The 70,726-nt window shown below is 39.1% G+C and overlaps 7 protein-coding genes and 1 long non-coding RNA gene across 9 annotated transcripts; all 8 read left to right on the forward strand.

Annotated features, from left to right (window-relative positions):
- Positions 1-6,867: 6,867 nt before the first annotated feature.
- On the forward strand, positions 6,868-8,569 carry LOC108429917 (apolipoprotein A-I-like). The gene is made up of 4 exons (XM_017701995.2): positions 6,868-6,975; positions 7,063-7,114; positions 7,418-7,568; positions 7,656-8,569. Exons 2-4 carry the CDS (start codon positions 7,075-7,077, stop codon positions 8,230-8,232), a joined length of 768 nt encoding a protein of 255 aa, XP_017557484.1. The 5' UTR covers positions 6,868-6,975; positions 7,063-7,074; the 3' UTR covers positions 8,233-8,569.
- A 4,818-nt stretch (positions 8,570-13,387) lies between these two features.
- LOC108429918 (apolipoprotein A-I-like) lies at positions 13,388-14,886 on the forward strand. The gene is given in 5 exon segments (XM_017701997.2): positions 13,388-13,492; positions 13,594-13,648; positions 13,812-13,962; positions 14,065-14,156; positions 14,159-14,886. Coding segments are annotated over 4 exon segments (765 nt in total). The 5' UTR covers positions 13,388-13,492; positions 13,594-13,608; the 3' UTR covers positions 14,641-14,886.
- Positions 14,887-24,554: 9,668 nt separating this feature from the next.
- On the forward strand, positions 24,555-27,207 carry apoeb (apolipoprotein Eb). Its single transcript, XM_017702038.2, has 5 exons — positions 24,555-24,617; positions 24,991-25,055; positions 25,242-25,395; positions 25,690-25,977; positions 26,323-27,207. Exons 2-5 carry the CDS (start codon positions 25,013-25,015, stop codon positions 26,681-26,683), a joined length of 846 nt encoding a protein of 281 aa, XP_017557527.1. The 5' UTR covers positions 24,555-24,617; positions 24,991-25,012; the 3' UTR covers positions 26,684-27,207.
- An 8,986-nt stretch (positions 27,208-36,193) lies between these two features.
- Positions 36,194-38,315, forward strand: apoc1 (apolipoprotein C-I). Its single transcript, XM_017701999.2, has 5 exons — positions 36,194-36,276; positions 36,886-36,954; positions 37,096-37,234; positions 37,499-37,590; positions 38,037-38,315. The coding sequence occupies exons 2-4, from the start codon at positions 36,900-36,902 to the stop codon at positions 37,548-37,550; spliced, it is 246 nt and encodes an 81-aa protein (XP_017557488.1). The 5' UTR covers positions 36,194-36,276; positions 36,886-36,899; the 3' UTR covers positions 37,551-37,590; positions 38,037-38,315.
- Positions 38,316-39,077: 762 nt separating this feature from the next.
- Positions 39,078-40,503, forward strand: LOC108429920. Of its 2 annotated transcripts, none has more exons than XR_001858044.2 (4): positions 39,078-39,101; positions 39,723-39,791; positions 39,896-40,031; positions 40,296-40,503. It is a non-coding gene; the product is annotated as an uncharacterized LOC108429920 (long non-coding RNA). The 2 variants fall into 2 exon arrangements; XR_001858045.2 differs by lacking the exon at positions 39,078-39,101 and adding an exon at positions 39,137-39,383.
- Positions 40,504-45,727: 5,224 nt separating this feature from the next.
- On the forward strand, positions 45,728-47,699 carry apoc4 (apolipoprotein C-IV). Its single transcript, XM_037537355.1, has 4 exons — positions 45,728-45,871; positions 46,001-46,043; positions 46,397-46,463; positions 47,361-47,699. The coding sequence occupies exons 2-4, from the start codon at positions 46,001-46,003 to the stop codon at positions 47,533-47,535; spliced, it is 285 nt and encodes a 94-aa protein (XP_037393252.1). The 5' UTR covers positions 45,728-45,871; the 3' UTR covers positions 47,536-47,699.
- A 3,367-nt stretch (positions 47,700-51,066) lies between these two features.
- apoa2 (apolipoprotein A-II) lies at positions 51,067-53,505 on the forward strand. The gene is made up of 4 exons (XM_037536792.1): positions 51,067-51,189; positions 51,556-51,592; positions 52,201-52,423; positions 53,032-53,505. Exons 2-4 carry the CDS (start codon positions 51,556-51,558, stop codon positions 53,192-53,194), a joined length of 423 nt encoding a protein of 140 aa, XP_037392689.1. The 5' UTR covers positions 51,067-51,189; the 3' UTR covers positions 53,195-53,505.
- Positions 53,506-59,995: 6,490 nt separating this feature from the next.
- Positions 59,996-63,841, forward strand: apoc2 (apolipoprotein C-II). Its single transcript, XM_037536712.1, has 4 exons — positions 59,996-60,099; positions 61,281-61,343; positions 62,126-62,291; positions 63,233-63,841. Exons 2-4 carry the CDS (start codon positions 61,295-61,297, stop codon positions 63,327-63,329), a joined length of 312 nt encoding a protein of 103 aa, XP_037392609.1. The 5' UTR covers positions 59,996-60,099; positions 61,281-61,294; the 3' UTR covers positions 63,330-63,841.
- Positions 63,842-70,726: the final 6,885 nt, after the last annotated feature.

Consider the following 70,726-nt stretch of genomic DNA (forward strand, 5'->3'; position numbering starts at 1 on the left):
AGCAAAAGTTTTGTTGATTTTAAAAGTGCAAATAAGTTACTACATCCACTACAAAAAATCCAAAAAATCTAATGTGTAAAACACATTTTTTTTACACAGGTCATATTTTGTTTTTCTTTTTTGTTACTTTTTTATATGACTGTATACATGCTTTCACAGTTGCACCACCATTAGAGACACCAGAATAAACTAGAATTAGATTTAATAAATTAGAATTAGATCCTTTTAGATAAATACTAAACATGTTCTCCTGGCCCAAGAAAAAAGGAGCACCAAGAATGTTACCAGAGTAAAGTTCAAAAGCTAGTGTCTGTCAGGGTATGGGGGAGTTATCAAAGTGTAATCAAAGAGTGTATGTGTTAGATTCCCATGCCTGCAGTCCAGACCTGCCTTCCACTGAAAACATGTAGCACAATATAAATTACAGAATATGACAACAAAGGCCCCATATCCCCAAAACAATACAGGTCAAATTTAATCACTGCTCTCTGTTTTCATTAGCTGTAAAAGCTGGGGGGTGGGGGGGGGGGGGGGGGGGGGGGGTGGGGGGGGGGGGGTGAGAGTTTTACGCTCCCCCTCACTTTTTGAGTTTCTTCAACCTCCTCTATCGATTTAAACAAGAAGTTGTTTTGGTTCTGTTTCTGTTGGCGAATGTCATTTGTCTTTTTCAGTTACTTCATTTCCTCTGCACTTCTGAGAGCCAGTTTTCCCCTGGCGTCCTTTGTTCTCTTTTCTGCCTCACAAAAAAGGTTTAATACCCGGACTCATCAGGCGCTGAAGGGGGGGGGGGTTCTTCATCCTTAGTCTGGAGCGCATCCACTGTTACATTAGCTTTAGAGGGCTTTCTAGAAAAGACTTGATGGAAATTGGAAACCAGCCAACCCTCAGTGTCCGATGTGATGTGTTGGGACAGAATCCTGAAACTATAAGTAATTCACTTCCAAGGCAAACAAAGAACATCTGATAAAATAAAGAGGGAGTTGAAACTGGGGTCTTGGCTTCAGAACCTTCTATAAATATCAATTTCTTGTTATTCCTCAAAGACATGTCATGTGGTGGATGAAATGAGGGTGCTATTCAAACGAAAAACTCAACATCTGTACATGCCTGGGGGGGGGAAATAAATAAATAAAGTAGGGATTCAAGATATGGGGCTATGCTGAACAACTACAGCTGTGTTTATGATTAGATTTTTATCAAGGTGCAAAAATACCTGGTCTAAGTCAGACATTTGTACTGCAAGAAATGCTATCCTGAACGTTACACTACCTTTTCTAGTAGACAAAAATTACAATGACAAGTATAAACTGTGATACTTAAAACTTATGGTAGAATGGGAAAGAGGTTTCACTGGGGTCGTGACAGTAGGTGTGTAAGTTGAGTATTATTACATAACAGTTGAAAAAGCTGTAAAAGTGTTTATTCCGTCTTGTTGACGAACGCTGTTTTGTTCAGTAAAATATATTCTAAAATAGTTATCCAAATTCATTAGACACATGACTGAAAATCCTTGAATAAGTCACCCTTTTAAGGCGGAAAATTTACATGTAATTGAATAAGTTTCAACTTTTTAGGTCTAATTATCTTTTTAAGTGTACCAGAAGTCAACAACAAGATGGCGCCATAGGACCCAGCCACTCCATCAGATACCATTCTGCACTTCCACTTGTGGTGGTGACTTACTGTAACATAGTGAGAGAATTTTACACATGAGTTTTACACATGAATAGAGCAAATACTCAGTGGATGAGTGGCATAACCTAATATTCAGTACAATTTCATAACCCAGAGCTACTACTGCATGTGTAAACTGTAAATTTGTGTAGTATCTTAATTCTATTTTTATTTTTTATATTTTTCTGCTAATAGATGCCTGTTTTATTTATTTCTATAGTATATCTTATTTTTTTATGATGCACATCTTTGTCTGCTCACTGCTCTTTATCTGCTTACTGTGTATTCTGCTGTAACAATGCAAATAACAAAACTCTATCTTAGTCATGATGGAGGCAGTGTGAACAGCTCTTCAACTCTTTTTTGTCCTCTACTAAAAACATTTTCAAAAGCTTTGTAGTCAAAGACACCACTTTTGATACTTTCACACTGCTGCTGTTGCATCATGGGTTAAACACTAAAATGGATTAAGACTTGACAGCTCATTATCTCAGTCATTGTTTTGCTTCGCTATTGCTGAAAGACAGTCAAAACAAGTGCTCCAGTTACATGCAGAGTGCTTTATAAACCAGTTCTAAATACCCTCATACTCTCCAACATCAAGGCAAGCCATCTACTGTGCTGGAGGTCAGAAATTAAAGGTCATTATCCTGCATATGCTAAATATCAACTGACAGTTCTCCTAGATAAGTATGTAATCTTTCCATCAGAAGAGAAGAGACTAGCCAGACCAACAATGGCAACTGCTGGCTTGCTCATACTTGTGTAGAAAAACATTAGTGTATCAAAACATCTCAGACGTCACTGCCAGAAATGCAAGACATAGCACGTTTAACAGTGTGGCCATAGTTGTCATTGCAGAATAGCAGTACATGGTGTATCCTCTGTGTCCGTTTCTCTCCACACTGTATTTTAATGCATCAGACTGCCTGTTTGTGTGTATGTGAGTCAGACTATGAGGAAGCCAGACATGCCCAGTGTCGTGTTGTCAGTGGACTCTGTACCTCCACGCTGGCTTGGTGATGACAGTTGTGGTGGGGAGGGGTGGCTTTATTTATTTATTTTCCCTTCTTCTTCTAGGTGTTTTTTTGTTTTGTTTTTTTTACTATAGGCTGGTGCAGGGGCAGCAACTCAGTGAGTCACTAGAATGCCCATAAACTTCAAATAACATCTTGGATGGCATCAGTTTTTCCCTTTTCTTGGGCATCATCAACATTACAGTCTCATTATTAGGAAAAAGATGCCCCAAGGCATTAAAAAAATGACATTTGGGGGTTAAATCCAGAGAAGTATACATCTATTTCATAACGTCTGCTTTCTGACAAAGGCCATGGGTTCAAAATCGGTCAAAATGAGTTTGCCTTAAATTCCTTATTTATTGTATGTCTTCTGTATGCCATTACATACCTTGATTATAAGTAATAACTTGAATTGACTTTACATCAACAAGGCACTTCCAACACACACCCCTGCATCTCCATCCCCTGTGAAGCACCTGGTGAAGTCATTATAGAGAAGGGGTGTAACAATAAGCAAATTTCATTACACGATATGTTGTCATTTTGTCATTAGAAAATGTAAAAATACATGGAACTGGAATTTCCAATAACTTTGTTCTCTTGCAGTTCCCTCAGTTTCCAGTCCCAAAGTAACTGTCCTGTCACTTTTTAAAAAGACTTAAAATAAAAGCAAAATAATTTAAACAAAATACAAAAAATGAAAGAACTGAGCATTAGAAGTTCATTTACAATCCTTATAAACGGTGGGAATTTCCTTGTAGGTGAAATGACTGACATATTTGGGAGGTGCTTTGCAAATGAATAAGCATATCTAAGGTATTAGCACAGGTATAGTTCTCAAAAAAAGTCTTGGGACCATTTGAAATCTTGATTATTTATTACTTTTCAAGCATGTCTTTATTTATATCCATCACAGAAGTTAAAACAACCAGAAAAAATAACCAGGTTTACTAACTGAAACTCCAAATAATTGACAGAAAACTTCTGAAGTACTTTAGTATTAGTGCACTAACATTTTAATTTCTTTGTTTAGATTGTTTTGTTTCTGTTTAATATTTTATTTAGGTCAGTATTTCTCTTCTTATAGATGGCAGCTTGAAGTGTTCTAGGCATGGAGTGCATGTGTTTAATGCCCAACTGATGCCCAACTGATGCCCAGACAGGCTTGCTGGATTTTCTCTTTTGGACGGCCAGAGTATGACAGCTTTTTAACACTTCCCATCTTTTTTCAGGACTTCAGTATTTTTTGTGATCAGTTTTTTATTGTGTATAACGTGCAGCTTTCATTCCTCCTCAATGCAAACACATTAATAAATACAGTCAAAATTGCAGCCAATACAAGCACATATACGTTCACTGTCACACCAATTGTGAGACAAGAATAGGATGAGCCTTATGGACAATCGTCTGATGGACCAATACAATTTCTTCAAAGCTGATGGCAAGACTTCAGTATTGAAAAATTATAAAGGGATATGTTTTGACATTCAGATATTTGATGATTCTACTTAATATTCAAATTTTCCAAAACAATATTTTGTCAGAATATTAATGAAGTCTGGTGTGTTACGTGTTCAGGAGTAGGATTTGAAATCTCTGGTTTGAACATGTGCATCTGGATTAGTGTCCCAATATTTGTTTTGGAGTAAAATGTGGGATTAGGTGAAAATGTTCTAGTTATTGTGCCAATAATGTTGAGTCAGAAGTTGTAATAAAGCTGAAATTTTGTACATTTGCATATAGTAAAGAACAATTTTCATATTACATTAACAAATTAAATCATTCTAAAAAAACAAAATATGATAGTGTCCCAAGCCTGCTTTCGAACACTGCTTGTGATGCACATTGAGCCACGTCGGCACACTCTTTTCCCATCACTGCTGAAGACTGGGTTCCCAAAGAAGAGATAGATATGAAAGATTTTGGTTGTTCCAGCTCAGGCTCACCATTTCAAAAGGATTGGCTAGTCAACCATCCAAGACCTAATAGTTCCGCTGGATTTTTCCTAGTTTCTGTGACTCGAGATATGTGCAGCTTTTCTTATTTTTACATTTGTGATTTAAAACTTTTCAAAATGTTATGGATTGTTTAAAATAACCACTCAATTGAACTTCAGTGTTTACCATATAATTCATAGAGTTTACAGTGTGTATTACATTGCAAGCTTCATATTGGAAAAAAAATACATATGCCTATCATTATACCCCTACTGCAAAGTTCTGCTCTATAGAACAGGTTTGAGCCCCAGCTGTTCCTTTAGTCAACAGCGCCCAGTCCTGTGTGTTGCTGAGAGTACCAGGCCAAGTATATTGTTTAATATCCACCTCCAAGCATACATGGATGGGGGGTAGCTCAGTAGCATGCTACTATTTGTAGCTAACCACAGATTTTTGTATCTAATAGCAGCAGCCGCTACAGTTTTATGAAATGTAGCTTGTAGCTGTAGCGCCTGCATATTTTTGTGTAGCTAGAGCGGAAATTTTTGCTACAATTTCGCTACAGGCTTCAGACAATCCATGAAAAAATGTGAACCACAGAATGCGGTCATTAACTGACTGAGCTCGACAACAGCTCGAGCAAACGGTCACGCGCTGATCACCCCTTACTAGTAGGCTTAACTCAGGGGTCATAAACCCGAAATGTTAAGAAGAGCCATTTTGTCCTTTCCACAAAAATCAAACCACCTTGGGAGCCACAACATTTTACCATCTTTGTTGTAAAAAAGTACAGGATAAAAATATGAATGAAAACACAGACTTACTTTGCTTCACTTTAACCTTTAGCTCAGCTGTAGCTGCTTTTCTTGCATCTCAGGAAACTTTTCCTTGAGTTTCTTGTAAAATGTCTATCAATGTTAGACGTTTTATTAGGCTGAAGCTTCACATTCACCAGCTTCTTGTTTGAATTATCCCGTTCCACCTTAAATGGTGCCTGGGGTGCCAGATTGTACTGCTGCACCATTTAAGGTGGAATGGGATAATTCAAACGAGAAGCAGGAGAATGAAGAGAAATTTTTGTTGGATATCACCCATTTTGCTTGTAAGTTTGATTGTTGGTTAAACTCACTTTTTGGTGATCTTTTTGTATATTTACAGCTTTTCAATTGTATGTTTCTTTCTGCAACATGATTTAAAGGCAGTCTTTTGTTCACACTTTCAGTTGGGCTTGTTTGGTGTGTCAGGAGGAGATTCACATACATTCTGACAATCGTGCTTTGAAAGTAGCTAAAAAGTAGCACGCTACGATTTTTATAAATTACCTAAAACGTAGCCACTACTCTTTGTAAATGTAGCTAAATTGTGACTAGCTACAAATTCTGGGAAAGTAGCTACAAAATGTCTAACTACTACTTTTTCAGTAGCCATCCCAGCCCTGCAAGCATACTGATGCACTGAAAAGATCAACTGATGTATATGCACTGGGTCTTCATCCACCCAATGAGTTATTCTGTGGTCCAAAAAGGAAGTGATCCCCTAGTACGGAGAAAATATGTTTATGAAATGTTCTATGAAAATGCCAATTTACACTCCGTGTCAAAGCATTAAAGTGTTTCACCTAAAAATGACCCTATTCTGGCAGTCAAATGTGTCTGCTTATCTGGAAACTGAGATAGAAAATGGATCTGATAACATGGCGGGCTGTTTCATGTGAATGACCGCACACGTCTGCACCTCCTAAAGAGAAAGTTCAGATTTCCAACTGAACCTAAGTATTAACTATAGAAGCCCAAAGGTCATTTTCACATTATGTATTGCTCTAATGATCATTTGAGTTTATTGAGGACAGTTGATTGCACACTTGATTGCAACTTAGCTTATACTTCCCACATTTCCACATCTCATTGTTGTATCAACTGAGGAATTTTAAAAATGTGATTTTATTATGAATTTCAGATATCAGCTAATGCTCCAGGGCAAACTGGACAAATTGAAAAAAATGAGAAAAAAATGATATAATTACCAGAAATATAGGTCAAGATATTTTTTCAAGGTTTTTTAAAGACAATGTTCACTGGTAGATTATTCACAGTTCAGTCAGGAGCTCGGTATCAGTGTTACAGGTCCAAGCATAACATGTGACAGCAGTAACAACCTGGAACGTGAAAAAAAGAAGGAAAAAAAAAGAGGAGCGGCACTGACAGCATGGCACTCGATGCTGGACTTTGGGTTTTACTGTGAACTATTTCTCTGCCTATACATATATATATACTGCCATACTTCGTCTAGACTGACACAAGCTTACTGGACTGGGCAAACATTCAGTGGGAAAGATCCGCCAAGAGGTGAGTTACATTTAAAGTATTCTGACAAAACAATGCTAGATATGGAATGTGAGTGATAAAGTGTATCTGCTTTCTTTTCTTGTTTAGTTAAGATCAAAGATGAAGGCGTTCCTGGTCCTCGCCATTGTGGCATTTACAGGTAAATAAATTATTTACTGGGAATAGATAATAATGTTAAAAGTGAGGAGTTTCTTATAGTAAATGGTAACATTTAAGTGTATGTCTCCGCTGACTTTAAATCACTAGCGACAAGTACTATTCATGATAGTGCTATGTCCCAATAAGAAGCTAACATTTGCATAGTAAATCTGCAAAAACGTTAAACATGGTGTCAAAGTTAATACCTTAAATTTTCATATTAACAACAGTATTATATGCATGTTAGATTTAACAGTCACTGTCATACTGCACTGGAACTAAATACATCCATGTTCTATACTAGGCTGCCAAGCCAATTTGTTCTATGCTGATGAGCCCAAACCACAGCTAGAGCAGCTGACTGATGCATTCTGGGACTATGTTGCCCAAGCAACGCGCACTGCTGAGGACACCCTGAAGACTATAAGAGAGTCTCAGTTGGGACAGGAAGTCAAGTAAGTGACAAGAACTGATTTATAACCATGTTTACCCTCACATTCCTAATTCCGTCCTAAGTCATTTTTACTTATATATCTTCATAGTGCTAGAATTACGGAAAGTACCAGCGCAGCCAGTCAGTATGCGGTCACCCTCCAGAACAAAATGAGCCCCCTGGCCCAGGACATCATGACCAAAATCACCAAGGAGGCTGAAGTTTTGAGGGAGCGCCTGGAGACAGATTTGACCGCTGTGAAGGACAAACTAGAGCCCTACGCGGAGGATCTCAAAGCCCAAATTCAGCAGAGAGTGGGGGAGCTGAGGGGGGCTGTGGCCCCATATGCCGAGTCCCTGGACTCCGAAGCCCTTAAGGCCACCGTGCTTCAGAAGACCGAGGAGCTTAGAGGAAGCCTGGAGGAAAGGGTGAAGGAGCTGCAGTCCCAGCTTGAGCCCTACACAGCAGACCTCAAAAAGAAAGTTGATGAGCACCTGCAGGAATTCCAGAAGACCGTGGCCCCCCTGGCTGAGGATCTTCAGGCCCGTGTAATTGAGAGAACCAAGATGGTCCAGCAGAGTCTGGCTCCCTATGCCGAGGATCTGAGGGAGAAACTGGATCCCTACGCCCAAAACCTTAAGGACCAGCTTGCCTCTCTTTATGAGTCCTTCACCAAGACCAACTAAACACTCCAAAAGACTTCTAATAACTGGACTTTTTTTCCACAAAATGAAACTGTGACACTTAAATTGCATCAAATGTTCCATTCTATACCAAAGTGTTAAGCATTGACCATTTTGCCTATCGGCCAGCTTGGGAAATTGTACTAAAATCTCAAACAATAGTCGCAGTGAATTTATCCTGTAATAGCTACTATCAAATTTAATTGCTTAGTATTTATCTAGTGCAGAGGAGCTATGTATTGCTTGTGAATGTGTTTGTAAATGTATCTTACATGTTTAAAATGACACTGTTTGTTTGTCATTATATTTATGCTAGAATAAAACAATTAGCATACAAAAATACTGCTTCTTAAATTTTTATTCATTTTCTTTAGTTCTCTAATTAAATTATACAAAAACACTAGGGAATGCTAAGCAAAGCAAAGGGTCTCTAGAAATGTAAACTTCTCAAAAAATTGTCCTTTTTAATTTAATAATTTCCTTAATAATTTCACAATAAAGTAAATATTCATCAACAGTTAATTTTCACAACAAATGATGGCCAAAAACTGTTATCAGAGCAATCAACCAAATGTGGAATAACAATCAATATTGAAATTAAACTGTTTTTACAGAGAGGATGGCACAATGTATTGGGAAATTCCCTGAATTGTTTGTATTCTAGGAAACAGTTGACTGTCAGTCAAACAACAATGGGTAGCTGAAACTTCACATTACTACGCAAGGTCTCTCAGTGTGTAGGTATTCCCAGGTTGTGCAATCATCTTTAAATGCTGGGACAAACACACACATTAAGCTGTTTGGATCTTTGGGGTTCTCATCATCCAGGGCAGGTTTAAATATGAAAGCAAGCAATTGGTGGCATGAGAATTTTTAAAGCTAACATCATCCATGTATACAGTATTTATGATCTTATGATTTGGAGACTTTGACTGATTTGGAGAAAATAATTCAGACAGTAAGTGATTTAATGGTTAACACAATACATTTCTGCTGTGTCCAGTTTGGTATTAAAGCCAAAAATTAAAGTTTAATAATAGTATAATATAGTTTAGTCTCACTTTATTCCAACAGTAGGGTCCTGTGGATTATCTACAGGTAGTTGTACAAAGACTGTGTTAGGTTTGGGTTAGGATTGGGTAGACAAGACAAGGGTAAGGGTTAAATTTGGGTTTTGGGCTAAGGTTAGGGTTATGGCAAAATAAAGGTAATATCCAAAAGAGATTACCTTGTTTAATTAAGGGCTATTCAACTGATCCAAGGCCTTGCCAGTCACTTGATGAAACCATTTTACATTTTTAATTTTTTTTAGGTATTAAATTTATTGGAAGGTGTACTTTTTAATTCAGTTCATAAAATATTTAATCCTTCAAACCTGCTAAATGTGCATTTTAAAACTAAAATTATTAAACTACAACCTTTTAATTTTGTCATATTAAAGCTACACAATTAGTGCAAAATAGCTGCATGTCTAAAAATACATTTCATTTTTGCTTGTAGAAATGAGACTTGGATATAACTTAAAGTAGTCAATGTACAGCAGTATAGATTTACTGTCCTCCAAAAATAACTCAACACATAGCCATTAATGTCGAAATAGCTGGCAACACGAGTGAGTACACCTCACAGTGAACATGTCCAGATTGTGTCGTCGTCCCTCCCTGATGTCATATGACTCGTTTACAATTACAAGGTTCCAAGTGTGAATGGGGAGCAGGGCTGTTAAATTCGGTGTTTTGGGTACAATTCGCTCATGCTGGACACTGGACATTCAACATGGCACCTCATGGCAAGAACTCTATGAGGATGTGACCAAATAGTCCACATGTTCAGTGTCATATCCAGAGGTTGGCTTCAAAAAATAGATGATGAGTGCTTCCAGTATTGCTGCAGAGGTTGAAAAATAGAGAAGTCAGCCTGTCAGTGCTCAGACCATACGTCGCACAATGCATCAATTCAGTCTGTGTGGCCGTCGTCCCAGAAGGAAGCCTCTTCCGACGCTGATGCACAAGAAAGCCCGCAAACAGTTTGCTGAAGACAAGCAGTCCAAGAACATGGATTACTGGAACCATGTTCTGTGGTTCGACAAGACAAATATACATTTTTTTGGCTTGGATGGTGTCCAGCATGTGTGGTGAGGAGTAACAAGACAACTGTCTCTTGCCTACGGTCAAGCATGGTGGTGGTAGTATCATGGTCTGGAGCTGTGTGAGTGCTGCTGGCATTGGGGAGCTGCGGTCCATTGAGGGAAACGTGAATTCCAAATTGTACTGTGACATTCTGAAGCAGAGCATGATCTCTTCCTTTCGGAAACTGCACCGCATGGCAGTTTTCCGACTCGAAAACAAGCCCAAACACACCTTCAAGGTGACAACTGCCTTGCTGAAGGTAAAGGTGATGGACTCCACCAGCTCTGTGATGTCATCATGGATGAGTGGAAGAGGATTCCAATAGCAACCTGCGCAGCTCTGGTGAATTCCATGCCCAAGAGGGTTAAAGCTGTGTGTGTGTGTGTGTGTGTGTGTGTGTGTGTGTGTGTGTGTGTGTGTGTGTGTGTGTGTGTGTTTGTATCACATTGTATTGCCAAAAGTATTTGCTCGTCTGCCTTCACACTCATATAAAATTGAGTGAAATCCCATTCTTAATCCAAACGGTTTAATATGATGCTCGGCCAGGGAAACCTATTCCATCAAGCTCTCTATGCACTGTTCTTGAGCTAATGTGAAGGCCACATGAAGTTTGGAGGTTGCTATTGTTTGGCAATATCTATTGTATTGATATACAACCCCAGTTCCAATGAAGTTGGGACATTGTGTAAATACGATGATTTGCAAATCCTTTTCAACCTATATTCAATTGAATACACTACAAAGACAAGATATTTAATCTTCAATCTTCAATATTCACTCATTTTGAATTTGATGCCTGCAACACGTTCCAAAGAAGTTGGGACAGGGGCATGTTTACCTCTGTGTTACATCACCTTTCCTTTTAACAACACTCAATAAGCGTTTGGGAACTGAGGACACTAATTGTTGAAGCTTTGTAGATGGAATTCTTTCCCATTCTTGCTTGATGTACAACTTCAGTTGCTCAACAGTCCGGGGTCTCCGTTGTCATATTTTGTGCTTCATAGTGCGCCACACATTTTCAATGGGAGACAGGTCTGGACTGCAGGCAGGCCAGTCTAGTACCTGAACTCTTTTACTATGAAGCCACGCTTCATAGTAGTGCAGAATGTGGCTTGGCATTGTCTTGCTGAAATAAGCAGGGACATCCCTGAAAAAGACGTTGCTTGGATGGCAGCATATGTTGCTCCAAAACCTGTATGTACCTTTCAGCATTAATGGTGCCTTCACAGATGTGCAAGTTACCCATGCCATGGGCACTAATCCTCACACCATCAGAGATGCTGGCTTTTGAACTTTGTGCTGATAACAATCCGGACAGTCCTTTTCCTCTTTGGCCTGGAGGACAAGACGTCCATGATTTCCAAAAACAATTTGAAATGTGGACTCGTCAGACCACAGGACACTTTTCCACTTTGCATCAGTCCATCTCAGATGAGCTCGGGCCCAGAGAAGCCGGCGTCGTTTCTGGGTGTTGTTGATATATGGCTTTCGCTTTGCATGGCAGAGTTTTAACTTGAACTTGTAGATGGAGCGACGAACTGTGTTCACTGACAGTGGTTTTCTGAAGTGTTCCTGAGCCCATGTGGTAATATCCATTACAGAATGATGTCGGTTTTTAATGCAGTGCCGCCTGAGGGATCAAAGGTCACAGGCATTCAATGTTGGTTTTCTGCCTTGCCGCTTACTTGCAGAGATTTCTCCAGATTCTCGGAATCTTTTGATGATATTATGGATTGTAGATGATGAAATCCCTAAATTCCTTGCAATTGCACATTGAGAAACATTGTTCTTAAACCGTTGGACTATTTGCTCACGCAGTTGTTTAAAAGTGGTGAACCCCATCCTTGCTTGTGAACTACTGAGCCTTTCAGGGATGCTCCCTTTATACCCAATCATGACACTCACCTGTTCCCAATTAACCTGTTCACCTGTGGAATGTTCCAGACAGGTGTTTTTTGAGCATTTTTCAACTTTCCCAGTCTTTTGTTGCCCCTGTCCCAACTTCTTCGGAACGTGTTGCAGGCATCAAATTCAAAATGAGTGAATATTTGTAAAAAGCAATAAAGTTTGTCTGTTTGAACATTAAATATCTTGTGACCTGAGTTTGCACAGTAAGGTGTCCTTTGGCTGCTAAACAGAACTCCAAATCACCAACATTTCAGAAACCTTCCCCTGGTCCACGTAGCACTGTTGCATCACTCCATGGAGCAGGCCTCTAGCAATTATGAGTGTCCAAAAAAGGACGAGTTCTTTATAAGTATATTTAAAACATGTTTGGTAGTATTTTGATTTTGTTTAGTTCTGTCATCATTTTAAGTGTACTTAAAGTTTGCTTTACTTGTCTTGCATTTTATAAATAATGAAATCATAAAATTATCCTAACTCTTAATATGGTAAATCACTGAAATATCGATGCATCTACACTGATTTCTATTAAAAAGTAAAGTAAAGTAAAACTGACTTTTGGCCAAACAGACATTAGTGAACCACAAAGTAGTTAATAATGCAATTAACATACAGTATGTGGAAAAGGACAGAGTTCATTTGTCTTTTATATTAAACTAATCAAAGTGTAGTAGCTCGTGTTAGCTCTGTTAGATCAAAGTCCCAGGCTCCAGCTGTCTTGTCTAGAAGTATATAGTTCAAATGAATCACCAACTGTTATCATGACCCCTCAAGATAACCAAAAAAAGACATATAATGAAATAAAAACTTGGCTAGATGTTGAGATGCTGGAGGCTTATGATCAATATATTTTTTATTAAAAAAAGCTGTTTAAATTTCTTTTAATCAAAAATGATTGCCGTTGCAAGCAACTGTGTACTTTTTAACTCTGGAAGGTTGAAACTTATTGCCTGAACTTTTACCTGTGTCTGCATGCTATCTATGCTTTTATTAGGCCATGATAGTCAGACGTTTATCTGAGTCTAAACTGAACTTCAGGCTCTGTGGTAACTGAGTGTCCAATCAGGACAGTATGATGTGGAGCAGCATTGACAGCAAAGCACTACGTCCTGGACTTTGGGTTTCCAATACAACACGCACCTTTCTACAGTGTATATATACCCTGATTACTCTGCTGGACTTCACACATAAACGTCTGGCAACTGACAGAATACAGTGACTGAAAGGTAAGCCAAAAACTGAACTGTAATGTTTTCTACAAATATATTCAATTACATATTTCAATTAGGAAGATATGTTCTGAAATATATTTTTTGGAACCTTACAGAATTAATACAAAGCCATGAAGGTGCTCGCTGTACTGGTGCTGGCTGTATTCACAGGTAAAATTTCAATTATACTGCATGTAATTTTATGCTCCTTGTCATTGTGAACAAAAGTTCAGTTTTATTAAAATATTGCTTGTTACAACAGTAAATTCATATCTACAGTACATCACATTACACACATAGATAGTGCACTGAAATTGTCTGTTTCTTTGTCCAGTCTGCCAAGCCAACCTTTTCTATGCTGATGAGCCCAAACCACAGCTGGAGCAACTGACTGATTCATTCTGGAACTATGTTGCCCAGGCAACACGCACCGCTGAGGACACACTAAAGATGATCAGAGAGTCTCAGCTGGGACAGGAAGTGAAGTAAATAAACTGAACTGATTCATGTTTACCCTCATATTCAAAGCCACATCTTTACTGTCATCCTTACTTATATATGCATGCTTTTCTTCTTCAAATCCATAGTGCTAGAATTACGGAAAGTGCCAACACAGCCAGTCAGTACGCTGTCACCCTTCAAAACCAAATGAGCCCCATGGCCCAGGACATCATTTCCAAATCACCACTGAGGCTGAGGTTCTGAGGGAGCGCCTGGAGTCAGACCTGACTACTGTGAGGGAAAAACTAGAGCCCTATGCTGATGATCTCAAAGCCCAAATTCAGCAGAGAGTGGAGGAGCTGAGGGTGGCAGTGGCCCCATATGCTGGATCCCTGGATTCCGAGGCCCTTAAGGCCACCGTGCTTCAGAAGACTGAGGAGCTTAGAGGAAGCCTGGAGGAGAGAGTGAAGGAGCTGCAGTCCCAGCTGGGCCCCTACACCGAAGAGCTGAGACAGAAAGTAGATGAGCACCTGCAGGAATTCCAGAAGACAGTGTCACCCCTTGCTGAGGATCTTCAGTCCCAGGTTGCCCAGAGAGCTGCAGTGGTCCAGCAGAGTCTGGCTCCCTATGCTGAGGATCTGAGAGAGAAACTGGATCCCTACGCCCAGAACCTGAAGGACCAGCTTACCTCTCTTTACGAGTCCTTCACCAAGGCCAGCTAAATGCTCAAAGAAATCTTCCACTCCAATGACTGATAGGTGCAAATGAAAATGAACGAAGAGCTTTGCCACCTTCACTGCGTATATACCAGAACATGGCAACATTTTCACTGTCATTGTAATCGCCAGAGAACCAGACTGTTTAGTGCAGTAAACACAAGTTATGCTTGAAGGTGTGATGTAATGTTTGATGTAACATTTTCCATTTCTTTAATTTATGCAAAAATAAAAAGAAAAACTAGAAAAAAAGTGTGTTGTGATTAAAATGACATGCGTTTCTGAAAGCATCAAGCAAAACATATTAACATAAAAAAGGCTTAAAGACAGCATTAGCACAAAGAAACAAACAGTCCTCCATTAAGTAACGCTGTTATCATTAATCGCTCTGTTCATGGTACCAAGTAACATCTTTTGCCCACTGGCACTTTCCTCTTCTAGTCACAGTCTTGCTTGCAAGACAGCATTAGCACCAATATAGATGTATTAAGTACCTGAAACACCACCAAAATGGGTCAAGATTGTATGAATGCTCTTCAATTACATATCGTAAACCTGAAAGGATAATCAAATGAGCTACAAAGGAGCATTGAGTATACATATATATAAATATCATTTTTCATCTCTAAGATTCAGTTTGCCCCCTCTTAATTACATCTTAGATATTGAGTTAAACTGCTTATTCAGTCGCCTAAATGATTACATTTCAATTAGGTATAAATACAGCACAAACAAATACTACAATAAATCTGTTATGTTGATACTGTAAAGACATCTTCACGGCCAAGTCCATGTTTTTAATAGTCAGCAAGGTTTGTTGTTTCATGGAAATCAATAATGTGACCTTCCAGGCCCTAGCTAGACAGAGTGAAATTACCCTTGGGTAGTATAAATAATTTGGTTAATATTAGCAATATTTCATGATTGTCTAATCCTAATCCTAAACTTTCATCTTCAACATTTCCCAAAGGTTCAAATTCTTGCTGTTTGCAAAGAAAGAAAGAAATTCAAGGGAGAAAAAGCAGAGCTAACAGCCGAGATCAAATACAAAATGTTAAAAATTCACAGGTGAAAAATCTTTAAACTCTTTTACTTTCAAAGTTGAGATCCTCCAATACAAAATACCCAACTTAACCTCAGCACAAAATCTACTCACTCACTCCTGTAAACAGCTAGGACTCTGGTCAGACTCTGGTCTAGGAAGAGTTCATGAGGTATTTTACACATTTAGCTTTTCATTACTGATGGGTCATCATACTTTACATACTACTATGATTTGCATTATCAGCCTCAGGTTCAGCCTCCCCTTCTTCTAGTTGTACAGCTTTAGCCTAACGGCTCTTATGCTCTGTGCCTCAGACTCAGTCCTCTAGCACTGTTGTCCCAGCTTTTGGGTCCTGGGTCCTTTTATCCTCCAGTGCCTCAGAACAATGCTTCCTCTCCCAGGCGCTCTGGTCTTTTTGGCCTTCAACACTTTAACACCTTCAACTGCTGAATCCATTCCACCCTTGCCTCCTCGACATCCAATGCTTCAGCTCTTCAGGCCATATCTGATTCTTTTCTACTGACTCTTTGTGCACAAGCATTAACAGAGTTAATGGAGTAAGGGCAGGTAGTCCTGCAGCTATCTTGCCTCCAAACCTGCTGCTCTTGCTTATTGTTTCCACCACTGCTGACAGTGTGAACTGATGTCCATGGGGTGCCATTCCATCAGTGCAGACACTGTGTTTTGTAGTGTCTCACAGAGAGGTAACCTGATGTCCTGGAAGTGGTGCAGTTTGAGGAAACATCCAGAAATAACCAGGCCATTCATGTTCTAGGAAGCAAACTCTCTTGCACTCTTTCTTTGTGCATTTTTTTCCTGTTTGCCAATTATATATTGAGCAGTCACCTACACCGTCAGTCTCCTGTTGGATTTTAATCTCTGCAAGCGTAAAATGTCTTATGAATTAGAGTTAAAACACCAAAAGAAAAATTGTCCTATCTTGATTTTTTTTCTGTAAATGCAAGGTAAGTTGGTAATTAGATCATTAAAAGCGAGCTAATTCATGGGTTAGGACCTTAGCAGCTGTACAGCAGGCACTGACAGAGGAATCATCTAATCATGTCTGATTTCCAACAAGTGGGACTATTGTTGTGACAAAAACACGCATGGCCAGTGGTCACCAACCTGTTCCTAAAGATCTACCTTCCTGCAGAATCTCCCATCATTGGAACCAGTGCATTAGTATTAGGGTAAAAGAGGGGCAGCATGTTAGATGCAGGTTTTAACAAAATTCTGCAGAACAGCAGATCTCCAGGAGGAGCATGACCACTGCTCTAAGCCTTATAAGTAAAAGGTTATAAGGCAAAAATACATCACTAACTGCAAACACAAGTGGTAGCCTAACCATTAGATATCGTTCAGCTGTAATACACTAAAAATAGCAGAAATTGTCATATGCTAGAAGTCATCAAACGTGTTTGCCCAAAGTCAAGCAAAGGCAAGCAATTCATACTCTTAAACACTCGCTCTCTCACACGCAAACATATTAAGAAGAATATACAGTTGAAAAGTTGATCTTTGAAGTTTTTCTTCATGCTTTAATGCGTAATGACCTCTTCCACTTCAAGTTGGTGTGTACATTTTTTACAGTTTGTTAAATCATGCTTTATTTTTTGGGTTGGTTTTGACCTTTGTTGGCCATTATAAGCCCATAAAGGATCTGAGTTATTTCTTATCACTACTTCTGATTCCATTGCTTTGCATAATCTTCTTTAAGATGACTGAACTCCCTTGTAGGAGTAAGTTCCTTGTAAGTTATCAGTCTACAGAATTTACTGCAGAATTTAGTGCTGTGCATGCCCTCTAGTGATAAGGTACCTGTTTGAAATCATCTGTATGAAGACCATGCTTACTTTGGTACTAGGTCCAAATAATTACACATGTCCATACTGTGATAATGTAAAATATATATGGTACAGCAGGTACCCTCACCAGCTCTTACCTACAATAACAACTTGACGTTTAGGAAAGAATTACCAGTGAATAAGTTCAACATTTAAACAAACACACACAGTCAGCACCTTGCAATCCAGGACAACCACAAACAACCACAAAAACACACACTTATACTGCACAGCTGCCAAAGGCTGCATGTTAAGAACTGTTCCCACATGTCTATCAATGTATGTCTCCTTCCTCTTCTACACACCGAGAATTGCCCACACACTCCCATCAGCACGCAAACAGCTCTCGCCTATAGCACAAAGCGTTTATAAAGGGAAGGGCATCATAACATCTTAATCATGGTAGGATTAAGGATAATTCAGCTATACTGATTTCTCTACACAGTCCATCTCTAAAAATGTTCTAACTTTCCACAGCTGTAACACAATTTGTTGAGTTGCTTTATCGGTTCTATTCAATAAAAGTGCCTTTCTGTTAATGCTATATTTGGCACTTTGGCTGCTGATGTCCTAAAGAGTCCTGATGTCCTGAGAGCTCTATCATGCAAAAAGAGAGTGATGATTAAGATTCAGATGACTGTTCTCTCTGATACAAAACAGCTGAGAGCTCTTTGACCTGAATTGCCTAATTGAAGTGAAAACACTGACTAATGCAAAAGGACAGTAGAAAGCTTCCCTGTCTGTCACAACTAATGGTTGAATCATAGACCATCAACTAGAACACAAACAGAACAGAAGCTGGGGTTACTACAGTTCATATTCCCTCAGTTCTGTGTGTTGCTTTTATGTTTGATCTGTTTATTAAGAAGCATGGTGTAGTTATCGTAGAACACATCAACTTGCTTCAAAATCTCAGATTATAATGAAGTACCAAGGATACCATCCAGAAACAGTTGACACCTCCCACCCTCATAGCTGCTGCATGTAACCCAACAGAACCCCTTTTATGGTCAGTTGTCTTTCAAGTAAGAAATAAAAGGATACCAAATTTCCTCAAATAAGGCTAGATAGTCCTCTAAACTAAACAGTATTCTCTTCAAGTTTAACATGGTTCAATTCTGATAGCTACATGGTAAAAATAGGTGCTTGTTTTTTTTCCAAAAGGTACAAATAACTTTTTTGGCAACGTCAAATTTTGCCAGTCCCACTTAGGTCCCCTTAATGATTAATACTGGATCCAAGGCAAAATCAAAAAAGACAACAATTTAAATAATTCCTTTCAATAATTATCTAGTTTGGGACATCAAAAGTAGATGTGTGTTAGTGTAGCTTCCTTTGATTTTGTGCGTTGCTTTTTGTACAAATCCATTTGTATATGCACTGAAGCCACTTTTCCACTGTATGGTAAGGCGCCACTCGACTTGACTCACTTTTGGCACCAGCTACTTCGTTTTTCACTGCACCCTCTCTGTTTAGCTGGTCATCATAGTAACGTCAAACTTAACTGCCGAGACGTGAATGAGACCAATTTTGTTCAGAAGAGCCTGTTGGCAGCAAGACAAAAGACAGATGACAGAAACAGAAGATTTTGGGAAATACTACATAACATTCTGGTTGCTAGCCTAATAGAAAATGTTAGCATATGTGTTAAGCGATTCTCTGATCAATCAGTAATCTGTAATGTATTTATGTCAGCTTTAGTATCACCTCAGCTTGCTTGGAACCTCGACAGTGATGGTACCAAGAAAGTACCGGGTATCAGGTACCAACTTTTGCCTAATAGAAAACCAGAAAAGGGGAGTAGAGTCAAGTTGAGCTTGTACAGTGCAGTGGAAAAGCTCCTTAATTAGGGTTTTCATCACTACTCACATTGTCTGCAACAGATGGTGATAATACAAGCAAACATCTTACACAGATGAAAAATCACTTTGCTGAGATCTTTGTGGCGTCAACCACAAACATGCAAGCATAGCTGACATGACATTTGATAAGAGAGCAGCAAGAACCCAAGACATGGAAATCAGCTTTTAAAACATTAGGTGCTGTGATGTCCAATGTCTGTGAATTATTTTATTTAATGTGAATTAATGTAAACAATTTTGATAAGGGTTCAACTCATACTGCTGTTAATATCAGCTGAAACCTTAACCATTCTTTACTAAGGACTGTCCTTTCTCAATTACTCTCAACACTCTCACATTTCTTAAACAACAAACTCCACACTTCAACCTGTACTGCTGTTACACAGAGGAGGTGACTCACACTGGGTTCCAGAGTGGCACAACCTTCTAAGGTATTACCATAACTTCAGGAGATGTTGAGTTCCAAAAACAAGTTGCATGTTAACTGCCATATTTTTTACTAATACCAGTAAAACTGTCTATTGTCAGTATCAGCTGATATCATTGGCCAGTCTAGTCCTAATAAAGCACATGCTTAGTGGGCTGCCTTTCATCACCCCCCTCCAATTGACAACAACAAGGACACAAGTCTTTGATGATTGTACATACTTAAGCGTATTTGTATTTTAAGGGAGAATGATTGAAAGATGCTGCTTGGTCAGTCAAAGAGTAATCAGTGAAATGGGTGGGTAGAGGGTCGTTGTAGAGATAAGGTCACACCAAAGCTGCCTTGACTGACAGCAGCAATATAAGACAGATGCTGACTTGGAGCATAAACTGCAGAGATACAGATAGTATCAGGTACTTCAATCATTTAAACGGTTAGATTTTAGAGTATATTGTGATTGTGCTTATTTGCAACTTGTTAGAGCCTAGAAAGATTGATGAAGTGCAGCCAGGGCGGGCTAGAAACACACCTGAGAAGAATAACTCAGCTTGGTGTAGAATATGCTGCTGTATTTGGTTCTAATTAATCTCTCAACCAACGAGACTATAATACTACAGTTTTCTTTCTCTTTTTTTGCTTTAATAAAAAAATAAAATAAAAAAAACATGAATTGCTCAACTTTATCCTTTGCCATGCTTGTTCACAGTACAATGACTTAACCAGTGACCCTGTTTTCAAATAAACTGCAATTTTCTTTCAAACTGAGGAAGCAGAGACCTCTAAAAGGGGAAATGAAATATCTTAAAGCCTTTAACCTCAGCCAGACATGATGTCAACTCAGTTAAAAAAACTTCTCAAAACTTGGCCGGCAATGTTGGGCAATTTACTTAATGTAGCAAGCTAAGCAACCAGTTACTTTATGAAAAATCTCACAGCTCATCTACATTAAAAGCTGCCCTTCAGAGAAATGCAGCTAGCTACAGTGCAAGCTGAATGGCAAAAGTATCTTAATAGCATACTTTATTGATCCTACAAGGCAAGCTTGTCATGCAACGTCAGTGTAGTGCGTTAACATGCAATCAAATCTGATAGAGAGTGGGATTTTAAGATCAATAATTGGATTACTTAGCGCATCAGTACTCTTACTCTGATTTCTTTCGTATTTCTCAGTCAGCTCATGTGCAACAACAGACCGCGGTACAGGAAATCAGCAAACAGTGTTTAACACTGCACCCATGAGATGGCAACAAAATACTTCTGGAGCAATGCTGAAACCATCTACATGCTTGATGAAATTAAGGGTTAAATATTCTTCATATTCTAGATACTGTATGTCCATATTTTCAGGTAAAGTAGCTTGGTGTTTTAAAAACACTGGTTATCCAAGTGCACGTAAATGCATTGGTCGGATTACTGACAAACTAAAATTTTCTGCAGTTGTTGGATTATTAAATGCATTCACTGAACTCACTGAAGCTACTCCATAGCTGATATCTCGGGCAAATTGAGATTATACCATTTCAAATCCATTGTAGTATTACTATAATGTTCTGATGGGTTTGTTTTTAAAATACACAACACAAAGTTAAAACATAAACAGATATCATATATTTTGCCATTTAGCCTTAAGGACTGATTCTGCAACACTGGACTCCACAAGAAATAGCTCCAGTGTGGCCACATGAAACTGGCCCTGAAAAAAACAAGCAGCCAAAAACAACAGTCCAAAAAAGTGAATAAAACATGTCTGACTGCAAGCATGAAACAGAGAACTTAACTCAAAGGTTTATTTCTTTTAAACCTACTTACTGGACAAACAGATGGGCATGGTACATTACACATGCACATACCTGATCTAAACTGTTTAATGAATTAATTCAACTTTGTCAAATGTGAATAAACATTATTGTTGATAAAGACGGTATGATGTCATGAACATCACAAAGCTAATCATAAATATCAGTAATGAAACAGGTATAATCGCCATAATGGCATTGCACCATTGGTATTGCTGTACTTGACTTCTTGGCCTCTGGCTTTGTGCCTATGACTACAGCACACCAGTCATGATAAGCTTACTAAGTACAGCACTTTGTCTCATCTCATATTCTTAAAATATTTATGTGTAGTCAGTGTCAATGGAACAATCGAGCCTTTGACAACGCTAATCGATAAAACACTATAGAAAGGCACCTTGATTTGGAAAGTAGTGACACTATCACCGCTGCTGGAAAATGTTAAAGCAACAGCTTCAATACTTTTAGTGACACTTCTGCATATAATGTAAGTATTAGACTACAAACATATCAAAGAAACTACAAATTAGAATTCAAACAGAAGGATACAACTTGATTATTCAATTTGTTTGCAGTGAGTATGCGTGGTGCTGTAAGGATAGTGTAGTGGTTAACACCTCTGCCTTCTACACTGTAGACCCTGGTTCAGTCCCCTACCAGGGCAAGCACCCTACACTATACCAATAAGAGTCCTTGGGCAAGACTCCTAACACCACCTTGGCCTCCCTGTGTAAAATGATCATTATTGTAAGTCGCTCTGGATAAGAGCGTCAGCCAAATGCCGTAAATGTAAAATGATGTAGTGTCTTGTAGCCTGTTAAAGTTGATATTCACTGTACAAGCACAGAAATCCTAGCAGGATCTCAGTTCACAAAGCCCTGTTTTGTTTAAGAGAGCAGCTGGGGGTGTACAAGGGAAGGGCCGCATGTGGGGAGAGGGACAAGTTAGGACAAGAGGCTAAAGATGAAGAGGTGAAAACCAGTTATGTTCCATAGTCATGCACTTTCATATGATTCAATAGTCAGGCACTTTCATATGATTCAATATCCAGGATCTCAGCTGCCTCCCACATGTTTGCCTGTTTTATTTCTCAGGATGTCTATTTTATGGCTGTTGTAGGAGCTGAATCTGCTGCCACTGCCTATAGCAGGTTTAAGAGTCTAGCACGAGATAGCACTATCTTCAGCAGATAAACACTCGGCCTCAGACGTGGAAGAGCCCTATGAACGTGTGATGTGTGAAAAGGAATCTGGAGTTAAATGCACTGAAACGTATTCAGGATCGTTACAAATCCACAAAGGGAGGCGTAAATGCATTGTGCTACGTTAATTGCGTATGCGTCTTTACACTTGTTAACTAACCAGGATCACTGAGCGCTCAGCTCTTTCATCAGCTAGACGAGTTGCTGTGATCGTAAACAGAAGAAAAAGCAGATGGGCGATTATGATGTTAATGTTGTTGACGAACCCCAACGGCCCACTTATCAGTTTTAGACGATGGCGAGACAGTCAGGGGCTCTTTGATTAGCCAACGCCCTAAAACGGAGAGAGAGAGAGAGAGAGAGAGAGAGACAGAGAGAGAGAGCGAGAGAGAGAGAGAGAGATTTTTATATATAACAATATAGCAAATCAGAGGTCCGGAGGAAGATCGACGAATGTAACGATGTCCAGAAACCTCTAAAACAGAAACCTAAACCGTTCAATTAGACCAAAAATGAACTCAATTAGGTGAAAAATGGTTCATCTCCACAGCCACAGCAGAAACAGAGCCAACGTGGGATAGAACTGAAGTCAACGAATTGGCCTTCAAGGGGAATTCCACCATTCTTTCAAATGTTCTGTATAAATGCTGAGAAGCTGGGACTTGTTGGGAAACAGGGATCCTGACGGCACAACTACAGCCTTTTTATTTAGGTCACAAAACTACCACTGACACTTTTTTAAAGCAACGTTAACGAGAATAACGATTTTGCCCTATGGCACCCTGCTGTATCCCCACCACCAGTAAACTTCAAATAAATGCACTGAGTTTGTTTCAGAGCAGAACTTGATCACAGCACTTCTGCAAAACACAAGACACTGTGTTCTTAACCGTTTTCAGGAGGGGCGTTAATAGGTGGACGTCTGGTTCCTTTATCCACCGCTGTGGACAGTTCTGACTACTTTTCTCTAGAACAAAGCGTTTCACACCGAACCCGCCCTGAATGACCGCAACACTTGTATAAATTTTGAAACTCACTGGAGTCCCCCTTTAAAAGATTAAAGGTTTTTTCTTTCAGCTGAACAGTTGGCCTCCTTCGCCAGTGTCGTCCTGAGGTTCTCCTAAATGTGTTCTTGAGAAACAGCGCAAGAAAAGATCTACAGTACACCAGGCTCGTGACGTTTTCTTAAACTGCAGAACGGATCGGTTCTGTTCTTTCCTAAGAACTACTCTGAAATCACTGGGGAGTCAGAATGTTCATAAAAACTGCGCAGGCGGGTTTAAAGAAAAGAGCGTTTGGTGAATGACGCCAATGATCTATGCAACTCAACAAACACACACACACACACACACACACACACACTGACGCAACTCAATATAAATCAAGATAAATAAAAATAACTACCTGCAACGACAGCCTGACTCTAAAACTAAACACATCACAATGGCAGATGGTCACAGAACGTGTCCTGGTCTAAAGGGGCTGAACTTTACATTATAGATTGTTAGATTTTATACATTTTGTCACATTTTCTATGGTCATTTCATGTGACCATAGGTTTTAACGTGATTTAGCTCTAAGGGTTTTGAGATGAACACATGGCTCAGTGCATCAATGGGTTAACGGCAAGTAAAAGCTTGTCGTTATCACGAGATTCTGAAATAAAGCAAACTGTGTAATAGGTATTCCAGTGCAGGCAGCGGGGCGGGGTGGGAGTGGGGCTGGACACAGCACCAGTCACGTGAGCTGCGTGCTATAAAAGTGCGGAAAGCTCGTTCTCACCTCACAGAGCAACCCGGACTTCTCAGGTCAGTAAAGGACAGTTTCTCTTGGGTTTAGAGGCTTTTTTGGTCTCAGCATCTCTTATGTGTGCGGCAGGTCGTCAGTCTCAACACATTTAGAGCGATTTTATATCAACACATTCTGCTTATGCGAAATTGCGAATGTGATCACCTGGTCATTTATATACTTGCTGTTCTGTTTATCTTGTATTTGGTAATGTGTCTTTTCTAATACACTAATACTGTAGTTCATAAACGTTAATCATCATATAATAGACACGTTTTCCTTCAAATATAACTTTATTTAGCAAACTTGATTCCATTTTCACCCAGTTTATGTTCCAGTCTCCCACATGACGGACTAATTCCACTCACTGGTCTGCTCTCTCCTTATTTCCAGGTGTGCTTGTCTGTCTACCAACATGAGGGCTGTAGCTGTGGTATTTGCTCTGGCAGTCATTACTGGTAAGCAAAGTATCTCAAAGTTCTTTACAAATGTTCTTAGGTTCTTACAGCTGCAAGCTAAGCATGTAAAGCCAGTACCAAAAGTACTATTTCTCCAGTAACATTGTGCTTCTTATGTTGGAGAGTCCAAATCGAGCGAGACAGCCATGTATGCTCCTATAAGTCTGAATATCTCTCCATCTGCAGGCTGCCATGCTCGCGCTGTGCCTCTGGCCGATGCGCCTATGGCCAAATGGGAAGAGACAGTGGACCGTTTCTGGGAGTACATCTCAGAACTCAACAAACATGCTGATGGTGTGGTGGAAAACCTGAAGGGCTCCCAGCTCACCAGGGAACTTGAGTAAGTGAATAAAGTTCAGCACATACAAAATATTTTAGCATCTAGATATGTTAATGTAATGTGGTTTTCTTATTTGGGCAATTTTTACTAGTTCAACATCATGAAATACTGACAATGTGAATAGCAGCTGCTGTTTTCAAATGACCGAGTACAAAAGAAAAGCATGACAATGACATTTACAAATACTTAAGTGATGTGATGCTACATAACTTCACCAACAAGTTATTTAAGTTATTACAGTCCTCCATTACAAGTACATCATTGCTGTGGCCCCCCAACTTCTTTCCACTGCAGCACTCTGATCACGGACACTGTGGCTGAGCTGAAGGTGTACAGGGAGGACCTCGAGACCAAGCTGGGCCCTTACACCAAGGATGCCACCGGCCAGCTGAGGCAGGATCTGGAGCTGCTGACCAGCAAGCTGCAGACTGACATGCTAGATGCCAAGGACCGTTCCACCCAGTACCTGCAGGAGCTGAAAACCATGATGGAGCAGAATGCAGATGATGTGAAGAATCGCATCGGCACATATACCCGCAAACTGAAGAAGCGCCTGAACAAAGATACTGAGGAGATCCGCAAGTGAGTGTGGATGAGGAGAGAGGATGATGGTTGTGGAGGATGAAGGAAATGTTTATTTTCAGAGAATGTGTGGTTTTGTGGAAGACTTGTAGCAGGGCTTATCAATTCTGGTTCTGAAGTGCTGGAATCCAACAGCTTGGTAACTAATTGAATTACCTGTTTTAATTAGTACTATGATGGACTTTAGCCATCATAGTACTAATAGTACTATTACTATTACTAGTAGGACCAGAGTTACTGACCCCCGCCCTACACTGATTCTAGCTTGCATCTATTTTAGACTAATTGGTGATTTGACTGTTGACTGTACATCACTTATCTCATCACTTTTTTTTCGATCTCTAGCACTGTTGCCACATACCTGGGTGAGCTGCAGTCTCGTGCCTCCCAGAATGCTGAGGCAGTGAAGGACCGCTTCGAGCCCTATGTGCACCACGCTCGTGAGGGTGTCAGCCAGAAGCTGGGTACCATCACTGAGGTGCTGCAGGGCCAGGCTGAGGGCATGAGCCAGCAGTTGGAGGCGCAGGCCAGCGTGCTGAAGGAACAGCTGGAGCAGACTGCCGACTCTCTACGTGTCTCTCTGGAGGGCCGCATTGAGGAGCTCACCAGCCTGCTCAGTCCCTACACCGAGAAGATCCGGGAACAGCTGCAGACTGTCATGGAGAAGATCAAAGAGGCCACAGCGGCTCTCCCCGCACAGGTCTAAAGGCACTGTGGCGTCGTTGCACCAAATGCAAAGAAGAGATTAGTGTCTGTTACTGATTCTAAATGCTTTTCACTGTGTGGGAGGGCGAACAAGAATGGAACAATACACAGCTGAACAAGTCTTTTAACTTGTCTTTTTTACTGAAAGTACTGTTTTATAATCACCATGACTGCTCTCTCAGTATTAATCCACTTGAGAATAAACCCTCAATAATCTTTCCTTATAGTGCAATAGGGCATTGTTATAACCGCCTAGCATATCTTAGAGTTTTATTTCTCACATTGGTCATTAGATCTTAAATACGTTTTATGGCCTTTTAAGTAATGGAAAAGGGCAGGTTAGTGAACTTTGGGCCAAATTGGCACCTGTTTTAAAAAGTGCTGTCCACCATTTCAACAGCTGCAAAACATAATCAGAGAACGTTGATAATGATTTTGATAGCTGCAGACAAACGCTGACATTTTGTTTGTGCACACTGCTGTTTTGGAACCTGTTTCAATAAATGAGCGTAATGGTTCACAATACAAAGTGGTTGGTCATTTTCTCTTTAATAAGAGCATTAAGTCACACTACATTACACTCAATCTGTTTCAAACACTTTCACACTGATCTCTGACCTTGCCAAAAAAAAAAACCCACTGGAATCATTGCACCAATACAGTCTGTGTCATAAACCTGGATTCCTTGGATGAAAAGGCAACAGAAAAACAGGGCAAACAGTCCGTTGATGTAATTATCAATATGATCTGAACAAATTTGGCAATTTGGCCTGAAAACATGCAAGCATTTCGTTTTTGTAAATGACTATAGGACACAGTTATTAATGTTATTAACAAAACTGGGCCCCTGAGCCTGATGGACTGATTCATGAAGAATGTTAAACATGTAAGACTGTTATAAGAAAACAGTTCATACGTAAATTTATTAAATAAATGATTTGTAAACAAACAATTATAGGACTTATTATGATATGGAATATTATATTCCCATGATTATAATTACATAAGGAATTATTTCAACCATTTTCCATGATGACCTGTTCTGACAATGCAATATCCATCGCTGAACAAGAATAATGAAGTCGCAGAGTTCAACCAGAGGTTAATAACTCATGTCAAGTGACTCACAGCATATCGCCATGCAGCACTTTTCTAATTCTGCTTTTTATAAACAGTACAGGTAAAACAAGCATAAACATGTAGGCTGTCACAGAGGAGCACAATGGATGGAGGGAGGCCTGTACAGGGACAGCAAAAAGGTTATTTTTTATCTGGCTTTAACCAAAGAGAGAAGGGGGGGTCTATTTAACACTCTAAATATGAGTATTAAGCTTTCTTTTTTTTGGGGTGTGATCAGCTTTCTTAGTATGCCCATTATTGCACTTAAGTTTCAGTTCATATGCCTCCAACACTTCTAAACCTGTACTTGTCACGCCACCTCTCAAACTCCCCCCAAGCTTACATAATCAGACTTGTATGGGCAAAAACATGTTCTAATCTCATGCATGCACCTTCCCTTCTTTTATGGATACTGTCCTATACAGTTTCAAAACCCATCTGTACCCCTTACATAGAGACTGGTGTTTGGTTAAGGTTGTGAAGGTGTCAAAATGAGATTTCATTTTACACAAAGGATTCTATTGGCCTTAAACACTCTTGTTCGTAAGTGTTTTCAATTATATAAAACAATTTTTAACAACTTTTGTTGTGACTTTAAAAAAGAAGGAAACAAATCTTAAAAGTTTGTCAATGTAACTATTATATTTAAAGTAGTTTTGAACAGAATCAACTCATCATAAATTGTTCAAAAGTGTTTTCAAACTTAAATACAGGTTTGAGAAGTACACTAAGAAAGTATTCGCTCGTCTGCCTTCACACACATATGAATTTGAGTGAGATCCCATTCTTAATCCTTAGGGTTTAATATGATGTCGGCCCACCCTTTACAGCTAGAATGGCTTCAAGTCTTCTGGGAAGGCTTTCTACAAGGTTTAGGAGTGTGTTTGGGAATTTCTGTCTATTCTTCCAGGAGCACATTTGTGAGGTGTGAGACTGACCTGGCCTGGCTCGCAGTCACCGCTCTTATTCATCCCAAAGGTGTTCTATCGGGTTCAGGACTCTGTGCAGGCCACTCAAGTTTTTCCACACCATTCGCTCATCCATGTCTTTATGGACCTTGCTTTGTGCACTGGTGTGCAGTCATGTTGGAACAGGAAGAGGCCACCCCCAAACTGTTCCCAGAAAGTTTGGAGCATGAAATTCTCTTGTTCTGCTGAAGGATTAAGTGTTCCTGGAACTAGGGGGCCGAACCCAACAACTGAAAAACAACCCCACACCATAATCCCCCCTCCACCAAACTTTACACATGGCACAATGCAGTCAGACAAACACCTCTCTCCTGGCAACCACCAAACCCAGACTCGTCTATTGGATTGCCAGACAGAGAAGCATGATTCGTCACTTCAGAGAACACGTCTCCACTGCTCTAGAGTCCACTAGCGGTGCTTTACACCACTGCGTTCAACGCTTTGCATTGTACTTGGTGACGTAAGCCTTGGATGCAGTGGCTCAGTCATGGAAACCCATTCCATGAAGCTCTCTAGGCACTATTCTTGAGCTAATCTGAAGGCCACATGAAGTTTGAAGGTCTGTAGTGATTGAAAGTTGCTGACCTCTGCTCAATATGTGCCTCAGCACCCCCTGACGATGCTCTGTCAAACACTGTGTGGTTGAGTTACTGTCATTCCCAATCGCTTTCACTTTGTTATAATGCCACTGACAGTTGACTGTTGAATATTTAGTAGCAAGGAAATTTTACGACTGGACTTGCACAGGTGGCATCCTATCACAGTACCACGCTGGAATTCACTGAGCTCCTGAGAGCGACCCATTCTTTCACTAAAGCGATGAGGGGGGCCTCTGATTTTGAAGCAGAAATGCCTAATACATATAAAATTCAATAGACATTGTTTCATATTTACCACTATTTTACCATCACATGTAAAAACTAAGGAGGTTCAGGTAGGTATTTTGGATAGCAAATACAAAGGCCATATTTATATCGTAGGCATTTCGACAGCTGGTTCCTATAACTACTAAATTATTAAGAAATCAGTTCAGTTTCTCTAGAATTCCATATCATACCAACCTGAACAACTTTAGTTTGATGTAATTCCGCTTTAAAACTCAGTTCTCAGCAGATGCCTAAGCCAATCTACCTAAGCCAATCTACATTATCAACATGACAAAGGAAGCTGTTTTCAACAGCAATCACCATACATAAAAACATGTGCCTGAACCTTTCAACTCCTGTTATCTAAATCCCAATCTTATACCCCTGGTCTTAATTCCCTTTGCTGTCCAAAACTCAAACACCCCCTGCTACCCTTTCGGCCTAACACGCATGGAAGCTTTCCGCTGTCAGATGCCTATTAGCGGCAGCCTGACTGCTTCAACATCAGAGGCCCCCTCATCGCTTTAGTTCAGTTTCCCTCACTCTTACCCCTTCCCGGGACAGACATGTTCGGAGCTGCTCACACATTCCAGCAGGCTGCCTACACATATAAAAGAACATGCTGTGCCTCTATTCATGTGAACCAGGCCTGCTTTTGGACACTCTAATCCTTCCTATCTGTCACACTTGCCCACAGACACAAACATGCGCCCACATACACCTTTGGCACCCCTCACTCCGGAAAGTGCTTTGCACAGATGAATATTTCATGTAGAAGCTCAAAAGTACTATGTGGCTGCCAGCATCAATGGCAATTTAATACATGGAAAATGACATATTTATAGACACTTTATTTGGTGATCATTTGGTGAAAAATTTAACGTGGATAAACTTTACTTTTGTACTTTAGCAACAAAGCTAATGTAGCATACAAATAATGGAAGTTTATAGCCAATACACAAGGCTATTTGAAATTAATTTACAACTTGACACAATCTGAGGCAAAGATGTGATAATTCCGATATACAGTTTGACCAACACTAAACTGGTGGTTATAAAGTTCTATTGTAGACAACATTGGTGTTAGGAGCATTGAATGCCTCAAAAAACAACCTCATAGAACATTATTATATGAAATGGTAACAGATAAGTTTCCTGATGCCTGAAACATTGTTTGCAATAGTTCTGTGATAAAACAGATTTAAATTAATGTAAATCAACCAAGACATTTCTGGTGTCCAAAGTCGCTACAAAGCAAACAATGTAGCAAATAAGTAACGGAAGCTTAAAGCCATGTCAGATGACTCAATATCATGACATGATTTGAGGCATGACTTAGGCATGCAGTTTGCACAGTGCTACACTGGAAACTATTAGCTTCCTTCCTTTTCATTTCTTTGTTAGCTACATTAGCACTGTTGCTTGCTTGTAAAACGTAAGAAGCGAACTTCAGACACCAAACATGTCCTGTCTGATCGACAACACTGGGGAAAGGCTTCGATTAAAAAATAAAATTTTTGGCCAAACTACCTCTATAACTGTTGCATGCAGTGTGACTTTATGCCAGTAGATGCCTCCCTCTCCTCCTCTCACCTAGACATCCTCTTTACCTTGCATTGAACTTCACATCGTTTGCTGACTCTTGTGAATATCATATTACAAACACTTATTTACTCACGGGGTAAAAAAAAAAAAGTATGTAACTGGATTTTGTTACTGTACTTACATAGTATTTTGACAGCATTGTCAGTCCCACGTATTTTATATGTACATATTTTTAAGCAAATTCATATCAATGTCAAATTAAACTCCTCACCACTATGTTAGTCTGTCATGTATAAAGAATTGTACTGTCCACTTGTCACTGAACCAGAAACCACCAAAGGAAACTTTTAATAACAACATTTAGAACTTAAATGCGTTTAAATGAGTTAAAAGATTTTGACACTGTACCTATATTTTCACTTGAGTACAGTATCACTTTTTTCACCCGTTTACTTGCATAACAGCTGCATGGCAAATAAAAGTGACAGGGTACAGTTTTCTTTCGAACCGCAGATAAACCCACGCCTTTCTGTATGTACTGTATATCCGTGTATTATAGGGTAAAAGGGAAGAGAGAAAGACGAAGGAGGCAGAAGCAAAAAGAATACAAGATAGAGAAGAGGGGAAAAAAGAAGAACAGAGCAGAGACTACACAACAACTCTGCTCTTTTCCTGGAAGCCTTTGTTGTAACAATGCCCAATTTTCCAGTAAAAAAAAAAAAAAGAAGAATGTCCCTTCTTACAGTGGAGCTGCGGGGGTCAGCTGTTTTGCCGAAGGGATAAACATTAAAAACCGCAAACATTCTGCAAGTCAGCAACTATTATTGAAACGGCTGTGCGTCTTCATCTGAGCTCCAGCTCACAGGTGCTGGAGAGGAATGACCTCCAGTAACCTGCAGGAACAGCAGGACGCCTCCAAATGTCCACTAAAACGTCCAGAATGAGAAAGCAGTCACAAAAGGCTGCATGATAGGATCAACGTATTTTACTGGAATTATCTTACCACATATTATAATTGAGACATGCTCTGTGACACATTAATATATTTAATGAGTTTAATATATAATATACACTAAACTCACTGATAAACTGATAAGGTGACATGGTTTAATATTGATCTGCGTTATTTTAACCACAATAATTTAACTTTGTTGGATTACATGAATACCTTCAAATCATTCACAGACACACTCATCTGGAACCCTGACTGGTGAGAACACAGTAAAAAGCACTGTGGTTGGTTAGAGGGATCAGTTGGATAATGTAGCATTCTGCAATATCAGTTTTGCAAAGGCTAACATCGTAATAATGATTAACAAATTAAATACTGTGCAGCCGTGCTGTTTTGCTTTTTTCATTTAGCTGGCATTTCTGTCAAAGACAGATGTGCTTTTATTTTGGGAAAACAGGCAAACAAGGCCTTGATGACTGACTAACATGACTCAGATTGTTATTTCTTTCCTGGCATAAGATCACGTGTCCCGGTTCAAATGCTTGTTCTTCTGAAGGCGCCTTTCTTTAGTTGTTTACCTGCATCAGTGACATTAGGTGCAGGTTCTGACCTGCAGCTTTACACTCCAAACAGACAAATGATCTCAACTGGCACAGCATGATACGTGGTGTATCTCTTCCTGTTGCAGACAAACACACACAGAGGTTGGCCTTTTAGCAATAGCACCAAATCAAGTAAAAGCATAAAACATAGAACGGTTTTCACTCCACCAGTTTTTTAAAACCCTGGATAGAAAAGCCAGAAATAAAAAATAGAATGCTCACTTGGATAAGGTGGAGAAGTTGGTTGATCAATAAAAGAGAAATGTGAAAAACAGTGATGGAGATTTTTTAAAATAAGGGATGTAACAGGATTGAAAGCCTAGCAGCAAGACCAGAGACACCTGCTCAAAGTTTTATTATCCACATTTCTATAACCTAAAAACAGATCAACTACTTTGCATTGAAGTCCCTGTAGTTACTGAATAATTAGCATTAATATATAATAAGCATGGGATTTTAAAGGATTAAATGGGCCACATACCACTCCACTGGATTTCTCTGAACTGTTAGAGCTACATCCACGCACAGCTGACAGAGGTCTGTCAAAACTGCTTTACTGAAAGCTAGTATAAAGGTTTGAATCCTGCCATGCACAGTGAGCAAGAATTGTTTTGCAGCATATGGCACAAGAATGTGACATTATCTTTGGGAATTTGAGCATAAAAGGAGTTGATGGAAACACTCATTTTCTTTCAACAATGTTCTGGAAATTTTGTGAACAAAAACCCTGCTACAGAGACAGGACAAAGCACACAAATATGCAAATTATTCTTTGTTTTCACAGTACCCCAAAGGAAAAAAAAAATCTTAGACCTTAATATCTCACTAGTTTCTCCTAGACAACAAGGAAGTCGGATGGAAAGACCTGGAACTAAAGATGGGAATGTCAACCACTTCTCATCCAAGACGAAGAGTGTTCTCTGTTTTGATGCTGTAACTGTTCTAACTGTTATCTGGGGCAGAAGTATCTTTTTCTCTAATGCTATTTCTCTTGAATAATTTTAAGAGGATCACTATTATGTTTCCTGAGCCATAACGTGGCAACATTTAAGCAATCATTTTTTTTCTCCTGGAATTTATTTTCACATTTGTGAGCAAACAGTATTACATATATTGTGACTTTGGCTACCAGAAAGTAATGAAAATGTATCTGTGTGTTTCAGGTGTTCATTTTGCACACATAATGTAAACACTGGGGAAAAAAGGATGGATAAATATTGGCCAAAAATCGGCCAATCAGTCTATTTGGTAAAATAAATTAGAATTAGCTTTTTGTTGCTCAATAATGAAGATTTATAAGATTTACTTCTACAGTATTTAATAAGTTACAAGTTGTTGTTGTTGTTGTATATAATAAACATGAAATGTTATTATGGCAAGTAACTCCAAACATTTGAACGGTAGTGTACATACTTGGAAGAGAAAAGCCCAGACAGAGACAGGTGAGAAAGGTGGCCATTTCCTTAATGGTCCAAGCCATCGATTACTTGTTGACAAATAACTAGACTAAAAGCTTCTAATAGCGCAGTTCATTCCCCCTGGGCCTCAGGCTTTTCATATCCACATCCAGAGGTAACTGCAGTTCAATGCCTCACCGCAGGACACCCCCATCAACAATGCCCTCATTTGCACGGAGCCTCACTTCCCTTCCTCTGAGTCTAGACGCCGCAGAGACCTTTTTCAGCACTTTTTCTCAAATCAGGCCAAACGACAGCCGTGATGAGATCAAGGCCTTTTAATAGACTCGGCATGGCCTGAACGTGTGACTCGATTCCGAAACCTAACAAGAGGGCACGGAGAACTGACTGAAGAAGAAAATAGAAAGAATTAGGCCAGTGCTCAGGAACTCATGAGCCATGCTGAGCATTTTGTGTTGGCTTTGCATACTTTTCTTGGCAGAGCCTATTTCCAGTATAATGCAGCGAAGGAAGCTACAGAGAATTATGCTTTTTGTTTTAAGGTAATGCCCTGCAAGCAGACGAGAATGTCATTTTCATTTTGTTAATTTATTTTTATGTATTAAATATAATGCTTTGGCTTCTGTGGCTTGTTTGTTCTCCAAATTTCAAAATGCACAAACGTATGAGGCACCTACTGAGATCTTACTAATGTCCATAAAATTGGCAACATTCAGCTTTATCTTTGCCCTAACTTATCCTAACTAAACTACTAAACTAAAGAACTAAAGAAGAGTATGATAAGAAAGCATGGGTTTAACTTTTGATGTAATTTCAGTAAATTGGACTTTTGCCCACATCCACAACAACACTGCCCTTCGCAAACAACCTAATATAATTATTATGAAACGCTGTTTGAATTGAGACACTCATGACTTTCCGCAGTTACCACTCAGGGAACACAGAGTAAATACCATCCCACAGAAATGCAGAATGTATCGTTGGTGTTTTGCTAAGTAACAACAACATTACGCCACAAACTACTACTACTAAGCTGATCTGCCATTGGTCGCTACATTTTGCATTGTGCTACAATATGCCTGCAGTGACGGGATCAATCAGAAATACTTAAAGCACGGATGGAGAATATAATGGCATCCCCCAGTTTTCTTTGTTATTAGTAATAGATAAACTGTTCAAATAGCATCTTACAGTGATCCTACATTACAGCACTTTACATTGCAGTGGCTTTCAGAGATTTTCTACCATTCCTTCGTAGTGCTCAGAGATGTCACGGCACAGGTTTATATAATTATACCCTTTTATTAACTGATAAAAGTTCTCCCCATATCTTCATTGATAGGATAGGGGATGTTTTATCTTCCGTCTGGGTGGTTTTATAAGTTATCAGCGTAATAATTAGAGCAGTTCCACCTCACCAGTCATGTAATCAGTGTAAGCTAGAATGCATTCACCCCTTTCAACAGAAAAGATCATTATTTGCTATTTATGATCATACCTTGAAGTGTCGTTCCTCAGCTACTTTAAATGGAATGGTTGACCTTAGAATGCCTGAAGCCACAAAAATGGATGTAAGCACATCATGGGCAATCCAGACTCAAGCAACATGCACTTTAGTTCAAGTAATTTTTACAGAATTTACCTTATATAAAACAACAAAAGACCTATTAATTAAAGCAGAATGATTTATGAAGGTAAAAAAGGTTTGGCAGAAATGATTTTTTCTCTGTTTGGGCCTTATTCCCTTATTCTTGATAACAAGTGGACTTCATACTGCTTAATGAAAAACATGCTAACAGTCAAAACATTTACCACAGCTATGTCACTGAGACACAAGTCTCAAAGGTTAGAGACACTGCACATGGCCTATTTACTATCCAATGGTGAACAGAGACCTAAAAGCCTAATGCAAAGCCAATAAGGACTTATGCAATTTCACATGATAAACATAAAAAAAACTTAGTTAACAGACGTTCAATACTTGATACAGAGACTGCGCCAGCCTTGATGGGTCAGAGGTGGTGTGTTTGTGATGACGTCAGCAAGAACGGGTTGTTATATAGAGCGAAGGCATCTGACCGCCTTTATTCTCCAAACTTCTCTTTCTGGAAGAGTACGAAACAGGTACCAGTATACTACATTCTACCTCTAAAAGTGGTTGTGGTCTTGTAAGCAGGGTTTTGGGGGGGTTTGTTACTTCTTTTTTTGGTTAAATGCCAGTGGTTAAATTACACGCTAGAATTTCATGACAAAATTAAGAACCTTATCATTGAATAAAGCAAAGTTTTTTGTACCTTCTGTACCTTCTGTTTCAATTTAAGAGCCCTTAAATTGTGTTTTGGTGACATCTAGGAGGCAGCTTTGCGCCACTGTGAGACCTCTGAGGAGAAACAGTTGCTGAGGAGAAAAAGAGAGAGAGAGAGATCTAAAGTTATACATCCAAAACATAACTAAAGAATGTTTTACAATTGATTACTTTCAATAACAGTAATACATTTTTAAAGTTTTCAATAAAGTGAGAGAAAAAGTTGGAAAAATAAGAAAAGGAAGTTGGTCGTTCGTTGGTGCTAGCCTCGCTAGCTAACGTTACTCATCCACAAATAAACCTATTCAGCAACTTTACGGTTAACTATAGCGGGTATTCTTAGTCTGTGTGACATATGTCTTGTCTGAGAATATTTCATGTGTACATATTATCTTAAATATGTGCATATTTTTTATATTTTATTCAAGAAAACGCTGCCAATATGAGACTGTACCTCGCTGTTGCTGCGCTGATGCTCGTGCTTCTTGCGCACGCAGGTAAGAATCACTTGTAATTCGAATCACGAATCGTTCGTGTGAATCGAATCCACGCGTCATATTCATCTCTCCGTGGGTCAATGTTTTGTGGAAATATTCGCTTGTTTTTAACGAGTTCCGTTTCTTTTCCTCGTTATGCAGAGGCACAAGAGGAGCCCACAATAGAGCAGCACTTTGCCACCTTCCAGACGAAAGTCATGGAGCTGGGAAAGGATCTGTCCGAGAAGGCCACAGCTGCCTTCAAGAAGCTGGAGGAGAGCGAGTTTGCCACTAAGACCAAGTAAAGAAAAAGCCTAGCCCTTTGGCCAGTCATTGTCATCTACCCGTAGACTTTCATAAGTTCAGACACCAAATTATATTAGACAACAATATATGTTGGACATTTGTATTTGATCAGTTTGGTAAACACAGTTTGCATATATACTTTTTTCAAATGGGGTCTCTCAACTCCTTTAATGGTAGAAAAAACTTCAGACTTAAAGACACACAGTGACTTTACCCAATCTTAACCTGTATAACTCTGTTTCTCTGTGGCTGCCCTTAGGAGTTGGCTCGATGAGCAGGTGACTAAGTTAAAGGACGCCTTCAGCAAGTAAACCCACCACAACCCAAGACGGGATGATCTGCTCACTTTTTGTATGATCTGTGCAATATCTTGTCATTTTCTGTCATTTTTCATCATCGTCATGTGATCTCATGCTGTCAAATTCAAGAAATGTGCCAATAAATACTGAAAACAGTGAGAAAGAAGACCTTATATATAACTTTACAGGAGAAGGAAAAAACCTACTTTACATTTAATGTAAGTCAATGGAACCAGAATTTTTCCCAAGTCATTTTGGGTCATTTCTTTTGGTCCAGTCATCATTAAAGTTACATACAACATAAATTGTACTGGGTATTTTCAAATTATGTCAATAATGGAGATACAAGGTTTTCTTCTGACAAGAGCGATATGTACTGTTTTCAAATAGGGACTCTCGTCTAATTTAAATGGTAGACTTCAGACTTAAAGACACACAGTGACTTTACCCAATCTTAACCTGTATAACTCATGTTTGTTTCTCTGTGGCTGCCCTCAGGAACTAGTTCAATGAGCAGATGAGTAAGTTAAAGGATGCCTTCAGAACATAAACCCACCCACCATAACCCAAGACCCCTGCAGTCCCAGACGATGTGATATTGCTACGCTTCACTGTGCTTAACAGAGCCAGCCGTTACAGCCGTCACACTCTGGGATGATCTGCTCACTTTTTGTATGATCTGTGCAATATCTTGTCATTTTCCATCATCATCAAGTGATATCAATGCTGTCAAATTCAAGAAATGTGCCAATAAATACTGAAAATAATAAGAAAGAACACATTTTTCCTCCTTTTCTGACTGTGTACATTTTGAAAAAAGTATTCAATCTGTCAGGATTTCCAAGCCTATTCAGAATTTCAGTGGTGACAAAGTGGTTTGTGCTATATAGACCAACATGCACCATATAGCTGGACATACCATTGTTTTACATTGAGTTATTCCTGAATGACATACGTAATATGAAAGAAATAATAAGTTTGGATCAAGCCAAATTTCCTTTTTCATTTTCCAAGAATTCACAAACCAATAATAGGCCTATTAGTTAAAGCAGAATGATTTGTGAAAGTGAAAAAGGTTTGGCAGAAATATTTTTTCTCTGAAGGGGGACCGAAGGTGGTCAGATCCAGGCCTATACTGATGACACTGTGTGGTATTTGGGCCTTTGGTATTCTGATAGAGAGTGGACTTCATACCGCTTAAAGAAACAACATGCCAGCAGTCACATTACATTTATCACAGCTATGTCACCGAGATACGAGTCTCAAAGGTGACAGACACTGCACATGTCCTATTTACTACTCAATGGTGAACAGAGACCTAAAAACCTCCAAAAGACAACTGGAAAATGCAAAGACTGTGAGGAATTTCACATAATAAAGATTTAAAAAGTCACTTCTTTAAGAGAGATCTTCAATATATGGCACGACAGAGACTGGCAGGCCTTGATGGCACAGTGGTGGTGTTTTTGTGATGACGTCAACGTGATGGAGTTGTTATATAGAGCCAAGGCATCTGACTGCCTTTATTCTCCAAACTTCTCTTTCTGGAAAAGGCAGAAACAGGTACCAGTCTACTGCATTCTACCTCTAAAAGTGGTTGTACAGGTTACAGAGTTTTTGGGGTTGTTGTATTTGTTTGTTTGTTTGTTTGTTTTGTTTTTTGGGGAGGTAAATGATAGTGCATCTTTAAATTACACGCTAGCATGAATTTAATGACAAAATTAAGAACCTTATCATCAAAAAAGCAAAGTATTTCGTGCCTTCATGAAGTCAAGAAGAAGAGCACCTACGTTGTGTTTTGGCGACATCTAGGAGGCAGCTTCGCGCCACTGTGTGACCTCTGAGGTAAAACAGTTGCTGAGGAGAAAAAGAGAGAAATGAAACATTAAACACAGTTAAAAGGATTTTTGATAATGCCTTTAATGACATTAATACATTTTTAAGCTCTAGCGTGATAAAGTGAAGGACAGTTTGTGGAAAAAATAACAGCAAACACCGTTCGTTGGTGCTAGCTTCGCTAAGCTAGCTAACTAACGTTAACATTAACGTTGTTTGCCCACAGATAAATCTATTCAGCGACTGCACGGATAGTTATTGGGGGTATTTTTAGTCTGTGTAATAAACATTTTGTCTCGACAATTTATCTTGTGTAAAATATGTGCATAATTTCACGTTTTGTTTCAGACAACGCTGCCTGTATGAGACTGTACCTCGCCGTTGCCGTGGTGATGCTCGTGGTCGGGGCGCAAGCAGGTAAGAATCACGAATCGTTCGTGAGAATCGATTCCGTGAATCTAATTCATCTCATCTCTCCGTGGATTGCAGTTTGGCTGAAATTTTCGCTTCATTTCGTTTAGTCCTTAAACAGAGACACAGGTGCCTCCTGCAGTTCTAGCGATTGCCACCTTTCACCAAAAAGTCGTGGAGCTTGGATCGGATTTGTCGGATAAGGCCGGAGAAGCTGGAGGAGAGCGAGTTTGCTACTAAGACCAAGTAAAGAAAAAGCCTAGCCCTTTGGCCAGTCATTGTCATCTACCCGTAGACTTTCATAAGTTCAGACACCAAATTATATTAGACAACAATATATGTTGGCCATTTGTATTTGATCAGTTTGGTAAACACAGCTTGCATATATACTTTTTTCAAATGGGGTCTCTCAACTCCTTTAATGGTAGAAAAAACTTCAGACTTAAAGACACACAGTGACTTTACCCAATCTTAACCTGTATAACTCTGTTTCTCTGTGGCTGCCCTTAGGAGTTGGCTCGATGAGCAGGTGACTAAGTTAAAGGACGCCTTCAGCAAGTAAACCCACCACAACCCAAGACGGGATGATCTGCTCACTTTTTGTATGATCTGTGCAATATCTTGTCATTTTCTGTCATTTTCCATCATCGTCAAGTGATCTCATACTGTCAAATTCAAGAAATGTGCCAATAAATACTGAAAACAGTGAGAAAGAACACATTTTTCCTCCTTTTTGACTGTGTACATTTAGAAAAAAAGTATTCAATCTGTCAGGATTTCCAGGCCTATTCAGAATTTCAGTAGTGACATTGAGTTATTCCTGAATGACATATGTAATATGAAAGAAATAATAAACAAAAAAATGTAAGAGCCAGATGACCCCAACAAGCACAGTCACAATATAAACAAGCCATAGTTCGATGTCCATTTAGTATCACTTTAATAACACATCCAAATATTGTCCTATTTCCTTTAAAGGAACAGGGTCGGAGGATGACCCGCATCAGGCCATCATCTCTACTCCAACAGGGTAAAGTCACTGTTTGTTCGCTGTTAATAATCAGTACTTTTCTCCAGTTCAATCAGACAAACCAGGCAGGGGGTTCTGGGGACGTGGTAGACTATGAACCCTTCCTCGGTCATTTCCATGAATTGAACCTATTATTGAATTTTTTTAACCTTTAACGATCTAATATAAACAGTTCTTGTCCCCATAAAAGTTGAAGGTTCTTATTACTTTGCCAACTTTCAGCAAATTCAACATTCATTCATTACTTTTCAGAAGAAATTCAGTATGTTACTATCAGGGGATGGTTGGTAGTAAATGTAATACTCAGAATATCAGTAAATGCAACACAAAAGAGCACAGCTCCCCCAAAGCAACACATAAATGGAAAAAGACATTTCCCTCACCTTCTACAGAGATCATGTGGTTGAATATAAGCAATTCTCTGCTACCTAACAAAGTGCAAAAAGGTCCACTTTAAAATATTACCCTTTGTCCTTGTAACGCTCTGCTAAATAAGTTGATACAGTCATGTGCAAATGTTTGACCATCCCCTGGACAAATTATGTTTCTTTGATTTGTGAAAACAGGTTAACACATTTTCTACAGGGAAGTTAAACACAGTGTTTTTCTGCATATTTTAGTGCACAATTAGTGTGAATTTGCTTCCCACACACACATACAATAATATAAAATGTGGCCTGTGCAAAAGTTATGGTTTTCCCCATAATATATTAAACTGAGCAAAAACACTGTGACTGAAATATGGTTTTATGATACATGAAAATGGCTAAATATATATTTGTTTACTTAGTTTAAAATGCATTTATTAGTGTTTGTTATATTTTTTCAATTTTATGTAATGTTAACAATGGTTACAGATATAACTAAATACACATGAACTGATCGAGTGGAGCCATGTGTATATGCTTTTGCCATATTAAAGGTTAATTTGCTAATTACAAATTACTTACATTTAACACTGGAATACAAATTCATTTCAAAAGGTATCTAATATATATATATATTATATATATATATATATATATATTTTTTTTTTTTTTATTTAATTTTATTTTTTTATAAATATTTTATAAATTATATATACACACACACACACACATTATATATATATAATTTATGGCAATATATTATGAAATATATTTTAGTGTTTAGAATGTATTTCATCATGGATTGCAATGTATTTGACATGTATTTCAAATATACAAAAATACACTATATTTAAGTATTCATGCACCTGGCTTCACACGCATATGAACTTGCGTGACATCCCATTCTTTATCCATAGGGTTTAATATGATGTCGGCCCACCCTTTGCAGCTAGAACGGCTTCAAGTCTTCTGGGAAGGCTTTCTACAAGGTTTAGGAGTGTGTGTGGAATTTTTGACCATTCATTCCAGAAGTGCATTTGTGAGGTCAGACACTGATGTTGGACGAGAAGGCCTGGCTCGCAGTCTCCGCTCCAGTTCATCACGAAGGTGTTCTATCGGGTTGAGGTTCAGGCCTGTCAAGTTCTTCCACATCAAACCCATTCATCCATGTCTTTATGGACCTTGCTTTGTACATTGGTGTGCAGTCATTTTGGAGCAGGAAGGAGCCGTCCCCAAACTGTTCCCACAAAGTTGGGAGCATGAAATTGTCCAAAATCTCTTGGTGCTGAAGCATTAAAAGTTCCTTTCACTGGAACTAAGGGGCCGAGCCTAACTCCTGAAAAACAACCCCACACCATAATCCCTCCTCCACCAAATGTTACACTTGGCACAATGCAGTCAAACAAGCACTGTTCTCCTGGCAACCACCAAACCTGACTCGTCCATCAGATTGCCAGACGGAGAAACATGGTTCATCACTCGAACACGTCTCCACTTCTCTAGTGGCGGAACTTTACACCACTGCGTTGTGCTTGGTGATGTAAGGCTTGCATGCAGCTGCTTGACCAAGGAAACCAATTCCATGAAGCTCTCTATGCTGTTCTTGAGATAATCTGAAGACCACATGAAGTTTGGAGGTCTGTAGTGATTAATTCTGCAGAAATTTGGCGACCTCTGCACACTATGTGCCTCAGCATCTGCTGACTCCAATATGTCATTTTACGTGGCCTACCACTTTGCGGCTGAGTTGCTGTCATTCACAATCACTTCCACTTTGTTATAATACCACTGACAGTTGACTGTGGAATATTTAGTAGCAAGGAGATTTCATGACTGGACTTTGTTGCACTAGTTTATATGTCCATATATTTTTTTTCATATGGGAAAACATGATGCTTGACAAGGGGTGCTTAAACTTTAGCACATAATTGTGTATCCATGTTGGAATCAAACTGTTTCTTTTCAAAGGAATTTAAGAAGTAACTGTCTTGATATAGTATTCATGTTCATGCACAAAGCACACATTCTATCAGTCAAATCTGTCTTTTACACACACACACACACACACACACACACACACACACACACACACACACACACGCACGTACATACATTTACATTATATAGACAAAAGTATTGGGACATATCTAATTATTGAGTTCAGGTGTTTCAGCCAAATTCATTGCTAACAGCTGTATAAAATTAAGCACATAGTCTTGCAGTCACCATAGAAAAACACTGGCAGTAGAATGGGTTATCCTGAAGCACTCAGTGACTTAAAACATGGCACTGTCATAGAATGCCACATCCACCACTCAGTCAGTTTTTTTTTTTGTTTCTGTCCTGCTAGATCTGCCCCAGCCAACTGTAAGTGATATAATTGTGAAATTGAGGTGTCTAGGAGCAACAACAGCTTAATTGTGAAGTGTTAGACCATACAAACTCTGAGAGCCTATCCCCTGTTGAATCATTCACTTACACTGTCACTAAGTTCCAAAATGCCTCTAGAAGCAACATCAGCAAAAGAACTGTGCATCACAAAATGTGTTTTTCCATGGCCAAGCGACTACAATGCGCAATGCAAATAGGGAGTGTGAAGAATGGCTGCACTAGACTGTGAAGCAGTGGAAACATATTCTGTAGAGTGATGAATCATGCTTCTCTATCTGGCAGTTTGATGGACGAGTCTGGGTATGGTGGAGGAGGTATAATGCTATGGGGTTATTTTTCAGGGTTTGGGCCCCTTAGTTCCAGTCAAGGGAAACCTTAATGCTTCAGTGCACAAAGCAAGGTCCACAAAGGCATGGCTTGCTGAGTTTGGAATAACTTAACTGGCCCTCACAGAGCCCTGACCTCAACCCCATCACATGCCTTTGGGATTAACTAGAACGGAGACTGTGAGCCAGGCCCTCTTGTCCAACATCAGTGTCTGATCTCTCAAATGCTCTTCTGAATAAATGGGCAAAAATTCCCACAGACACACTCCAAAATCAAGTATAAAGCTTCCTAGATAATTGGAGGTATATATAGCAATAATTGGAATAATTAGGAATAATAAACTGATATATACAGAGCAGAAATTAATTATCTGATTGTGCTAATGCTCAATATTCATGGGCTCCTTTAAGAAGCTTTCTTGAGGATCTAAAAATTAAGCTAACTGATGCCTAAAAAGCAGTAAAAGGCTATAAAAAGATTAATGCACTTCCAGCTCAGAATTTACACTGTCTGAAATGTCACTAGGAAGTGGCAGTTAAGGGGAACTGTGGAAGTCAATGCAAGATCTAGAAGAACAATAACTCTCAGGTAGAACTGCTCATAGGCAGGTCAAAAAGGCAAAGCAAACCCCCAGATTTTTTTTTTTACAATCACGGCATTTTTGGCTGACACTCTTATCCAGAGCGACTTACAATTTGATTATTTTACACAAGTAGGTCGAAGGTGATGTTAGGAATCTTGCCCAAGGACTCTTATTGGTATAGTGTAGGGTGCTTACCCTGGTAGGGGATTGAACCCTACTCTACAGTGTAGAAGGCAGAGGTGTTAACCACTACACTAACCAACCACCATTGTAGCGAAGGACCTGCAAGAAGGCTTAGTTGACATAGGGATATTGAAGACCATTTTACTGCACTTCTGAAGCAAACGTGACATATTCTGTTAAGAAACCAAAGCTGAAAATGGGCTGGCTTCTTCAAAAAGACAATGGTTCAGCAACAACCTCAAATTCCACCATGATCTACTTCAAACATGCAAGATGAAGCCTTTGGAGTGGCCTTTACAATGACTTGGACATCATTTAAAATTCGTGGGTAGATCTTAAATATGCTGTGCATGCAAGAATATCTCAGAATTAGAAACATTCTACAAGGAAAAGCGAGGGAAAATTCAGACAAACAAAATAAATGTTTGCACGGTGCAATGTATGCCAAAGAGAGTACTGATTAGTAGGGTGATCAAACAGTTGTACATGCTACAATTATTATGTAATATGTAAAACAGTTTGCGCAAGAGGTTGTTTTTAATTCTTTTCACTATAATATCAACAAAATGAGTGATTTGGTCAGGACTTCCGAAACGTTTGTATATGACTATTGAAATAAATAGTTCTTTGCATACTTTAAAGTTTTATTGAAGGTAAATACTGCTGTATATGTTTCAACCCATGGAACCTTTACCTCGTACTACATAGAACCCTAGTTGCTGAGTGTAGGATGCCAAAAACAAACACAAGCAGGTGAAAAGGAATAAACACCATTGATGTGATAAACTTTGTCCTCTAAAACTGCTTATATGTGAATCATCTGGGCCATTTTTCAGTTTAAGGAAAGCAACTCTCAACCTATATCTCCTTTACCTCCTCCAAAAACACATCCACATATGCTTGAGGTTGGAGGGTCATGCAAGAACCATGTGATGGCAAAAATCAACGGGAATGATCGACCACACTGTTGTTCTAAACAGGATGGCCAGTGTAATTCTCCAATAATGAGTAATCCATTTCTCTGAATGTTATATTCAAACACAGCCAGGCTGCTCATTGCACCACCTTATCTCTAAGATCTGGAAAGCAACTGAACCCAGTAGTTCATCATAAAAACTATAGAAATACACTGGACTTGGTCAGATATTAGTACAATATTCAACTGAAATACTCAGGAGACGGCCTTCCATCTAAACTCTAAACGGTATTTATTTATTATATGCTAACGCTAATCCAGATCCAGAATGCACATGCTAGCAAAATTTGTTTCTAAAGTAATTAATATACCACCTGTAACTAATTCATCAAAGTAGTTTGGTCACTTCTCTAACAGATGTCCAAGTTGACGCTGTTTGTCCTGGTCATAGTGCTTCAAGGTAGGTTGGTTTATTTTATGTATGCTAGTTTTGTTTGTCTTGCTTCTTTGTTAGCCATAGTCTACAAAACACCTGGTTCAAAGGCTTAAAGGCAGAAATAATCATAGTGTCATGATGGTATTAAACGTAAAATGCATGTTCTAGTAATGTTTCGTTTGTTTGTCTGAATAAGAATCAGTTTTGTGACTTAAATTACAGCTCACAAAACAGCCAGGTCATGTAGCAAACCAGTGAAAAGACTGAGGAATGTGCTCTGCAGGTCAATCAATGCATTATTTATTACGAAGAGATGTACTAATTGACATTGTGTCATTGGCTTTTTCTGCTGAAAATAAAACTTGTGCTGCCCACAGCATGCGCAATTACGGCAAACAGTGGCGATGACCCAGGGGTTCTGGAGAGAGCAAAGGAGGCGTACAGGTACAGGAGTGTTATCACAGCCAGAACTATTGCTTAACAGCTGGCATGACCTGCAGATAATTATATAAGACAGTAGTGATGGCCCTGCAAGCTCTGAAAATAGCCTGGAATAATGGTCATACACACACACACACACACACACACACACACACACACATAGACACACACACACACACACACACATATATATATATATATATATATATTGACAAATTTTAAATAAAGAAAAGTTATGACAAGTGAATTAAAGAAGAAATATTCTAGATAACTATTAACATTTAGACAAATATGTGACATTAAAGCAAAAAAAAAAAAAGACATATTAAATATTAATAAAATCACAGATTTCAATGGAACCAGAATTTCTTCCAAGGAAATTGTTGGATTATTTTCAAAAGCAGAAAAATGTCAAAAACAGATATGAGATTTTGTTCTGACAGCAGTGGTAGTGGTCTCAGACTGTTGGAACCCACAATAAATAAAGAGTATGCTGGTAATATGTATGTAGAACTTCAGGAAATCAATAAAATTATATATATATATAAAAACTGTATCTCCATTTTTGTCGTTTTTCATTTTTTGTTGACAAACAGCCCAAAAACGATTTGGAAAAAAGTCTGGTTCCAATAAAGTAGGTTTTTTCCTTCTTGTGTAAAGTCACCATTTTGGAGATATAAGGTTTTCCTCCACAACACACACACACACACACACACACATATATATAATGTCAGCTTGAACAATTCTTGCTGAATTGGCCAACAAACAGAAATTACTTGGAATAAAACCTCATTACATTAACATCAGCACTGGCATTTCATGAAAATCTAGCATATGGCACACTGATGTGTACTTTACATAATGCTGACCAATATTCTCTAATCTGTGTGTGTTTTCCAGAGAATTAAAGAGTCAGGTTGTGAATGCGGGCGGTGTGGTGGTTGACTTTGCCGAAATGTACTATGATGAGCATGTGAAGCCTGTGGCTGATCCATACATCCAGTGGGCTAAAGAAAAAGCTGGCTCTCTCTGGGAGAGGGTCAAAAAGAGTGTGTCCAGCTCCACGTCTGACTAAAACATCTCAAAAAACTGAAAATTTCCTCAACCGCACACTAACGTACCCCAGCTTAAAATATGAACACAGCATGTTCCAGCAGCATGAAGACGTCATTTATGTCATCATTTGTGTATGTTTTCTCAATTAGAATAACAAATAAAGCACATTATCTCCAAAATCTGCATAATTTCCTGTATGTTTACTTTTCTAGGTCACAACCAGGTTCTGTCTTGTTTATTATATAACTCTGCAATCTCTGATCTACTAACCCTTGTGCCAGAAAAAGGTGTGCATAACGCCATAAAATAAAACAGCACAGAGAAAAAGAACGAAAGTAATTTAATAAGGGTTATAAAACAACAAAAAACAACAACAACAATACCCACGAAGTGCATCCAGTATATCCAAATGCACGGTCAAAGGTCACAAATGAGACACGTAATGTTCCAAAGAGGAAAGTTCACTCGGTCCGACCTACAGTCTGCCTTGTATGTTTAAAACCTTTCCACAACCTTTGAACAAGCCGTTTTTCACTGGGCTCTCTGTTTACTCAAAAAGACAAGAGTATTGATTCTGGAAGATGTGCAAGAAACGGAAAAGATGACAGAGATATCCGGCAGTCTGCAAGCAGCAGAAATCAGCATGCATAACCTAGATAAAGTAGCTTTGCTGAACTTTTAAAACACCAGCCATACAGAAAAAATGAGCAAAGCTTATTAATTAAATACATTTTTCCAATGCATGAAAAAGGCCAAATGTATTTTTGAATAGTATGTATATAAATCTCAGGTGTATATTAATACTTGACTTATACTAATACTTGGATATAAAAGAAATGCACCAAAGCATGCGACTGCATAAATCTCCTGTATGTATTATAAATGTACCAAGTCATTTAACTCCTCAAACCCCCAGCATTTAATAATACGTACCACCCTTTTCATTTAATATAAAATAAACATACCAACGTGTCTGAAAACATGAATTTCCAGTATATTTTAGTTCCTACAAAACTTGCCCTTGATATAAAAGAAATGTACCAAAGCATTTAACTGCTTAAATCTCCAGTATGTATTAACAGTTACCATGTACCCAAGCATTCAGCTCCATCAATCTCCAGTATGTATTAACACTTACCATGTACCCAAGCATTCAGCTCCATCAATCTCCAGTATGTATTAACACTTACTATGTACCCAAGCATTCAACTCCATCAATCTCCAGTATGTATTAACACTTACCATGTACCCAAGCATTCAGCTGCATCAATCTCCAGTATGTATTAACACTTATCATGTACCAAAGCATTCAGCTGCATCAATCTCCAGTATGTATTAACACTTACCATGTACCCAAGTATTCAGCTGCTTCAATCTCCAGTATGTATTAACACTTACCATGTACCCAAGTATTCAGCTGCTTCAATCTCCAGTATGTATTAACACTTATCATGTACCAAAGCATTCAGCTGCATCAATCTCCAGTATGTATTAACACTTACCATGTACCCAAGTATTCAGCTGCTTCAATCTCCAGTATGTATTAACACTTACCATGTACCCAAGTATTCAGCTGCTTCAATCTCCAGTATGTATTAACACTTACCATGTACCCAAGCATTCAACTCCATCAATCTCCAGTATGTATTAACACTTACCATGTACCCAAGCATTCAGCTGCATCAATCTCCAGTATGTATTAACACTTACCATGCACCAAAGCATTCAGCTGCATCAATTTCCAGTATGTATTAATACTTGCAACACTTGATACAAAAGAAAGGTACCAAAGCATAAATCTCCAGTATGTTTAAAATATGCCTTTGGTATTGAACACATGTGCCAAAGCATTTAATTGCATTAATTTCCAGTGTTAATGCTTTTTATATGGTATAAAAATAGAATCAAGGCATTCAACAGCAGAAATCAGTATGAATTAATACTTTTATCTTTGACATCAAATAACTGTACAGCAACCAACTGCATACATCTCCAGTATGTATTCATTCCCAAAAAATTTGCCTGTGGTATAAAAGAAATGTACTAAGGCATTTAACTGCAGCAATCTCCAGCATGTATTAATATTACTTGCTTTTGTTATGTTGCATGTGCATATCGCTGCTGTCAGAACAAAAACTTGTATCTCGAAAATGGTAACTTTACAGAAGGAAAAAACCTACTTTACTTTTTTTCCAAGTAATTTTGGGCCATTTCTTTTGGTTCATTCATGAAATTTGCATATAATGTAAATCCCAACAGGCATTTTCAAACTATATCAAACACCAAAAAACAACAAAAATGAGGATACAAGGTTTTCTTCTGACAACAGCGATATTTAAAATTACAATAAGCTACATCACCGTACCTAGTCATTTATTTTACATTTGAACAGCGTAGGTCATTCATGTATATTTTATATTCTAAATGGATGTTTACTTTGCTTTATGTATCTAATATACATAAAAAACATTAAATTCTTAAGCTTGTAATACAACATTACATTTACTTCAGCAACAATCAAATAATAAGACACAATAAGCGTTATCATTAGTGAGTCAGTTTCAGTTAATTCAGTTTAGTGCAAATGTATAACTACATTTGTGTAATGTGTAAACAAATTTTTTTTCCAAATCTAAGAGAGAATTTACATGTTAAAAAAAAGACAACTTTCCATAAACACTGAGTAGTAGGACTCAATAGGCTCAATAAGCATTAAATGACTGGCTAATTCTGCTGCACAAATATGCATAGAGTAGATTTAGGTCTTAAGTCAGTGCACAGATTATCAACGCTTGCACATTTGCAGGAGTACAGCGGACTTTGGGTGGACAAACCGGGGTGAGGGTGCTAGAACAGTGGGTGCTCGTGCGTGGGAGTGTGTTCAGAGTAGGAGAGAGAGTGTATGTATATATTTGTTTTTGTACATTTTCAGGACAAATCAATCAGGCCTAACTCAAGGCTTTTTGCTTAACAATGCAATAACAAAACCCATTTCTTTTTGGTTTCTGAGGTTAAGGTAAGAGTTAGGCTTTGAAAGTCATTGTTCTTAGTAGAAATTCTTAGGATTTTTGAAAATCTGGCATTTCTGAACAGAATAAATAGATACTGAGTATAAATTATTGCAACAATATATATGCAAAAGTTTGAAACGCCCTGGTCAAATCACTTTTAGTTGATTTTTTAAAAGTGAAAATAAGCTAACACGTCCTTTACAGGGAACACACTCGGCACTTTTCTGCAAACTGCAGTGTGCAATTGTTATTTATTTGACTTGATCATATTGGACAGAAATAAAACATGACATATAACATGTGCCATAACTTTCGCACCGGCCACATTTATTTTTCAGTGTTTAAAATAATAATATAGACAGGTTGAAACAGAGTGCATGAGGGAGATGGATGATCCAACGTCCTGACATTGTATAAAAACAAGTGTGTGTGTGTAAAAGATGGCGAGCAAGACAGATTGTCCAAGTGTGTATGTGTGTGTGTTAGTGTGTGTATCAATGTGTTAGTGTGTGTATGCATGATGACGTTTGTTTGGTCAAATGGCCAGACTGATATATGGGTGAAAGGCAGACATATATCTGCAGACTCAGCTGGTGAACTTGCCTGCAGTCTTGGAGCTCTCTGGCCTTCCACACTCTCCACAGGATCCTCACTGTCTCAAGGTACTGTGCTTTCATACTACATTCACTCAAATGTGCATGAATTTTACCTACATTTTTGCTGCTTTACTCTCCTTTTTTCCATGCACAAAACATTTTTGCATCATTTTACATCATATCTATAAGCTACATCTATATACCTTTTGGGTCACTGTATTTCAGGTCTGGCCTTTGCACTGTGAAAATTTTGATGGCTTAAAAGTGATATTAGGCCAATATTACATACAAATAGCAATGAAGTGCTTAACTTGATATTTAACCGGAAGGAAATCTGGCTGCAACTCAATTGGCTAAAAATAACTGATGCTTTAAACTCTCTCTGCATTTTAGCAACAAGTTCTGACATTACTATTTCTGCTTTTCTTCTAGATGAAGCTGGCATTAGCTCTCATTGTTGCACTCCAAGGTAAGACTAAAAAGCATATACGTCACCCAGTTTTGCAAGCTGAGAGAATGAGGGGGGATTCAGGTGCTTGACTAGCATAACTAGTATGGCTAGCTTGACTAGCAACAAGCAAAAGAAAGCCAATCTTGCTGACTCAGCTACTTTTTAGCCAAAAATAAGATATATTAGTTGGAGAGAACATCTTCAAAAGATTTCATGTTGATCTTATAGAGCTTATGTAGGCCAGGAAGCAATACAATGGTAAGGTAACATGGCTAATTTCTCAATTGGCTTTGAGAGTGAGGATGTTGCTACATATTGCACTGTGCAATTGCAATGTGCCTTGCAATAAACTTAAACACCTTAGATGAGACATTGGTTAAGGATAGACCTTCATATTTGACAAAAGGAATATTGGATCAATAAATCAAATCAAATCACAACAAGAACAGCTGAAGATCATCAGAATGCTCATAGAACGCAATCAAAAATCTGCAATTTGTCAGAGGGTCATTTGGACTTTGCTGTCTTCTGCAGTGCCAATATTATAAAGCCAAATATCATAATGATAGCATATATTTCAGGCTGCCTAAATACTCAACGACGGACTCTCTCTCTCTATCTCTCAGTGTCGGTGTGCTTGTGTGACGTGCCTCAGCCCAGCAAGGAACTGGTAGATAAGTATACAGGTCTGAAAGAGACCTTCCTCAAAAGGATCGTGCATTTTTATGAAAGTCTTCATGAGACCGTCGGGACCTTGGCGGAGGGCACCATCACTGGGGAGAAAGCCAAGGAGCTTGCAGAGCATGTGAAAAGTGACCAACGAGCCAAGGCTGTCAGCGCGCTGATCGCGTGAGTATGAGCCATGGTGACTAAGTCTTCCATTGAGAGAGGTTGACCAATAAGGAAAAACATGAGATTGGTTTCCCAGACATAGCTTAAGCCTAGTCATGGATTAAATCTCAGTGCCAGTGGTGAATCTCTATTAGAAAACTCTTTTTGGCCTAGGCTTTGGCTCAATCTGGGTCTGGGAAACTGGCTCTTGAAGGGATTAAAGATGGACGTGCATTATTTTGAACAATTATTTCTGGCAATGCCTTAATTTGTCAAAAGGTCCACAGAAACACTCATCAGGAATGTTGTTGGGACCATTTAAATACCCCATTAAACTCAACAGCTGGATTTTCTGCATTACCACTGATTTGCTGAATTCGGATATTTTGCTGAAAATTCTAAATCTGAATATCAAAAATACAAACGCTAATTGGAGACCGGTGGATGGATAAAGTTCTACAAAGATCTAGTCTGAGTCTCTTTTCATTAGCTCATCAGAGAATACATGAGTGACATCTATTAAACTGGAGAAACACAGATGTACTTTTTACACCCCTGCACAGCTAAAAGCACTTACTAATAAAACATGCTAATAACAGGATTTGTTTCTTATGTGGTTGATTCAGTGGACTGGCCGAGGATCTGGAGCCCCTTCTGGAAAAGGCGCGCTTGGGTGGTCTTGGTCTGTACGAAGAGTACCTGCGCCCCCACATTGGTGAGCAGCTGGACCACTTCATCACCAGTGTCAAGCCCGTGCTGGACGCAGTCCTACCAACAGAGGACAGCTAAACCGTATGATCGCCAACCCTCTCCCCACTCCTCCGAGTGTGTTTCCCTTGAGGCTGAGCTGTGCTTTAAGCCTAGCTATACATTCTCACATACATTAGAGATCAAATGTACTAAACATGCACAGCATTAACACAGAAATAAGTCAACAGAGCTAACTGTGTGATAGGTAGCCGTGTTACTAGCAAATCCATTTTGAGACGTATATTACAGGCTCATTACTGTATATATCTGTGTATTTTGATGCTCTTCTGTACAATGTATGGGAAAACACCATAATTTGTTCAGCAAGAATAAAAACAAAATGAAAACCACCCAATGGCTGTGTGATTAAAGACTTTAAGGAGGTGAATCATCCTGAAGTAGTAAAGAAAATACATGGCTAATTTGTAATACTAAAGCTAGAATACATCTTACAATGCTGATTTTTCAAATATAGAGTTTAAATCGGCTTTTCCTACTCATATGTATTAGAATATTATGGTAAAATGCAACCAATCACCTGAAGCTGGGGGTACACTACATGAATTTTACCACAATTTCCAGTCAGGCTAGGCAAACTTTGGTGCAGTCACAGTTGGGAGAGTAAATCGAGTAGGGTGTGAGGGCCGAGGGCTTTTTTGACTGGTGTTAGGCTTTGGTAGGAAAGTCAGAATCAGACCAGTCAGAGTACATCTAATGCTTGATTTTGATCAGTCAAAGTCCTTATGGGAAAGTCTGTTCACTCGGTTATTTCCAGCCATACAGGACCAGGCTCTTCTTTTTTAAATGGGGAGAGACCAAAAAAACTGAAAAGGTACTAAAACCTTATATGAAATCTCTGGTAAAATCTGATAAAAAGCTTATAAACTGTTTGAAGTGTTTGGCTCAATAACACACAAACGAGTTGCTCTTGGGCAGAATTATACAACATGGCAGGGGGGTTGGGGGTTTCTCACAACCAGCACAACCAGCAAGCTGATTGGTTCTCTTTATTGAAGGGCAGGACCTTCCCCCCACAGACAGACACCATGTTGAGCATTACAAGCTTTTGCATTCACATGTCAACAGTGACTGGTCACCTCCTTTGTAATGTCTTTGTCTGAGCATAATCTAGTACTGTATACCGGTCAGCAACTCAATCTGATTGAACTTATCCAAGAGCCAATGAAAACTGAAGAATGCAGTGTGGCTACACGTCTGATGACTCTAGTTATGGAAAGTGAGACAGTCCAATTTTCAAGAAAGCATCAATGATGCTTATGGTGAAAATCTACCATCAGAGTAGTTCCCAACCAGTTATAAGAGTCGGATGACTGTATTTAATAAGGGTTCGAGTGACAGTAACTTCATCAGTGCTGCCCTGGGAGCTACATTATGAAGTATGTGATGATAAAATCATGCCAACGAATGTCTTTTTACAATTTACAGTCTTTTTACAAAATAGTACTGTCTAGCTTTTTTAATCATCAGACAGATGTACAGGCTGTAGAGACAGCAGCCTCATAGAACTATGGTCTATGTGAAATGCTTACATTAATGTTGTACACTAGGGGTGCAACTAGACTGTACCAACCTCAGGGGATGTGCCCATGGCCCATTTTGCATGCTCATGGTTACACAAGCCATTCTCTGTCCTCTAGATTCTAGAGCACCTCCGCTACAGACTGTAAAAATGTTTTGCCTGGTCAAAAACTCAAAACCATTATCAAATAAATATAAAATTATACAATATTGATGAATATATCTGTATCTGCTGGTAGGCCCATATAATTAGTTACTTAAGCAATGGAACATGAGAGGGAGTGTGTTATCGCAAAATAACATCACGACTGAGATTTGGTCACAGGCATGAGCCAAAGGCTCCTTCCACCAAATTATAGTTCCTTAACAAGCAGCTTGTTGCTACGTCACAGTAACGAGCTCCGCTCACTCTCTGCACAGCTGGTAGTTCCTTATCCAGCTCCTTACACTAAATTCCCAAACTGTCATTAACACTGAGCAGCTTTTTTGTTTTTTATTGGGTCAGTTTTATGGCTCAGTCTGATTTGGTCTGACTGAAGATGAGACGACACGTTTGCCGATTGGTATTGGGGTCATTTCTGGCTGATTCCAGGTTGTTTAGCTGTTCTTCTGTCACAGCTGCCAACTGAAAAGCTGAATTTAGTGGAGTCTCATCTTCAGAGTCTGACCAAATTGGCTGTCGGTCAAATGTGATCTTAAAAGTATCCATTTTCTGTTTGTGGCAAAGGAAGAAGCAAAAAACGTTGGCTTGAGCGTCTCCTACAGCTGTCAAACACGTTGCTTAGCAACGGCATCTTAGCAAAATGATACAGTGTTTGTGAAAACACTGTGATGTTATGGCGAAATAACACCATGGTTAGAACACTTCTTAACCAATCATCTTGCATGGCTGGAACTAACTGTTGTATATTTACTGATATATTTACTACATTCTCACTTTAAAAAAGATGGTTCTTCAAGGGTTCTTTGGTAAAGAAAACAGTTCTATATAGAACCACAAACTGTCAAAGAATCTTGTCAAAGATTAAAAGTCTTTCAAGTCAAAGCCTATGAACATTATTTTCTGTACTATCACAGAAAGGTGTTAATTCTGAAATTACAAAGTGATTGAGAGGTCAGTGGTTCATACGATAGACAGTCTCTCTAGACAAATATTATTCTATATTTGTATATTATTAGTGTTTCCATGCATTTACCCTCCACTGCATCCTTATTGTTCACGTAGATTTGTAGAGAAAGAGACCTTATTTGTGTGATAGGCCTCTTCTACAGTTTACTTCAATTTACATGCAGTTCAGCTAGTTTCAAAAATCTCCACAGCTTTAGGGCAAAAATCATCAGGCAAATGATTGGGCCAATGAAGTCTGTGCCCCGGGGCCTCTGATAGCCAGGGGCATCCGACTGCCAGGGGCCTCAGACCACAAATGTCCACAGATCAAATAAACGGAGACCTGTTATCTCTTCTCAGGTCCCTCAAGCTTAATATCATTAACTCAGAGGAATTTGTTGTGCCATTCAACTAGTATGTTTTAGACAGTGTGTTGTAATAGTTTCAGTTTTTAAGTGTAAAAAATAGTTCAAAATATTCTGCACAATAGAATATCGCATATCAATAAGGACAATTTTGTTTCATTTCAAAACAAAGAACAAAAGAAATTTGCATTCTACAAAGTGCACATAAACACAAAGGTGAGTTGTACTGGGGGCAGTCATGGGCTGGAGGTTAGGGAACTGGCCCTGTGACCGGAAGGTTGCCGGTTCCCCAGCACTGTCCTTGAGCAAGACACCTAACCCCCAATTGCTCTATGGGTGCCATGGATAGGGCTGCCCACCACTCTGGGCAAGTGTGCTCACTGCCCCCTAGTGTGTGTGTGCTCACTAGTGTGTGTATGTGGTGTTTCACTTCATGGATGGGTTAAATGCGGAGGTGAAATTTCCCTGTTTGTGGGATTAAAAAAAAAAGTGTCTCTCTTATTATCGTCTTTGCTTTTTTCATACAGACAGTCATTTGCGAAATGGCATTTTCTGCATATTTTAGTGCACAGTAATTATGCTTTAAAATGTGCAGAAGTGTGTTCTCTGTAGAGGATGTGTTCACTTATTTTGACTTAGGGTTATTTAACAACCTAGGGTACCAAAACTTTTGCATAGGGCTATGTGTATATCATGGCCTCTCAAGACCATGATCCATCCATGGAAAAAAGTAATCAAAATAAGCTGATCCACATGTGGCAATTACCGGCTTAGGCTCATCTGGACCTACTCAAGTGGTGACAAAAGTGCACAAGTGTCATGCAGTCAACAGGGAAGTCGGACTCCACTTCCCAGAATGCTCGGGAGGATCATGTGATCTTTCCCCACACCTGTCAGCGATCACAGTCGCCGGAATTCTAATGTTGTGCACCTGTTTGTTTCTTTATAAGCTGGGACTTTACTTGGACTCTTTGCGAGGTATTGTTCCCATGCAATTACTGAGCGGTGTATCTCCTGTGTATCTCCTGTGTATCTCCTGTGTATCTCCTGTGTATCTCCTGTGTATCTCCTGTGTATCTCCTGGTATCTCCTGGTATCTCCTGTGTATCTCCTGTGTATCGACCTCTCGCTATTCCTGACCCGGTTTTGTGTTTTGTTTTGCCCTTGTGTACCTCTGCCTGCCTGAACTGATTTGTGTCACGACTTTGGATTGGACTTGGATATATGTTTTCTCCCTCTGGGGATTCTCCTGATTACCTCCGGTAATAAATCTCTTCCCCTTTTACCTGCGAGCGTCTGCGATTCTGTTCATACGTTACAACAAGTGAACTATTTGGACAAGCATTTCTTGCATCAAGGCTGTAGGCCATGTGACTGACATCTCCCTAGTCCATTCCTTTGAGATGCTTCTGCAGCCAAAGACTCAACTATTTGTCGAGTATGGATGTGGCTGAATTTCAATTGACTATATATTTGCCATATTACACACCATTAGAGTGCAGGAGCTAGTATTTATTTTCCTAGTGCACTATGTAGGGAGCAGGGAGCCATTTGAGATTCAGCCGCAGTGTGGTAGGAGGAGCATCACTGGATTGGTGCTCTATAAGACACAGAAAGTACCTATAAATTAATCTTTTTGCATTAAACTTTGTTACCATATGTGTATTATTTATTATTTTATTCATCATCTAAGCTGCTTATGCTCTAGTGTTGCGGGGGTCGCTGGAGCCTGTTCCAGCACCAATTGGACGGAAGGCAGGAGACACTGTGGAGAGGCCGCCAGTCCATCACAGGGCATGTTTATTACTATACAACAAGAAGTTAAAAGGTTCATTATAATGAGGAAAGACAGAATGCTCTTATTCTAATTCAGCAATGATACTATACTCTAAAGGATCTACCTTTCTGGGTAGAATATGTGTTTATGTTGTTTATTGTTAATGACAACAAATTATTTTCTGAAAAACTGTTTGTTTTATCATGTTTTTGTTGCCTGTCATTTTATAAAAGCAATAAGCCACTTGATGCTGTGCTTTACTGCTATTTTAAGAACATCCTTCACTGTGATGAAATCACTGTAATGCACAACCTCGTAGGTTTGTTGCTGTAATATACCCTGACTGACAACTTCATTAAGTACATTTCTTTGTATCTACACTTATGTGTCAGCTCCACTTACCACCTAGGTACACTTTGTAGTTCTACAATTACAGACTGTAGTCAATCTGTTTCTCTGTTTTCTTAATTAGCCCCCTTTCACTCTGTTCTTCAATGGTCAGGACCCCCACAAACACAGACTGTGCAGCAACAGATGAACTACTGTCTATGACTTCACATGAACCAAAGGTAATTCTGTCTACTAGAGTGGACGGTAAGTGGACACAGTGTTTAAAAACTCCTGCAGCTCTGCTGTGTCTGATCCACTTGTACCAGCACAACACACTAACACACCACCGCCATGCCAGTATCACTGCTGAGAATGATCCACCACCCAAACCACCTGCATCACATGCACGTATTCTAAATGTTATGTTAAAGAAGCCTGTTATAGCCATCTGTCCTACTTGCGTCAAGCACTGCCAAGCTGTTGAGTAATATGGAATAGTCCTCCTTCTGCAGTTTCTGAAACTGTATGATAATGTTATCTATAAAAATGAATAAAATTAGAGACAAAATTCGAGCCTCAAGATGGCTGCTAGCCTGTAATGTTTTTAGCTAAGCAATGTACATTTTATAGATGACAATGTCAAAGTGTCAGAAGCCTCATATGCAGGTCTATTTGAGATTACTTAACAACCCAACATGGTTTAGGGAGGGTGTGTGATGACGAATGCTGTGTTAAACTCGAAAGAGGGGAGTCCAAGTATTGTTAGCAAAAGCTAGCCAGCTAATCTTAGTGATGAGTGACAATGTTAGCATATATGAAGTATCTACTGTCTCAAAACAGCAAGTCTTTTGAAAGAACAGCAATTTCCTAGTCAGACATTAGAAATTAAGAGTTATCAGCTTTAGGCTTCCATTACTTCTTAGCCATGCTAGCCATGCTAGCCTCGCAGCTAAACTAAAGAAGCAAAGTTTAACCAAACGTGGTGGATGGGACCTCATATCTCTAAAAAAAAAAACCCCACAAACAAAGCATGAGTTTGTATTGCTATATCTGAGGGTAATTTCCACTGACTCCACTGCGCTACACCTAACCCAACCCAAACTAAACAAACCTCTTTTACAAATAAACACTGTGTCCTTTTTCATGGGGAGCGACCAAATGTCCCCCAAGCATCAAAATACCTGGTCTTCCCAAAGAGCTAAAAACATGGTGCGTGCAGATAAGCTGGAATCAACAGGCTGACGTGTCTATGGCAAAATAGACTTAGGACTTCAAACGTGATAGCAGCCTGCTTGCGCAAGAGAAAAACAGTCCATGTGTACTCATCTATCGAGACAGGCCCGGGTGGGTGGAACACAATGATAGCAGAACTTATTACCATATCTTAACGTACATTAACGTGACAGTGGATTGGATTTTGCCAGTCTTTAAGAGCCAAATCATCAGTCATCATGCAAGGCTGCTGTCTATTTTATTCAATTGTGGTGATCAACGCTAACAAAAGAAGCAATCAGCTTGAATGTGATTAAGTCATCCCAAATCTGTAAAATGGTCAATTTTCAGGAAACTGCGACATATTCTCTCACATTCACTCCCAGCATCTGCTCTCTTTCTCTCTCTCTCTCTCTCTCTCTCTCTCTCTCTCTCTCTCTCTCTCTCTCTCTCTCACACACACACACACACACACTATCCCCCAGTTATCTCTGAGCATTGCACTTTGACATCTGGACAGTCAGAGCAACACATGTGGGCTCATATATATAAGATAGGCCAAAGGCAGTTCACCCTCTAGCCGACCTGACACACTTTCCACCGAGGAGAGACAGTGAGTACAGCCACCTTCATGCTTTTTTTTCCTCAATCCTGGCACAGACTAGGCAAACATTTAACGGATGTAATCCTAAGGCAGCCGGTTCAGTCTTGATGAGTTTAGCATCTTGGAAGTAGCTTAAGATTCACCAAAGTTTATGATCCTGCTACACAATGTAACATTTAGACATGCTATGATACCACTGTTTCTTTTCCAATACCGATGTACATAATAATACATACGAATATGAAAATGTCTATTTTTTTATACAGTGACTTAGCTTTAAAAATGAACTCTTTTTATTGAAGCAGTTGGTGGGAAATACGCTTTCTCTGGGGACTGGTTGCTCTTTGCGTGTTGGTCGTCCACGAACTGATGAAAATAAATGGATTGAAATGCGTTTTAGACCAAAATGTTATCACAAAACTACTGTAAAACAATGTCTTCGACATCAGACATCGTACTCATAACCACTTCATGCAATAACTTTCTGTGAGGCAGCTTTTCGAGGCCTCAGACATCTGGTTCCTATCACCACCACTGTATGTTTCTCCAGAACAGAGCATTTCACACCAAACCACTCTGAATGCTTTTGTTTACGTCTAAACCACTTAAGTATGCAGACATTTTAAAAATCGGTTCACCGATAGGTTGCCCATCAAAAAAGTAGGCTATCATGCGCAAAGCACTCAAACACTCAGTGACTACACAATGTTATTGTGCTATTTCAGTACAGATTTGTTACAGTATTCACTTCTTATTTCTATTTGTATCCAATCCAAAATTTGTGCTCATATTAGCCTTGTTATTACATCAATGCCATGTGTTCATATGATACAACTGGATTCAGGACATATATATTTGCTAAGCATATTAATAAAAGCTAACAAAACTGTGAGCAAGCAGCTAATAGTTATTTTTAGCTTGACCAAATCAAGCTTAGTGATTAAAACGTTTCCAGCTTTTCAAGTTCTATTAACAAATATATGGATTTGACCATGCCAAGCTTAATGCTAAATGCTAGTGCTAAACAAAATGGCCAGGGTTGATTTAAGATACATATTTAAGAAAGATCAAAGGCCAGATTTCACCAGAACTATTAATAGTGGCACCCAAAGTTAAGAGTGAACTGCTGATGCCACCTTGTGTTTGGTTTGCGAACCTCTTCTGATTATATCTTCTCTGTTCCACCTCAGATCCAGCAGCCATCATGCACAAACTGATCACCATCACCGTCCTCATTGCAGTCCTCGCCCTGGGTATGACCTCACACACAGAAAAATATAAATATCAAAGATATCTTCATTCCACAACTCAGTACGCTGGTGCTGTGAAAACTAGCTGGAGGGAAAATAACAATCTGAAATCATTTTAAAGAGCCTCAAAGATCACAGCAAATGACCAATTGCCACAGCAGTGTGTTGACAAAAACACAACAAATCAGCCTATTTTGCTCTGTTTTCAAGGACTTGATTTGTAGACTCAGAAAGCAAGAGGATAGCAGGCCACTGTTGGCCGACTGATCCCAAAACTGTCACTTTTCATCACTCATTTCAACTCCCAGTCCAATTTTCTTATTCATCCTTCATTTGTTTCTTCCCTCATCCTTTGTAAATGAATATAGTACATCATTTTAACAGTAATAGCATAAATAAAAACAATTATACATATACTGTAACCAATTTAGCACATTTTCAACAAAATCTTTTTCTATTAGGCCCTGTTATTGATACCCCCCCTTCAATAATTTGTAATATTTGCTTTAGTTTATTTTCCAAAATAACATATCTATGTGAATTTAAAAATCTATTTGAGGAAAATAAAAACTAATGTGCAGGATATTAATCTGGCTGGTCAGATAGTGGACCAGCAGTGGCATACAGTCAGCATGGTCCAGATCTTATCAAGCTAGAAGACTGATAGGCAAATATAATCAAACGATATAATCAAATTAGGAATTAGGCAGAGCGACTGCAGAACTGCTTGAGGAATGAATGAAGTTTATTGCATATTAACTTAAACCTGTGCTTTGTCATTGCAGGAGCGGAGAGCTTCCGTGTGCCCAGACAGGTCGAGGATACAGATGAGGAAAAGGGAACGGTCGCCACTGTGATGGACACCCTGAAGTCCTATTATGACCAGGGCCTGAATACTGCCAGTGGTTACATAGAGAACATCAAAGAACTCAAACTGGAAGAGAAAGCAAAGTGAGTGCAGATTTACCTCAGCTTGTGGAAAGTAACAAATTACAACCTCTGCTTAAAATCAGCAGAGATCAGCACGCATTCCATGCTGGTCTACGCTGGTTTACCTGTCGTCCAGCATGTTTATGCTGGTTTACCAACATACCAGCATCCAAAACAGAACATATGCTGGTTTTGCTGGTGATCAGCATATTAACATCCGTTTCTGCTGACCAGCATGAAAGCACCCAAAACACAACACATTGTAGCAACCTGCTACTGGCCATGGACTTGCTTGTCACTGCAATATGCTAGTTTTGCTGGTGACCAGTCATGCTGGTCTGTGCTGGTTTTTCTAGTAGGGGTAAATATAGAACCAAAGAAAAAAGGAACATTACAAAAATGTTCAGAAGTGTTTGTGGGTCAAGCTTGTAACAATAGAATAATCCTTTTTGTTGCTGTATAGAACAACACATTCTCCATCAATTCCTTGAAGAACCATCTTTAAAGTGTAAAGGACAAAAAAATGATTAAAATTAACAACCGATTGGCATTGATCACATGGAATGACTCAAGTAGGGAATTTCAGTACTATTTCTTAAAGCTGCACTATGTAAGATTTGGGGATCTGGAGACCTCTATGGTAGAAATGTATAATTGCACATAACATGTAAAATCAGACCGGAACGACTTTGGACCCCTTCCCCAAGTGGATGAATCTGATTATTACGAGCATGTTAAAGAGTATACAAAAAGAACTCGGTGAAATATGTGCTTCTGAGGATGTGAGTGTCTACAATTGTAATCATATCTTCCTCAGTATAATGTTGATTTTACATTTGAGATCCAACCTTCTTTCAGAGCCTGTGTGTGAGATGTACATAAAAATGTATGATGGTGTCTGAAAAACTCTGATTTCAGTAAATAGCAATATGTCTGCTTTATAAAGTTTCTCCTCCTTTCAGGAACCTGCTTGATGAGACATCCCAGGCAGTGCGCACGTATTTTGGCATCTTCCAGGATCAGCTATATCACATAGTTTACACTCAAGAGAGCCATTAAGTCCCAGCTCATTAAAGTCTCAACCTTTCCAACTCTGGTCCTCAGTCAACCATACTGGAGCCCTTTACTATCTCACCTGAAGCACCTACGAGGAGCTGAGCAAGTCTGGGCTAAAGCAGTCCATTTGAACTTCTGTCTTCCAGTTGCTCAGAGCCAGAATGCACTCTGCCCTTCACAGTGGGTTAACCTGCCCTTCCACGATCAACTCTGAAAACTCAAACCACACCAACAATGCACATAGTGACTTAGTAAAGGTGTAACTGTGCTGTAAACAGTAAGAACAACAAGACTGCCAGCACAATAAATCAGCTTGCTTTGAAAAGTTATATCTTGACCAGAGGCAGCTGCTTTAGAGGTGATACGGTGCCCTTTTATTTCATGAAAGGTGACCGCGTTGTCATTCATCTCAAAGAACCTGCAATAGATTCTTGTGTTATCACCATTTTGGTGATGTCCCTTCAACAATGCAATGTACAAATGTAATGCAATAAAACAAACATTTGTAGAAAGAAGAGAGTCAACTTTGTTCACAAATGCTTCGATACACATCAATAGATTCTGTTTTTTTGAGGTTTGATAACTTTGATGAGACAAAAAATAATGGGCAAAACTATGAATACAATGATCTTTTATTCAATGCTTCACAATCAGCAGTTGCTTTGCACTAAATCCAGTTACACAGAACTGTACTGACTCAGAAAACCATATCGAGATGTTACATAATTTATCTCAATGGCGATTAATATTATCATATTGCCCACCCCTTGATGATACCTCATGACACTGGACCAGTAAAATGCATGTAAACCTAATTTTTGCACTTTTCTATAAAATAAAAGTTTGAGTTGAAGAAAAGAAAGCATTGGACAGTGTTTCGATTAAACCACGATAACTAATAACTACTGTTAGACTATCTACTACTAGTCTACTACTATCTACTACTAACTACTGTTAGTCTATCAAAGAAACAAATGAGAAATGGATCCATGAAAACGAGTCACTGTTACTGACTACTAACGATGTTACTTTGGCACTGTTTAAGCCACTGTTAATGACTGTTAGAGGCCAATGAGTGCGCTTACATGAACTCAATAATCCAATAAATAAATCTTTCTGATTTCTCATTTTGTGCATATGCCAAAACACTTTTTATTGTTATTGACTGCTGTTGTAGTAAATGAGAAACTGATCTATGATTACCCATGACTACAGTAATATATGTACACATAAATGTAGACAGGCAGCATTTAAGGACATAAAGGTAGCAAAGTTAGCTGCTAGGTTAGCTGCTTGGCTAAGGTTGCTGCTTATCATGCCATTTTTTTGTTGCTGTTGACTACAACTCTGTGTGCATGTGTCTTTTGTGATATCATTAGTTCGGGAGATTTTAAGATAATTCTCAAAAAAAGTTACTAAAAATATTGTTTTATATCATTTTATCATTTTTAACTGTGCTACAATGTCCAGATTTCTCATACAACTTGCAGAGGCAAATACAGACATAAACGTGAAGCTTTGATAGAAAACAAGCAATGCTTGGAAAATCCTACCACTCAAGCTCACAGTTCTAAGCTGCTGTGAGATTTTTAGCATCAAGCTAAATACTTTGGAGATACTAATCTCCTTGATTACACTGTGGTTGACTGTCTGAACAAGACAACCCAGCAGTATTAGATTTCAGTGAGCTGTCAAGCCATGAGATTCTCGATTTCGATACATAGACTCTTCATTGAAGTGCTGTAAAAGGAAAAAAGGAAGATTTAGATGTTTGCCTCATGACTGAGACAAGAAAGAACAAGGAGACTTGGATAAAAACTGTGTTGCTCCACTACGGAGTTCGTCAGCAGGGCCTTCCTTTTGAGGTTTAAGTGTCAAATCTTCAGGAAATAAAATGAATCAACATAAATCAATGATGTGATCAATTATTTACAAGTGACATGTTTCCACAACTTGCTCAAGCAGGCCTATGCACAGAGAGCACCCTAGGAGAGAGGGGGGCTCTCTTATTCAGAAAATGCTGTCCTACTTTTTCATGTGACTAAAAAGCGTGTAGACAGAGCCTTATTTTAGTCATACCCTGCATTTTAGAGTAGGAAGTGAAACTGCATCCTTGTCCCTCATGAGATGAGCATTTGGATGCTATTGTTTTTTAAATAAATGTGTACCAAAGTCTGAAAAGTCAGTGTGTAACTTCAGGAATTGTCACCACCGAAACACATTTTCTGCAATTAAGCAAACTTTTTGTGCATGAATGAAAACTATTATGATTTTAGACGTGTGTACAGCTGTTCAAAGCAGTGTTTGCTAGTCATGTACAGACTAGGGTTTTTGAGTTCTGCTCAAAATTAGCTAACCACTAGCGAAACAGTCACAAAGCCTGATTTTAGCTCAGTTTTCAGATTTCTCAGTGCATGTATACTCTTACTCTGATTTCTTTCAGATTTCTTAGTATGTTCTTGTGCGAAAATTGACCACAGGATCTCAAAGGCAGCGCTGCTGTGAGTTGACAGTAAAACACTTTTGGGGTGATGCTGAAACCAACTAGATTGCTTAACGAATTATATAAATCATCAAATAATTTTTCATCTTCTGGATGATGTAAGTTCATATTTTCAGGTGAAGTGGTGTAAAAGCTGTGGCAGTAAGTTTTACATTACGTTTATGTCACATCTTCTGTGAGTTTATTGGCTGGTTGCAAAGCAGAAATCTGATTTGTGTGGTTGGTTAGTGTAGTGGGTAACACCTCTGCCTTCTACGCTGTAGACTGGGGTTCAATCCCCACCTAGGTAAGCTCCCTACACTATACCAATAAGAGTCCTTGGGCAAGACTCCTAACACCACCTTCGCCTACCTGTGTAAAATGATCAAAACTGTAAGTCGCTCTGGATAAGAGTGCCAGCCAAATGCCATAATGCCATGATTACATATTTCCTGCAATTAAGTAAACTTTTTCATGTTTCAATGAAAACTAGTATGGTTTCATGTGTGTACAGCTATTCAAAGCTGTGTTTGCTAGTCATGTACTGACCATGTACTGAGTTCTGCGTGAAAATGATCTAAAATAGTCACTACCGAAGTCCAAGTCCATTAAAAGTACAAACTATGTTTTGAACACTGACTTTGATCCAACTTGGTGGAATCATCCAGACAGAATTTCTGATGATTTTGGCGTCTTTGGGAAATTTTTTTACACTACAGGTCACTAACATGACCCTGCTGAAAGAACAGCATGAATCAGCATGAATTCTACGCTGGTCTATGCTAGTTTATACTGGTCTAATGCTGGTTTAGGTGCGTACCTGCATCCAAAACTAAGTATATGTTGGCTCTGCTGGCAAACCATGCTGGTTTATTAGGGAATTACACTATCTTTGACAAGAGTGATTGTAATATACTGTACAATAAATTGAATTAATTCATGTTCATGTTGCTCTTTCTTACCCATAAGCTTCTGCCCCCTCAAATGGCCGGTATTCAAGTGACCAAAATATGTTCAGTTCACTGGGTATGGTATTTTCCCACTGACTCTCCTGTGCAGCAATGTCTTCAATGCTCAATTAACACCTACAGTGTCCATCTGGACTCAAATGAACTCTGTGTTATTCACCTCTAGGGATTTTGCTGTAGATATAGTGTGTTTAACATGGATTCTCTCTCCATATTTTCTGCCCTCTCAGGACCATTTCCCTGTTTTGACCTGATTGGGTTGTTTGCAGGTCCAGAGCTCTGGATCTGTCCTGGAACTCTCTTACCTCTTTCATAAATAAATGTAAATCAGGGGCGATTTGCTGATTTCCCTGCTCAAACACACCTGATTCAATTCATTAGATAATCACCTGGCTTAGTGGGTGTGTTTGAACAGGGATATTACCACGTTTTGCTAGATCCCAGCTCTCCAGGGTTTTCTTGGGATTTTCCATGATGTTATGTGAACACAAGCCAGTTCTGAAATCCCAGTGGCAATCAAAGACAAGGCACTACATATTATGTATATACACAGAAATACATACACATACACTGATCAGGCATAACATTACGACCACCTCTTTGTTTCTATGCTCATTGTCCATTTTATCAGCTCCACTTACTGTATAGGTGCACTTTGTAGTTCTACAATTACAGACTGTTGTCCATCTGTTTCTCTGATACCTTGTTAGCCCCCTTTAACCCTGTTCTTCAGTGGTCAGGACCACCATGGACCCTCACAGAGGTACTATTTGGCTGGTGGATCATTCTCAGCACTGCAGTAACACTGACGTGGTGGTGGTGTGTCAGTGTGTGTTGTACTAGTATGAGAGGATCAGACACAGAGCTGTCCACTCTATTAGACACTCCTACCTTGTCCGTCCACCTTGTAGATGAAGAGTCAGAGACGATAGCTCATCTGCTGCTGCACAGTTTGTGCTGGTCATCCTCTAGTCCTTCATCAGTAGTCACAGGAAGCTGTTGGCTGGATATTTTTGGTCCAGCAGTGAAACTGAGGTGTTCAAAAACTCCAGCAGCATTTCTGTGTCCGATCCATTCACACCAGTGCAACACACTCTAACACACCTCCACGATGTCAGTGTCACTGCAGGGCTGAGAATGATCCACCATCCAAATAATACATGCTCTGTGGTGGTCCCGTGGGGGTCATAACCATTAAAGGACAGAGTGAAAGGGGGCTGACGAAGTATGCAGAGAGACAGATGGAGCTCTATGTCACCCAAAAAGACTTTTATATAGCTCACCTACAAAATTAGTGCACACACCACACTTGTCTTAGATGATCAACTACATTTGGTGTTTGAAATGGTCTAAATCAGATTATCCAGAGAAAGATTGCTCCAAATCATGGGCTTCTCCTAAATCAGCAACCATAGGAAGATCGATGAGGCTATGAAGCTCAAACTACTGCCTGTTGGGTTTAGTCCAAACACTTACACACACAGACGGTGTGTAATTGTTTTATCAATAAAATAATACACACATACCCCCGCAGATAGCCTCTTACCACCTGGGCATAAAAAGTACACTTGATAAATACCTATAAACAGTGAAAATCCAGCAATGCTATTATGCTAATGTGTCCTTTCTGTAATAGGCTCCTTATTCTCGGCTCTATTTCCCAAGCTAATCTCTTGGTCTCAGGTGTTGTGAATTTACATTTTTACAGCTTTTCTCCTAATAGGCCATACAGCCTGTTCTTATTTCTCATCCCATTTCCTCCTCATTTCTAATCCACTTTAATGAATACAATTAATGCTGCTTTGCACACACTTATTCACACCTCGTGACAACACACACACTGAGCCTATTTATAGTCATAAACTGAAGGCAGTTGAGAATGAAATCCATGAATATCAGCTGTTGAAAGGATAGACTGAGTAAAAATATACAAAGCCCAATGTCAAATGACAGCTAGCTGGTTGAGTTAGCAATTAATGTCGCTAGCGTTAATATTTTCACTGTTAGCTTTATTGGATAGTGTACTCAGAAAAGCTAAAGCTGCTAATGTCAGACAGTGGGACACAAATCCAAACAGGTCTTGCTAACTACTAACTACTAACTACTGAATGGTCTTGTTATCCAACCACTGTTAAAATTTCCCTTTGACAACCCTACTAGAAAAACTAGCATAAACCAACATAGCAACCAGCATATGTTCTGTTTTTGATGCTGGTCAACCCAAGTGACCATGCTGGGTAACCAGTAAAACCACCACCAGACTGGCTTAAACCTGCATAAACCGGCATAGACCAGCATGGAATTCCAGCTAACCTGTACAGGCCACCCTTCATTCATTTTCTGGTCAAAATGGTCATTATGTACAAATAATGCATTTTTTCAGCATCACAAAAAAAGGCAGTTGAGAATGAAATCAATATTAAAAGGATAGTTTGTGCAAAAAATACTAAAACATCTAATAACAAATGAAAGCTAGCTGGTCGGTCGTGCTATCAGTTAGCAATTCAAGTTGCTAGCTTTAGTATTCTGCTAGTTTTCAACCATTTTTAGCTGTGAGGTATAGTTTACTCAAAGAAACGTCACCAACAGTGAATGTCAAACACAAATTCAGGCAGGTCATGCAAAATGTTGGCTACTGAAGAGTTAAGTTATCCACAGATCGTGGACCATTGTTAAAATTACTCAACAACCCGGCTAGAAAAACTAGCATAGACCAGAAGGTCACCAGCTAAACCTGCTGTTGTGTTTTGGATATTGGTATGCTGGTCAACCAGCATGACCATGTCCACCCTTCACTAAAGCTTCTGTTCTTTTCATCTTTTTATAGCCAATCTAAAATGTCTTGTTTAGCCATTTTCAATGCATGCGAGAAATTTACAATGCAGCTTGGGTGAGTTTGGGTAGTTGTGTGAATGTTAGTGTCTATTTGATGGGGAACATAAGGTCAGTGACTTGTTTGGGAACAGCTTTTGTTGGGAGGACACAGCTGATAAACTGACTGATTAGTTTCAAGATTGGAAAGATGGAGTTAAAGTGCCAGCAGATTACACAAAAGTAAAGAGCAGGCAAATGAAATACTGATAGATTTGATGTTGCATGTAGTGTTGGGGGCTTTTGTGCCATTTTTGCAACACTGAAAAATGAATAACTCTGCTTTGACTAGAAAATGAATAAACATCAGGCTCATCTCAGACTTTTAGAGAACATTGTATTTCTTTTTTTCTGTTTTGACCACTAGAGGGCAGCAAGCACACACTGTCCAGTCACTGTTCATGGTACAGGAGAGAAGACCAGAAAAAAGTAGATAATGAAAGATGAACGCTGAAATGATCAGCAAGGGTGTGTCATGGTAATTTACTTGCTACACACCATAAGTATATGCACCCCAAAAGAGGACGACACAGCAGTGACAGCTGTGTCCATTAATACTCCCGTCAACACTGGAGTCATTTCACCATCTGTCTCTTCTCCATTATTTTTCCAGCCCTCTTTTTTTTTTGCTCTCTTCTCTCCTTCACCCAGCCCACCAGAGACCATGCTACTCTTTCTCATATAGCTCTCCTCACAGTAGCTGTATCTGTTTCACAAGCCACCTCTCTCATTAGCGTCTTATTTTTTTCCTCTCTTTTACAGCCTTGCCTTTTCAGAAACTCCTCCCTTTATGAGGCCCATATGAGGCTTATTCATTTTGAATTGACTTTAAATTGCATGCTCCCCTGATGTCACTCTGCTGTGCGACTCCTGTGGAGGCAAATCTGTTTTCTTTTTCCTTTTTCTTTTTTCCCCCTTATCAAAACTTGGCAAATCGGATCACCTGCTTGACAGGGAATTCCACAAATTTTTCAAAATCTCTGCATAGTTCAGTGATTGACATGTAAATAGAGTTATTCAGAGGGGTTTGATGACAGAGATTTCTTTACAGTGATGGTGAATGGAACCTGATGTCTCGA

Source organism: Pygocentrus nattereri, chromosome 3 (genome assembly GCF_015220715.1).
Source record: "Pygocentrus nattereri isolate fPygNat1 chromosome 3, fPygNat1.pri, whole genome shotgun sequence".
NCBI classification, from domain to species: Eukaryota; Metazoa; Chordata; class Actinopteri; order Characiformes; family Serrasalmidae; genus Pygocentrus; species Pygocentrus nattereri.

Bases quoted from the DNA above. Each gene is read 5' to 3' on its own strand.
- LOC108429917 (XM_017701995.2), top strand. From the start codon at position 7,075: ATGAAGGCGTTCCTGGTCCTCGCCATTGTGGCATTTACAG. The intron at 7,115-7,417 runs GTAAATAAATTA...GTTCTATACTAG, and splicing joins CGCCATTGTGGCATTTACAG to GCTGCCAAGCCAATTTGTTC. The intron at 7,569-7,655 runs GTAAGTGACAAG...ATATCTTCATAG, and splicing joins CAGTTGGGACAGGAAGTCAA to TGCTAGAATTACGGAAAGTA.
- apoeb (XM_017702038.2), top strand. From the start codon at position 25,013: ATGAGGGCTGTAGCTGTGGTATTTGCTCTGGCAGTCATTACTG. The intron at 25,056-25,241 runs GTAAGCAAAGTA...CTCCATCTGCAG, and splicing joins TGCTCTGGCAGTCATTACTG to GCTGCCATGCTCGCGCTGTG. The intron at 25,978-26,322 runs GTGAGTGTGGAT...TTCGATCTCTAG, and splicing joins GATACTGAGGAGATCCGCAA to CACTGTTGCCACATACCTGG.
- apoc1 (XM_017701999.2), top strand. From the start codon at position 36,900: ATGAGACTGTACCTCGCTGTTGCTGCGCTGATGCTCGTGCTTCTTGCG. The intron at 36,955-37,095 runs GTAAGAATCACT...CTCGTTATGCAG, and splicing joins CGTGCTTCTTGCGCACGCAG to AGGCACAAGAGGAGCCCACA. The intron at 37,235-37,498 runs GTAAAGAAAAAG...GGCTGCCCTTAG, and splicing joins GAGTTTGCCACTAAGACCAA to GAGTTGGCTCGATGAGCAGG.
- apoc4 (XM_037537355.1), top strand. From the start codon at position 46,001: ATGTCCAAGTTGACGCTGTTTGTCCTGGTCATAGTGCTTCAAG. The intron at 46,044-46,396 runs GTAGGTTGGTTT...TGCTGCCCACAG, and splicing joins CCTGGTCATAGTGCTTCAAG to CATGCGCAATTACGGCAAAC. The intron at 46,464-47,360 runs GTACAGGAGTGT...TGTGTTTTCCAG, and splicing joins AGAGCAAAGGAGGCGTACAG to AGAATTAAAGAGTCAGGTTG.
- apoa2 (XM_037536792.1), top strand. From the start codon at position 51,556: ATGAAGCTGGCATTAGCTCTCATTGTTGCACTCCAAG. The intron at 51,593-52,200 runs GTAAGACTAAAA...TCTATCTCTCAG, and splicing joins TCTCATTGTTGCACTCCAAG to TGTCGGTGTGCTTGTGTGAC. The intron at 52,424-53,031 runs GTGAGTATGAGC...TGGTTGATTCAG, and splicing joins GCTGTCAGCGCGCTGATCGC to TGGACTGGCCGAGGATCTGG.
- apoc2 (XM_037536712.1), top strand. From the start codon at position 61,295: ATGCACAAACTGATCACCATCACCGTCCTCATTGCAGTCCTCGCCCTG. The intron at 61,344-62,125 runs GTATGACCTCAC...TTGTCATTGCAG, and splicing joins CATTGCAGTCCTCGCCCTGG to GAGCGGAGAGCTTCCGTGTG. The intron at 62,292-63,232 runs GTGAGTGCAGAT...TCCTCCTTTCAG, and splicing joins AAACTGGAAGAGAAAGCAAA to GAACCTGCTTGATGAGACAT.